Source organism: Telmatherina bonti, assembly GCF_933228915.1.
Source record: "Telmatherina bonti genome assembly, chromosome: 21".
Classification (NCBI taxonomy): domain Eukaryota; kingdom Metazoa; phylum Chordata; class Actinopteri; order Atheriniformes; family Telmatherinidae; genus Telmatherina; species Telmatherina bonti.
In genome coordinates, this window is record NC_136630.1 from 27,625,149 (window position 1) to 27,696,320 (window position 71,172).

General features: G+C 40.9%; 6 protein-coding genes across 7 annotated transcripts in view; 1 reads left to right on the forward strand and 5 right to left on the reverse strand.

Annotated features, from left to right (window-relative positions):
- The window catches only part of foxk2a (forkhead box K2a), a gene marked incomplete at its 3' end in the record, with an annotated part of 18,079 nt that extends 10,574 nt beyond the window's left edge, over positions 1-7,505 (forward strand). The window contains exons 5-9 of the mRNA XM_079260637.1: positions 2,462-2,655; positions 2,742-2,932; positions 3,047-3,286; positions 3,622-3,819; positions 7,321-7,505. Coding sequence (XP_079116763.1) covers positions 2,462-2,655; positions 2,742-2,932; positions 3,047-3,286; positions 3,622-3,819; positions 7,321-7,505 — 1,008 coding nt within the window. The remainder of the gene's footprint in view (positions 1-2,461; positions 2,656-2,741; positions 2,933-3,046; positions 3,287-3,621; positions 3,820-7,320) is intronic.
- A 4,854-nt stretch (positions 7,506-12,359) lies between these two features.
- Positions 12,360-25,250, reverse strand: wdr45b (WD repeat domain 45B). The gene is made up of 10 exons (XM_079260461.1): positions 25,099-25,250; positions 23,378-23,452; positions 21,602-21,703; positions 18,790-18,877; positions 17,241-17,335; positions 16,969-17,159; positions 16,815-16,900; positions 16,636-16,737; positions 16,428-16,549; positions 12,360-14,410 (listed from the first exon to the last, which is right to left on the reverse strand). Exons 1-10 carry the CDS (start codon positions 25,163-25,165, stop codon positions 14,304-14,306), a joined length of 1,035 nt encoding a protein of 344 aa, XP_079116587.1. The 5' UTR covers positions 25,166-25,250; the 3' UTR covers positions 12,360-14,303.
- Positions 25,251-26,730: 1,480 nt separating this feature from the next.
- LOC306771323 (uncharacterized protein) lies at positions 26,731-37,886 on the reverse strand. The gene is made up of 7 exons (XM_079260484.1): positions 37,728-37,886; positions 36,888-37,090; positions 31,946-32,047; positions 31,757-31,849; positions 29,357-29,467; positions 29,150-29,273; positions 26,731-29,071 (listed from the first exon to the last, which is right to left on the reverse strand). The coding sequence occupies exons 1-7, from the start codon at positions 37,753-37,755 to the stop codon at positions 27,084-27,086; spliced, it is 2,649 nt and encodes an 882-aa protein (XP_079116610.1). The 5' UTR covers positions 37,756-37,886; the 3' UTR covers positions 26,731-27,083.
- A 4,849-nt stretch (positions 37,887-42,735) lies between these two features.
- Positions 42,736-52,041, reverse strand: LOC306771473 (uncharacterized protein; the record flags this gene model as incomplete). The annotated part of the gene is made up of 7 exons (XM_079260639.1): positions 51,904-52,041; positions 50,437-50,633; positions 48,774-48,872; positions 48,615-48,704; positions 48,353-48,463; positions 48,126-48,249; positions 42,736-44,621 (listed from the first exon to the last, which is right to left on the reverse strand). Exons 1-7 carry the CDS (start codon positions 51,944-51,946, stop codon positions 42,736-42,738), a joined length of 2,550 nt encoding a protein of 849 aa, XP_079116765.1. The 5' UTR covers positions 51,947-52,041.
- A 1,612-nt stretch (positions 52,042-53,653) lies between these two features.
- LOC306771337 (ER lumen protein-retaining receptor 2) lies at positions 53,654-61,394 on the reverse strand. The gene is made up of 5 exons (XM_079260499.1): positions 61,168-61,394; positions 58,485-58,585; positions 58,162-58,320; positions 57,808-58,060; positions 53,654-54,793 (listed from the first exon to the last, which is right to left on the reverse strand). The coding sequence occupies exons 1-5, from the start codon at positions 61,256-61,258 to the stop codon at positions 54,759-54,761; spliced, it is 639 nt and encodes a 212-aa protein (XP_079116625.1). The 5' UTR covers positions 61,259-61,394; the 3' UTR covers positions 53,654-54,758.
- Positions 61,395-61,936: 542 nt separating this feature from the next.
- Positions 61,937-69,537, reverse strand: mettl9 (methyltransferase 9, His-X-His N1-histidine; the record flags this gene model as incomplete). 2 transcript variants are annotated; one of them, XM_079260281.1, is made up of 6 exons in its annotated part: positions 61,937-63,936; positions 64,014-64,198; positions 65,916-66,125; positions 66,198-66,388; positions 69,091-69,243; positions 69,401-69,537. In XM_079260281.1, 5 exons carry the CDS (start codon positions 69,175-69,177, stop codon positions 63,716-63,718), a joined length of 894 nt encoding a protein of 297 aa, XP_079116407.1. In that variant the 3' UTR covers positions 61,937-63,715. The 2 variants fall into 2 exon arrangements, with proteins under 2 accessions (XP_079116407.1, XP_079116406.1); XM_079260280.1 differs by lacking the exon at positions 69,401-69,537 and having other exon boundaries at positions 69,091-69,258.
- Positions 69,538-71,172: the final 1,635 nt, after the last annotated feature.

Genomic DNA, 71,172 nt, shown 5'->3' on the forward strand with positions numbered 1-71,172 from the left:
CTAACATTTCTATGTGCACTGCTCTGGAACAAAGGCATGTGAAAAGAAGGCCATACCGTTTTAGTTCTTTGCGTCCCTGCTTGGTATAAAGGGGACCAAAGCAGTCCATGCCACAATAAGAGAATGGCGGTGAGGGATCCACACGATCGCTGGGCAGATCTGCCATCCGTTGTTCTTCTGTTGGTGCACGAGCTCTTCTGCACCGTACACACTGCCTAATGTATTGGGCTACAGCTTTGCTTCCGCCCACAATCCAGTATCCACTGGCCCTTAGTTCGTTAAGGGTTTGTCTTGGTGTTGTATTTTGTTATGATGATGTCCGATGAGTAGGTTTGTGACAGCACCATTTTTTGGAAGGATTGCTGGGTGTTTCAACTCAAAGGGTTGAGGTGACTTTCTCAACCTTCCTCCTACTCTTATTGTCCCATCCCAAAGGAACGGGTCGAGCTGGTAAAGTTGATGATTGCAAGGCAGTTTTGCTGATTTCTGACTGAGCATGTTCAACTCTTCTGGAAATGCATCCTGCTGTGCAAGCTTTAAAAGAGTCATTGTGGCTTTCCTTCTCTCTTCCACACTCAAAGGCTCTGAAGACTTGATCCTCTTGGCCAGGCGTTGTATACGAGCTACAACACTGACTGCTGTGGTCCATTTTGAGAACCGTAGCAGGTGTGCTTGGATGTCAAATTGTCTGGCAGCATCCGTTTTCAACACTTGTGTAGCTCTCACCTCTGGATCTCCCAACTGCAGCTCTGTTGACACCTGGTTAATGGTTATCTCTCTCTTCCATAGAAACTTGGGACCAGAAAACCAATTTGACTTGATGAGGTCAGACACCTTAAGGCCTCTCGAGGCATGATCAGCAGGGTTTTCTGCTGTGTCGACATGATGCCATTGTCTTATGCTGGTGGTTTCTCGGATTCTCTGGACCCGGTTTGCAACAAAAACATGGAAACGTCGCGCTTCATTGCCAATATAACCAAGCACCACCTGTGAATCTGTCCAATAATATTCCTCATCGATCTTGAGCTCTAGCTCATCTTTCAGCGTGTTGCCTACTGCTGCAGAAGTTACTGCAGCGGTCAGTTCCAACCTTGGTATGGTGGCTATTTTGGTTGGTGCGACTCTTGCTTTGCCCATAAGCAGGGAACAGTGCACTTGGTCTTCACTCACCAATCTAATGTAAGAGCACTGTCCGTACCCTTGACTGCTCGCATCAGAAAAGTGATGGAGTTCTGTTCTCTGTATTTCGCCAAAACCATCAGGAATAAAGCATCGTGGAATCGAAACATTCTCGAGGTTATATATATGTATATGTATGTATGTATGTATGTATATATATATATATATATATATGTATATGTATGTATGTATATATATATATATGTATATATATGTATGTGTATATATATATGTATATATATGTATGTGTATATATATATGTATATATATGTATGTATATATATATATGTATGTATGTATATATGTGTATATGTATGTATATATATATATGTATGTATGTATATATGTGTGTATATATATATATATATATATATATATATATATATATATATATATATATGTATGTATATAAATGTGTGTGTGTGTGTGTGTGTGTGTGTGTGTATGTATGTATATATGTATGTATGTATATGTATATGTGTATATGTATATATATGTATATATATATATATATATATATATATATGTATATATATATATATATATATATATATATATATATATATATATATATATATATATATATATATATATATATATATATATAAATAATAGGGCTGTGATGATGCTTTTGTCCCGATTCAATTCCGATTTTTTTGGGTGCCGATTCGATTTAAATTGCGATTCTCACAATTCTTCGATATTGCTAATCTTTGTTGATTAAAAGCAAATAAAATGAAGAAAACTTTTTTTTTTTTTTTTTTTTTGCTCGTCATTTTTCGTGATTTCAATTAGGAACAACAACACAGTAGCCAGATAATCATTCTGCTGCTATAATGCCCAAGATTTCAAGTAAAAAGATCAATAAAAACAATTTAAAAAATGACCAAAATTTTGGAATGGATTATATTTATTTAAACAAAAAAAAAAAGATTTTTTTACAAAAATTTAAAATTGTGAAGCAAAGAAATCCTGATTTTCAATTTTTCGATTCGATTTTCCCACCCCTAAAATATATATATATATATATATATATATATATATATATATATATATATATATATATATATATATATATATATATATATTATATTCTTACAGGATTAAACTTTTCCTGTAAGGTTCTGGTAAAACCAACAACTTGATTTCTAACAATCACAATTATTATTTGAATTAATCACAATTAATTCAGAATTTCTGTTTCCAGATGTGATCCATCCGTAACCAAACATGATTTAATTTCTCTGGTCTGTTCTAAACGGGTTTTTATTTGTGTCGGCAGAACTCGATCCGCCACAATCTGTCCCTGAACCGGTACTTTATCAAAGTGGCCCGCTCCCAGGAGGAGCCGGGAAAAGGTTCCTTCTGGAGGATCGACCCGTCCTCAGAGGGCAAGCTGATAGAACAAGCCTTCAGGAAGCGCAGGCCCAGGGGGGTGCCCTGCTTCCGGACCCCCGTGGGGCCCCTCTCCTCCAGGTAACCCCTGCTGCCATGGTGCACATCACTGTGTGGCGGGTTTGCACCGAGTACTGATGAGTCCGGTTTCTTCTGTCACGTCCCAGGAGCGCCCCAGCTTCCCCCAACCACACAGGGGCACTTTCTGCCCACTCCAGTGGGGTCCAGACCCCTGACAGTCTCTCCAGGGAAGGTTCCCCAGTCCCCATGGAGCCGGAGCCAACCCCAACGCCCCCCGCTACGGTCCAGCCCAAACTCGCCGTCATTCAGGAGGCCCGCTTTGCACAGAACTCCCCAGGTAAGAGACCCGTCCTTCCGGGTCCACTTGGAGACCCGAACCTTTTACTTCTGTTTCTCTGAGCGAACAGCAGCTGCTGTAAATCTTCTTTTCCCGCCCCCTCGCCTCTGTCAGGCTCCCCCCTCGGTAACCAGCCGGTTCTGATTGCTGTGCAGCGCCAGATGCCTCAAACAACCATGAAGCCTGTGACCTACACCATGGCAACGCCAGCCATCGTCTCAACAGCGGGCAGCCCCGTTGTGCACGTCGTCCACCAGATCCCGGCCGTCACCATGGCAACCATCGGCAGACAGACCGCTTCAGCTGCGAGCTCGGAACCTCAGGAGAACGGAGGGAAACACCAGGAGATGAAAGGTGACTGCAGAGCTTTAAACTTTCCGTGTTCGCTGATCGGGGATCATTATTTTCCTCCTTTTCTCATCACTTGTTGATCTTTGGCTCGTCCTGATGGGACGTTACTGTCAGTTTAAGCTCTTTGATTGGTGGAAAGTCTGACAGGAAGTGTCTTCATCGTCACGTCCAGGTGAAAATAGAGGTCTCTTAGCAACGGATGGTGATGAAGATGAGATGAATAATGGTTCAAGGTTGCTAAATCTGCTAAATCTTCAGTCCTTCAGGATCCCGTCTGGCAGATGAGTCGCTGTGAAACACAGCAGTCATGTTTGTTTTATTTTCTCCTCCATGTGCAGTAAAAGTGGAGCCGGTCCCGTCCATCACAGCTTCCTCTATAGGTGGAGTCAGCCGCATCATCCAGAGCTCTCGGGCTGCTCCGCTGACCACCGTCACCATCGTGCAACAGGCCCCGCTAGGTCAGCATCAGCTCCCGGTGAAGGCCATCACACAGAATGGGACTCACCTGGTTCCCGTCAGCACCGCTGCCAGCTCAGGTGAGTCTAACGGAGCCAGTGTTCACGCTTCACTTTTCCTCAATCCGGCCGGCTTTAAGCATCAGAGGTGTGTCCATCCCAGCGTCACCTTCATTCCAAAGTTCAGGTTTTAACCTTTCCTAGTTGAGTTTGATGTCCATAGACGTCGTGAAACAGGACAGGTAGCTCAGATGGGCAATCAGGTGTTGGGTTACTTTCCTATATGCATCATTTTGTCACATTTCATCCGTTTCTGAGCCCAAAGTAGGGCTGGGCGATATGACCTTTTAGTAATGTCCCAGTATTTTTATGGCATGTCACGATATACGATATATATCTCGATATTTACCTTAGCCTTGAATGAATGCTTTGGTGCATACAATCACATCAGTAAGATAATTTTGTGTCTATATTAAAACATAATAGTTCATACTGCATTAAGATATGCTGATTTTAAACATTCATGCCAAAATGATGAAATTGTAACGAAGCAAACTGATCAAAACCGTATTTATTGAACAATTGAAGCAGTGGCCGAAACGTCATTTTAAAACAAAATAAAGTGCCTTTGCATGATGTAATAAATGCAACGTATGAAAATAATATAAATTCAAGTGCACGTTTTGTGCAGTGCATAACAGCAGTAAAAATAAAATGATAAAGTTCTTTCTTGTATAATTGAGTTACTGTAGTAACACTAGAAAAATGCACAGATTTTCAAAAAACGGTAAAATGAAAATTAGCTGCCTGATAAAGTGAAAATGAAAAGTTCACAACATTTTTTGGGGGGGGTGTTTCTTCTTGTGGCATAAATCAAAAGTTAAAAAAACAGTCGCATTTTGTGCATGGTGTGTTGTACCTTAGTGCCAAGAACCAGCACGTTCTAGGTTGTTCATAGACACAAGTCTATCAACAGCATCGGGTTTGAGAGATGCTCGATGGTCAACATCCTCTCTCCGGTATCCAAACCACTCAGTTGCACTCAGTTGGTTTCTATTATAGGCTATGTATGAATTGGCTTGAAATGATGTGTACCGGTATGTTGATTCGTGTATGTAAAGTGCCCTGTGACAACATTGTTGTGAAGTGGCGCGTTACAAATTAAGTAGAATTGAATTGCTACTGCTGCCGGAGGTGCGCTTGTTTTTAACTCTGTGCAAAGCGGTGCAGAGTCGAGGAGGAGGGAGAAAACCCCGCCCACAGCTAAAAACAACTGCGTGACAGCAGGATACTCGAATATGACAAATATAGACATTTTCTATATGCCACAGGGGAGTAGCCATGATATCTGGAGTATATTCGATATATCGCCGAGCTCTAGCCCAAAGTGCTGAGGTAAAGAAACAAGGATCAGATGATTAAAGGGAATTCATGCTGGGATAACGATGCCAAACATGGAGATGATCAACATTTTTTTATGTTGTTTATAAAGGCAAAGTTAAAAGTGTCTGGGAACCAAAATAGGCTCAGAAGTTTAGTAGTAATAGTACAGAAGAAGAAGAATCGCATCACACCACGACGAGGTTTGTGTGTAGATAAAAAAGATTATTTCTTTGATTTGACACTAAATTGTCAGTTTTAAATGGAGCCGTGTTGGTAAGCAGCTTGTGATTTATTACATGAAAAGCAGAACATCGGATGCAGGTTTCCATGACAACTCCCAGCTTCACTCTCCAGGTGTAAAAGTCCTGCAGAGAGGTGTGAGGTGCTCCTTCAGGGCCGTCAGTGGAGCTGCAGTACCGCTCCCTCATCAAGAGGTGGTGCTGCGGAGCAGTAAAAGATCCTCAGGATGGCGGTTCAGACCTCAAATTTCCTCCACAGTCACTGGAAGTAAAGTCTCCGTCTGGGTTTCAGTGCTGTGAGATTGTTCTGGATGTGGAACCTGAAGTTGATTTTACCGGATCACGATTGATCGGGCTGGGCGACATGACGATATCTATCCTCTGGATGATAGAACGTGTCTATCGTTTTTTATGAGGCTCTATTTACGCCACCATGAGGTGCTTTACTGCAGTATTTAAGTCAAGATGCGCTTTACGGCACGCTGCGATACATAAACATAGAGGAAGATGATAGAAGATGTGTTTAAGGGCAGGTATTTAACTAAAAGATGACACACGAAAGACCCACACTCTCCACTCCCCACCCAACCTGAACTTGCACATGGCAGCAGAAGCCTTTTTCCACCAACGGCTGTTTAGCAGAAGGAGGCAAATAAACCGAGCCGGGTCGGGAAATCCTTCCAGCATTTTCTCAGCCATGTTTGCCTTCCGAGTTTCTTCTTCACTACTTTGTATTTTCATCCTAACACGCTGTTTATATGCAGGGTGTGGCTATGAGGCATGCGCTGCTGGAGGGGGAGGAGGGGAGCCGGGAGAAGAAGCTTATGACATATAAGAAATGAACAACTGTAATTGGACCCGAACGTTTGGATTGGTCAGTTTTTACAGATTTATAGTAAACTGAGGGGTCTAACTATATTTCTTATTGTTCATGATTACAGAATGTTTAGACTACTATCAGGACGAGGAACCACTTCACCCAGAGTAAAACATGTCTCTGAGCAACATTATCTACCCCGGCTTTAAGGGAACTATATTTTGAGGGGGGCTGTCTACACTGGGAGCCACCCCACCCATGACCACAGAGGCCTCCCAGATGATGGCTGGCTGAGGTTCACACCATCACCATAAAGCTGCAGTGCAGGACCCCCCCAGACAAAGGCCATCTCCATGGCGACAGTCTGGTGGTTCCTGGTGTGGAGGATCCTCATATGGAAAACAGTTGGATTAAAAAGTTTAGAAGTAAAATCAGATGAAATGAAGCAACGAATCAATAAGAACAAATGAGCGATGTTTATGAAAGAAAGGCAAGTTTTATTTGTGCAGCACGTTTCAGCAACGGGGATTCAAGCTGCTTTCAGGAGACTGTAAAACAACAGGAAATAGGAAGCATCTATTAAAATGAAAAGCAACAGAAAGGAAAAAGAACATTCAATGAAAACAGGATTAAAGACACAAGTTTAAGAAGTAAAGCTTAAAAGAAACTGATGCAGGTTTGGACTTTGAAATAAAAGCTAGTAGGGCTGTGACAATATGCTTTTCTACAGATTCAGTTCTGATTTTTTGAGGGCTGATTCTATTTAAATTGAGATTCTCACAATTGTTCGATATTGCTGAATTTTGTAGATTTAAAAACAAAAAAAGTTACAAAACTTTTTTTATGCAAGTAATTTTTTTTTATTCCAGTTCGGAAAAAACAACCCAGTAACTAGATCATCATTCTGCTGCTATAATGTTAGGTTAATTGGTTACTCTAAATTGCCCCTAGGAGTGAGTGTGAGCGTGAGTGGTTGTTCGTCTCTGTGTGGCCCTGCGATGGACTGGCGAGCTGTCCAGGGTGTACCCAGCCTGTCGCCCAAAGACTGCTGGGATAGGCTCCAGCTTCCCCGCCACCCTGAATTGGATTAAGCGGTTCAGAAAATGAATGAATGAATAAATCCTGAACTGTTTGTGTCCCCAGCGAACCCTCTCCACCTCCTGGCGACCCACGCCTCGGCCTCGGCTTCCCTCCCCACCAAGCGGCAGAATGGAGAACTGCAGGAGCCGCCCGAGTCCAAGCGAGCCAAAACGGAGGAGGACAAAGACGCCGCCGCCAGCAGCAACAACGGCACCACGGACAGAGCCGAAGACGGCAGCGACGAGTAGCCCGTCCCGCTCACCTGCCGGCAGCTTCAAACCCCCCCTTCCCCTGTCTCATCGCGTCCGGTATCATCATCAAGGTGCCAAAAAGAAACCGGACAACAGAATGAAAAGCAGACCGCCACCCCCCCCCCCCCCCCCCCCCCCCAACGACCACAAACAGTAAATGCAAAAATTAAAGACCAAATTAAAAATGGCTGACTGAACGACCGACGTTTGAGACCCAGACAGCAAGAAGAAGCACAGAAAGGAAGAGAAACGCTGAGCGAGCAGAAAACCACCCCCATCCGAACAGTGAGTAGGAGGAGGAGGGGCAGGAGGAAGGGTTTCATCCTGGTAGCATTACACACGAGCGCTTCAGTGTGTCGCATTGGAAAAAGCAACCAAATGACATCACCAGTAGTGTATTCCACAAAGGGAAGTGTGTGTGGCCATGTGGACGTTCCCATCTCCGGCAGCTAGCCTCCACGTTGACCTACCCAACCCAGTCGTGAGTAGATATGCAGTATTCCGTCGTATCTTTGGATCTTTTTCCTGAGTGTTACTCCGTTTCCAAGGCAACAGATACTATCTAGTAATAATTAAATAACGAAACACTGTAAGTGGGGTCTTTGAGAACATTTAAACCATCTCAACGTGGTATTTTTGGAAATCTTTTTGTTGGTTTTTTTTGTACGTGGACTTTGTTCGGTGAGATGAATGTAGTCTTTCTGTTTTTCCTTTAGAGAAAACACTACGGAGTGGATGCTCTGCTCTTTCTGCTCAGTGATGCAAATGAAATTTCTTTATCACTGTACATCGACAGATTTTTTTCATATTTTACAAATATCCTATGAAATAATAAGTATATTCCCATGTGTGTTTGTCATGGAGCTTGCATGTTACGGATCTAGAAACAAATGTACCAGAGCAGATTATCTGAATATGGAACTGAAGAAAACTTTGAATCTACGCTGTCTGATTCTGACCAGTGCTGCACTTAACCTTAGTTGTCTTTTTTTTATTCTTATTGTTGTTTTGCTTTTTTTTTATTTTTTATGTTTTCCTTGTCGTCGTCATGGGCTGTTTTGTTACCTTTGTGTTGAAGTTGGCCGTCTCCCCAGCTGGATTCTCTTCTTCTGTTCAAGCAACTTAAAAACGAGTCGATTCAGATTGTATTCTATGTTAAACCAGGAAAAATAATAAGTGTTTGTTCTGCTTCAGTGGATAAATGTTTCTTTTTCTTTTTTAAAAATTTATTTAAAACGGAACTTTTTAGTTTGTATTTCTTTGAGTAAACATCTTCTCTACTGAGTAAATGCAAAATTCATCCGTCTGGTAATTCTTTGGGCTGGAATGAATGGGAAGGAAACGGCAGCTGGGGGGGAAATGTTTCCTTAAACATCATCTGTTTCCGTAACGGGTTCACATTTCCAGTCATGAGAAGGGATTCATGGAAACTGTTTTTAACTGTTTTTCTTTGTATTTTATATACAAAGTTAACAAAAGCAGCTGATGGTCAAAACAAAGTCCTTCCTCATTTTACTGTCTTACATGTCAGGGTGAAGTGATGTCGTGTAAATACAACCTTCGATGAACAACACATCAGATTACACCGTCAGGATGTGGGACGGTTCGTTACTATGGTAACTAAAACTGCATGTATATATTACGTCTTCAAGTACAGATTAATATTAAGTCAGAAATTACTAATAAAGTTTACAAGTCTGTACAGTTTTCAAGTATCAAAATGACTAGTCTAGAATTATGGAAAACTGAATTTAAATGTCTGTCATATTTACAACTCCGAAAAGTTTAGTTTACAAATCTTAAAAAAGAAACAAGTTTTCAAGTCTGATAAATTAACAAGTCTAAACTGTTTGTCTGAAAATTACTAGATTAGAAGTCTGGAAAGTACAAGTTTACATAGTTGTCATTTTTACAAGTCCAGAAAATACTACTTTACAAATCTGACCAGTTTACATGTAAAAACTGGCCAGTTTACAATTCTAGAAAGTTCAAGTTTACATAGTTAAGTTTACTAGTCCAGAAAATACAACTTTACTAGTCTGACCAGTTTACAAGTCTGAAAAATACAAGTTTGCAAGACATCAAATTTACAAGTCAGAAAAATATAAGTTTACAAGTCTGAACAGTTTATAAGTTTGAAAATGACAAAGTTAGAAGTCTGAGAAATACAACTGTAGAAGTATGAGAAGTTTACACATCTAAAAAATAGTTTATAAGTCTGTACTGTATACAAACCTAAAAATGATTTGTTTACTGGTCTGTACAGTTTACAAACCTGGAAGATACAAGTTTATAAAGTTTACAAGTCTGGAAAATACAGGTTTACATTTCTGTAAAGTTTACTTGTCAGATAAATACAAGTCAGTTTTACAAACATAAAATACTAAAAAACAAAACTACAGAATAGCCAGTCTGATTTCTGTAATCGGTAACCAGTTGGCGAGGACTCTCCCTTGTCCACAACCAAACTTTACATTGAATGGAAATGTACTGCTCCAACTGTCTGATGAAGGCCAGAATCATCATCATCGCTGTGTAAAGCTAGGTGGTTTTAAGGAGAACACGTGTAAGAACCTTTAGCAGAATTAACTAATAATAGATGTTTTACCATCTCTAGAAGAAAATGATCCTTTCCATCAGCGTCTTTACCTCTACGCAGCCAGCCTTGGTCAGAAGGTCGTAGCGGTACTTTTCCAAACTATGTAAAGTTTGTGTTCATGGGAGACTGGTTAGGATTTAGAGGTGTGTAAGGGGTGGGACAAAGGTGCAGAACTCGTCCGTACATTTAACTCGTACATGTTCTACCATGAGACTGGAGATACAAGTAACGGAACTTCTGTCCATCATGTAATTATTTAATAAAAACTAAGTCACCACACACTGTGTGAAAATCTGTGTCCACCCCAGCAGTAATGGTCTTCTGGATGAAGTTACCAGTCTACCGGTTTGTGGAGGGATTTCAGTCCACTCCTCTCTGCAGCGTCGTTTCTGTCTCAAGGTTTCCGTCTTGGATCAGCGTCCTGTTGCTGTTGGACAGAATACGTTGGTGTCCAGAGGACTTCATGGTCGACTCGATGACTGTAAGATGTCCAGGTCCACATCATGGTCCCTCCACCACCATGTTTCATGGATTCTGTCCCCTTGAGCCTGTTTGAAGATCCACAAGTCTTGTATCGAGTTAGGAAGCAGCGGCGCCGTCATCTCTTTGAGTTTTTTTTTCTAGCGACCCTTCCCAACAAGCCTGACTGGTTCAGTCTTTTTCTAACTGGACTGTCCCGAACTTTAACATTTAACTCGCCAAGTGAGGCCTGGAGAGTCTGGGATGTAGCTCTGGAGGTTTTAGCTGTTTCTCTGAGCGTTGCTGGCTCTGATCATGCTGGGGTTGTATTTACCTTCAGACCTGAGAAAACCTTGTTCCCCCATCATGTGTGACTCATACAGCTGGGATTTTATTATTTTCATTTGGCTGACTATATGTCCTGCTTGCCACTATATCTGCTTTTAATTCCACTGATTTTATTTACTTGCCATTTCTTTTGTTTTTTTTTCCCTTTTAATTTTGTACAAAATTCTTTTAATGAACAAGAAAACATCTTGAGCTCAAGGCTCAGACGTCCCAAACCTCTTCATCAGCATAACGCCGGCTTAGTGGCCAGTCTGCACCTCCAGTAACCTGTCATCGTATGATGGACTCTTCCAGCCAGTCCATCGCAGAGCAGTGGGGACTGTCCACATTAAAAAATAAAAAAGAATTAAACAGGCTGACAACTATGAAGGCTAGAATGGGGAAATTTTTATTTATTTATATAAATACTCAGTGTTGTATGTTTTCACGCAACAACACAGATGAGGATGTAAATTTATGGAGTTAGATTTGTTCAATAATCTCCATGTGTGGGCTCTTTCAGGGGCGCATTCCGATTGGCTGGTTAGTTTTGGAGCGACACAGCTGTAGCCCAGATGTTGTTTAAACCCTTGTGTACGTCTGTGAGTTATGTTTACACCAATGTCTGTTTTCTCACTAAGTGTGCAGTTTCTAGATATAAGCCTAGAGAATACTTTTACGGGGAAATGTTTTAACTGCTGTGTGCTGAAAAGTGAAAGTTCATGAGGATATAGAAGTAAAGAGTTAACTATATTTTAATGGTTTTAAGGATGTTTACATTGTTATGGTTAAGCAGCACAGATGAATGCTGATGATTAAAGAAAATGACCATTAAACAATAACAATTCCACAGTTTCAAATTCTTTGTCAGAGAATCGGATGTAGTTTTAATTTTCAACGCCTTAAACTTCCTAAGAAAGTGTTGGGCTACAGCTGTGTCACTCCAAAACTCACCAGCCAATCGGAATCAGCCGTGAAAGAGCCCGCCCATGAAAGGTTTGTGTCAGAAATGAAACCAAAGAATCGAGTCAAAACCAGAGTGTGAAGTGCAACCAAAATAGCGAGAAAAGAGGAAGAGGAAACTGCGAACTACTCAATTTAACCAAATAAAAGCCTAATAGTTTCCATGATGATTGATAATTGATTGATTTTGAGATCATTTATCTTACTTTGAGATAATTTATTTTACTTAAGTTTAAGAATGTTTTGGTTTTAATTGTTTTTTGCTTGAGTTTTAAAAAGTTTTGCTTGGAGATTATGGAATAAATCTGATTCCATATAAATAATAATCTGCTCAAATCTGATTCGGGTCGAAGCTGAAAGGATGAAGTACAGAATTTCTCACATTTAATCAGAAAAGTCATGACAAACCACTGCTGAAGAGGACGGTTTACTGGCTGGAAACACCTGGAGTATGAACCAGTAAATCCCAAGTTCAGTGTAACAAAGATTTCCAAGAGCTGAACTGGAAAGGCAGATGTTAGATTTTATTTACAAATTTAATGCAGGATTTACAATCATAGTGTGTGTGTGTGTCAGAAACCAGTTGGCTTAGTTTTCAGTTTGTGCAGCATCCATCCTGTGTGTGTGTGTGTGTGTGTGCTTGGTGTACAATCTGAAGCAGAAAGCATCACAACGGGCGTGTTTCTCCATCAGCCGCCGAGCAGCCTGACAAATAAAACCCAGTTTGCTTCTACCGGCTCCACACAGACATCTGTTTGTGGTGGTTCAACAAAGCACCGCGGAGTCCCTGATGCACGAGCTGAGCTGGCAGCGCGACGCATTTGTACAAAAACACACAAAAACAACAAAAGAAGAAGAGTGCAGTCAGGAAGGTGATGGACAGCTGAGCCTCTCCGTCTACATTTATGTAATGAAGCCAATTAAAGGTGAGCTAAAGTTCCACATGTCCAGATGTTCCACCTCCTCCGGCCTGGTGGGAGCAAACGGACCCTTAATCTGTAGAATTCCAGAAGAAAAATGGGTTTTTACTTCTTTTCAGGCTCTTCAGGAACCAGAATCTCTGGAACTGCACCTTTAATGGGTTTTGTTTGTTTATTTCTCATGTTTTCGCCTGCAGGAGTCGATCAGAGAGCTCTCAGACTGGAAACAGGAAGCAGCAGCAGCAAACTGGGAGCCAGTTTCCAGCATCAGACTTGTTTACTTTGGCACATTTTCTATGCTGGAGAACATCCGCGTTGCAGCGCAGACCGAGCTGCACGGACCCAGACTCAGGACTGACGAGGCGTAGAAACGCAGAAAGCTACCTCTCCAATGTGAGAGCGCTCTGCTTGCCGTCTGCTGCAGGGCGACACCAAAACGTTCCCGCAACACTCAGACGACGTTTGTCCTTCAAAACACGTCGTCAACACGTCAATCTGACTGAAATCAAACTTCTTAAAGCTGGACCAACATGCCCAGATGATGCGCGTATACCTTCCACTGGGTGCAACAGGAACGTGTTAAAACAACAAGAAACAGTAAAGTGTGCAGAATGTTGGGAGTATTTCCAGCTGTCATGAAGTCCGACATGATGGCGATGCGATGCCGCTGAACTGGGAACGTTTTGCTCCTTCAAAAGCAAAAAAAAAAAAACTTTTCCTCTCATGTTCCTGCGACGGACAGCCTGGTTAGATCCACAGGCGGAGTTTCACCATTTAATCCTCTCATTTCACCTGAAAGCTGTAGAGAAGCTTCTAACATGAAACTGTGCAGAGAAACCCTGGATTGCACAACATCAAATCAAAACTTAAACAAAAATACGTGTTAATACTTTTTTTTTTTTTTGCTAGTTCAGCCTGGTGAGGTGTGTATATACAGTCACTAAGGAAATCTACAACACTAATGTGATGATTCCCAAAGCAGGATCAGCGGCGGCGCCGGGCGTTACAGCAGAAGCTCGCTCTGATCCCGTTTGCGAACATCCAACATGGGCAGATACACGAGCACATGTATGTATATATATATATATAGCAACATTAATGTGTGCACACGTACAGATTGTGTCCAGTCTGAGAGGCACTCCCTACGGTTAGGTTAGGTGGTGTTAGTTGAGAAAAATCACTATATTTTGATCTATCAGAATCATCTATGTGGTTAAAAATATCCGTCCTTTGCAAACTCCTCGGAAGACATCTTAAAAAGCTGCGAGTTGCACGTCGACAAAAATAACTTTCCCTCTTTTTCGTGTTTTGGTTTGGGAGACGAGTCGCGGGAAAGTCCGCGCGGTGCGGAAGTCTGTGCTTCTGGCTCGCCGTCCTCCGCCTTGATCTGATGCTCCTTTTTCTTCTTTTGTTTCGCAGTCTGTCAGGATTAGGTGAAGTGCATCATGGGAAGTCTCGTACCTCCTCTGGGGGAAAAGAAACTCTGCTTGCTCACCAGGTAGTCAGCAGGGAGAGGAAGGTCGAAGGTCATATCTTGTCATCCGTCATCTCCAGGAACTGGGTGCACACGTCGCGGGAACACTCCCCCTTTTGGTTGAACAGAAACTTGTAATAGCTGCCGTCGGCACAAATGGCTGCGAAGAGGAGGAGGAGGAGGAGGAAGAGGAGGTCATATGACAGAGCTTAAAGAAAACTTGTGTAAAAAGTTGTTTGTTTCAGAGTAAAACTCCGACGTAGTCGTGCAGAATGGAAATAAAAACAACGCAGTGTTTCCCAAATCCCACAAAGCCACATTTTCTTCCCAGTAGACGGAAAACTCCGGATCGGATGAAGAATCTGACGTTTTATCATTTCATGGAAAATATGAGCAGATTGTAAATCTGATGCAGAAACATCTGGAACGTCTGGAGGAAGCTGGAAAAGTAACTGGTGCATTTAACAACTAACTGGTTTAACTGGCAACAGGTCAGTAACGTGACTGGTTTAACTGGCAACAGGTCAGTAACGTGACTGGTTTAACTGGCAACAGGTCAGTAACGTGACTGGTTTAACTGGCAACAGGTCAGTAACGTGACTGGTTTAACTGGCAACAGGTCAGTAACGTGACTGGTTTAACTGGCAACAGGTCAGTAACGTGACTGGTTTAATTGGCAACAGGTCAGTAACGTGACTGGTTTAACTGGCAACAGGTCAGTAACGTGACTGGTTTAACTGGCAACAGGTCAGTAACGTGACTGGTTTAACGGGGAACAGGTCAGTAACATGACGGGGTTTATAAGGAGCACTTCAGAGAGGCAGAGTCTCTCAGACCAGCAGCACTTCGCCAATCTGGATGTTAACCTTGTGGAACAACTCCAGAAAAATGTTCCTCAGACTTTGGAGATCCCACCATCTGCAGTGTGGAATATTATCAGAAGATTCAGAGAATCAGAAGGAATCTCTGTATGCTGGGGATGTGATGAAAGGTTGAATACTGGTGATCTTAGGGACGCTGCGTTAAAACCAGTCATGATTCTCTACCTGTAAACACTGGATGAGACAGAAACAGTGGTTTTTCTGTGTGGAGTTTCGATTTCTTCCCACGTATGGGTGGGTTCTCTGACCTCCTCCCACAGTCCAAAGTCATGCATGTTTGGTTACTTTAATTCTTCCTAGGAGTGAGTGTGACTGGTTGTCCCTCTGTGTTGGCCGTATGATGGCCTGGCAAACCTGTCCAGGATGTACCCCTCTCTCACCTCGTAGCTGCTGGGACAGACCCCAGCTCCCCCCTGAACGGGAATAAGACATATAAACAATGAATGGATGGAAAATGTTTCAGTTTCAACATCCGATAAGCAGTTTATGCCATACTGGGAATAAATATGGGTTGAAAATCTTGTTTACAGGGTTGTTTTTTTTTGTTGTTTTTTTTTAAACTTGATGTTGCCTAGCAACACAAATGCAGACATGACAAAGTTCAGAACAACATTTTCTGAGGTTAAGACAGAAATCAAACTAGTTACTCCTATGATCCGAGTCCACAGCTGTTCCATGTGGGAGGATGATGATGATGATGATGATGATACAACGGCCTGCACAAGGCTATATTGTTCCCAATCCTGACCGTTACCGTCCACTCCCACACAACCTGCGTCCAAACCCGCCCACTCCAGCAACAACCCAGATACAGGCCCAGTAAAACAAGTTTTATTTACCCTCGCTGCTCTATGCCAGACAGGTCTGCTGTAAACCACAATGTTCAGGTAAACTGAGACTAAACACGGTAACCCGTCTAAATATCTGCAGTTTTTCCCCCTAAAGAGCGAATCCGAAACAGAATAAAACTGAAGCCTGCCAGAAAAAAGGAGCCTCAAGATGAAATCCATCTGATTTCAAATGATTTCCTGATGTGAAGCCTGCTTCATGCCTAGAAAAAGACTTTAAAAGACTCAGAACTAACGTGAAACTCTTTAAAAGGATTACAGGAAGGTCTTCCTGCTGAGAAACTACATGGAAACAGATAATCTGCCTCATGAACAGAACCGCACCAAGCAGGACCGCAACAGCCGTTCCAGGAGCTGACAAGAAGCCAAACATTTAGTGTCACCATATGTCCCCCGTGATGCCTGGTGTCTGAGTTACACGCCTGTCACACCCCCCACCTGAACCCACCTATGACGGCGTTGGGCTCTGTTCCGAAGGCACACACACAGGGAGAACCCGACGGGACCTGGAACTTGGAGAAGCTCCACTTAGAGCTGAAGTACTTGGGAAGGAAGCTGGCGGACGCCAAGCTGCGGAGATGAGGACACAGAGACGGATTACGGATTCGTCCTCCCGTCTCCGGAGTGGCTGCGAAATAAAAGGGGTGAGAACCGACCTGGACTGCTTGTTCCTTTTGGGATCCTCGGCAGCGAAGATGTGCACCGTGCCGTGGTCGCTGGACACGCAGATGAGCGACGCGTCCTGATTAAAGTTGATGCTGGAAGAGATGAAACAGACGGATCAGAGCGGGGACCAGCAGCTAACTGGGACCGCAGAGGGTCGCTCTCCACCCACCAGTAGATGTTGGCTGCCTGCGACCCTCGCCTCAGCTCCTGTATGAGCTGACCTGCAGACGTGTCGAAGATGCGGATGAGAGTCCCCTGAGGAAAGGCGGCGGCGTTAGTAACACGCCACGGGCATCGTTCAGACAGCGTACAAGCTTCAGTACCTTCTCCGACGCCGTGGCTATCCTCGTGCCCTGCAGGTTGAGCGCGATGCAGCACAGCGCCCCCTCGTGGGCGGGTATGTCAACCGGCGGCTTCTCTGTATTAGCGAGGTCTACGATCTGCACGTGGCCCGAGTGCGTCCCAGGAAACGCCAGCAAGGAGTTGTTGCTGTTGGGACACAGCACGCAGAGACCTGAGGGGGGGGCAGAGAGAGACAGGGAGGTCAGGTCTGGCGTGGCGGGCCATCAGATTGACTCACCGGGCTTGGACTGACCTTTGGGGTTGTAGCAGGTCTCAAACACGTGCAGCTGATGAGGATTGTGGGTGAAGGTGAAGACTTTGATCATGGAGTCCAGGACCACCACGATCCTGAGAGGAAAGGACACGTCAGTGAGTCGTCTTCCAAGTATATACACCCGTATCTTTGGGTTCATTTGTGGATCTTACTTGGTGTTTCTGAGGTGAATTTTGGAACTAGTCCAGTTTCTCACAGCTCTGATTGGTCGATATAAATGCCAGTCATTAAAATTGAACAAAGGATTGCAAACATTCCCAAGAAACAACAACATCAAGGCATCATTAGGCCTCAATCATTCCTTTCTTCCTACAAATCTTCACAGATTTATATTTAAGAATTTTTGTGTGTTTTTTTTTGGGAAAACTTGTCATGAGATTTATGAACATGTTAGTAAACTACAAAATTATTTGTATCCTTCCTCTTAGATTGATGAATACCAATTTCTACAAGCTGAAAAGATGGATCAGCTGCTGCTAGTTTGCAGGTAAAAGCCTGAAAAACAGCAGATGACCCCGAAGGGCTGCAGACTGACACCGAGCTGAAGGACAGACAGAAAGACAAAAGAATGAATGAAAATACGTGCAAATAGTGAAGATGTGCACTGCAATCTGACTGTTCTCCTTTTAAAAACGCATCACATTTCTGTCTCTCTTCTATTTTCTCCGGTCTGGTCCAGCAGTAGAAACTCTGTATTCCAGTTGTACAAAATAAATAAAGAAATAAAATAAGAATCCAGAAAATCAAGGGGATAATCATACCAGTAATGCTCCCCTTGGCAAAGTGAATTTGCTCAGCAGAACAGCATCCAGACCCTCATTCTGCTGCTTAAATGCTGAACAAGACAGGACAAAAAAAAAAAAAAAGAAAAAAAAAAAAAAAAAAGAAACGCATTACACAACTTTCTAACCCTAAAACTGCAACTTGTTTCTGGAGCGCCTGCACTGCAGGACGCAGTGTTCAGAGGCTGGAAAACGTTCACATCCGGGACGCGGTGTGACGTTGCAGCAGAGTTTCGCTTCACGGTATGATGAGGAAGTGGCTGTTTAGAACACGCAACGTCGCTGACTCAGCAAAGAAACGCAAGAGGGTTAAAAGAGAGAAAGAGACAAAACAGAATTGTCGTAAGATGGTATTCTGCTGCCTGGAGGGAGCTAACAGGTCAGGTAGGATGCAGGATAGATACCGGGTTAGCTGTCGATAGGAGGGGGTGCATGATGGGAAACGGTAAAAGTTCTGTAGCGTGTTTTTAAATTGGTTATAAATGATCTGACGGTGGGAGGAACAGGTCAGCTGGGCAGGCTGGTTTCTTGGTAGCTGCACTGAGAGGGTCTTCTAGGACATCAGGTTGGGACTGTTGACGAGCAGCATCTGGCCGCCGCCCCTCCCCCCCAGTAGTTGTTTTACACTCCGATACGCTTGAAGCAGCTTTACTTCCTTTTCATATGCTTGAACCTACAAAGAAGCCCCTCCTTTCTCCATCATTAGACACCGCTGAAGACCCAAACAAACTACAGAGGACTCCTACCTGTCCCGCCGAAGCTTCACGGCTTTCACTTCTGTTGAGAACTCGATCTCAATGACCGTCTTCTTCTTCAGGTCGTCCCAGATCATCACTGGACAAGAGAAGCAGTACATTAAAGTCACCCTTTATCTGCTTTCCCTGTTCAACTACGTTAAAGTCACCCTTTATCCGCTTTCCCGTTCGACTACGTTAAAGTCACCCTTTATCCGCTTTCCCGTTCGACTACGTTAAAGTCACCCTTTATCCGCTTTCCCGTTCGACTACGTTAAAGTCACCCTTTATCCGCTTTCCCTGTTCAACTACGTTAAAGTCACCCTTTATCCGCTTTCCCGTTCGACTACGTTAAAGTCACCCTTTATCCGCTTTCTCCGTTCGACTACGTTAAAGTCACCCTTTATCCGCTTTCCCTGTTCGACTACGTTAAAGTCACCCTTTATCCGCTTTCTCTGTTCGACTACGTTAAAGTCACCCTTTATCCGCTTTCTCTGTTCGACTACGTTAAAGTCATCCTTTATCCGCTTTCCCTGTTCGACTACATTAAAGTCACCCTTTATCCGCTTTCTCTGTTCGACTACGTTAAAGTCACCCTTTATCCGCTTTCCCCTGTTCGACTACGTTAAAGTCACCCTTTATCCGCTTTCTCTGTTCGACTACGTTAAAGTCACCCTTTATCCGCTTTCTCTGTTCGACTACGTTAAAGTCACCCTTTATCCGCTTTCCCTGTTCGACTACGTTAAAGTCACCCTTTATCCGCTTTCTCTGTTCGACTACGTTAAAGTCACCCTTTATCCGCTTTCTCTGTTCGACTACGTTAAAGTCACCCTTTATCCGCTTTCTCTGTTCGACTACGTTAAAGTCACCCTTTATCCGCTTTCTCTGTTCGACTACGTTAAAGTCACCCTTTATCCGCTTTCTCTGTTCGACTACGTTAAAGTCACCCTTTATCCGCTTTCCCTGTTCGACTACGTTAAAGTCACCCTTTATCCGCTTTCCCTGTTCGACTACGTCAAAGTAACCCTTTATCCGCTTTCCCTGTTCGACTACGTTAAAGTCACCCTTTATCCGCTTTCTCTGTTCGACTACGTTAAAGTCACCCTTCATCCGCTTTCTCTGTTCGACTACGTTAAAGTCACCCTTTATTCGCTTTCCCTGTTCGACTACGTTAAAGTCACCCTTTATCCGCTTTCCCTGTTCGACTTCTTGTTTAAAGCAAATAACTGATCAGCTACTTGCATCACAGACAGACAGCGCATGCAGACACGGTGAAGACTTCAAACCGAGCATCAGGAAAACCAAGTCGGAGGAGAACGGACAGACCGGTTGGAGAAGACAGAAAGTAAAGTTTTGCTTTTTACTTTTAGCTGAATAAACTTGTTGAAAAGACACACGACTCTTAATCGGCTTTATTTAATAAAGTTTAGTTTGTTTGGTTTTTTTTGACACAGAGATGTCACCAGTTTGTCCAACCATGCAGTCACATGACCACTGTGGCACAATCGCTTCCCACCTCACAGAAAGGTAATGAAAACCACACGACAAACTGAGAAAACCATGTCTGATGCTACAGCTGAGGAGGATGAGCACACCTGGCAAAGACAGCGATGGGATGAGTCGTCTGTGTCCACCTGAAGAACTCGTCATTGCAGCTACGATGCTCAGCTTCTAACCACACCAAACAACTACTTTTCCTCTCTGGTTATGACTTGGATCCTGGTCCTGCTGGGTTGCAGGGTCCCTGTCTGCTTACATATTAGTCTCTGTGGTGTTTGAAAACATTTCAATAAATGCTACATAAGCTAATCAGACTGCACTTTCTATGGAGGAATGAGTTAGCGTTAGCTACCAAACACTGCTGGTTTCCAAATGGTCAGGTTTAGGGCTGTGACGATATGCTTTTGTCCCGATTCGAGTCCAATTTTTTTAAATGCCAATTCAATTTAAATTGCAATTCTCACAATTCTTCCATTTTGAGTTTTGTCTATTAAAACAAAAAAATATTAAAAAAACTTTTCTTTTTCGCTTGTCGTTTTTCTTGATTTCAATCAGGAAAAAACAACACAGTAGCCAGACCATCCTTCTGCTGGTATAATGCCCAAAAAGACAAGTAAAAAGATCAATAAAAACAATAAAAATGAATAAAATTTCATAATTGATTATTTTTATTTATTTGAGAAAAAAAAATCTATTTTATAATTGTGAAGTAAAAAATCCAGATTTTCCGATTGGATTTTCTCGCCCCTAGTCAGGATGGTTTTGGGAACTTGTCGTTTTACATAATTTCTAAACAAATACAACATGATAAAAAATTATTTTGTGATGTGATGCACCACGTCACAAAGCTCACCTCATCGCCAACAAACCCAGAGAGTAGCGAACAAACCACTCACGTCCGAGACATAAAAAGTGCATTAAAGCTCCTCACTGTGTTTCAGACTCTACATTAAGGTACGTTTTATCTCAATATTCAGACCTTTCACTTGGACCAGAACCTGGTTACAGCAGCTTTGCTAAAAGCTAATAATCCTTTAAGCTTCACCTGGTCTTCCTGGCAGAACCCATCATCAGATGTCAGGCAGTGAAGATGTTCCTTCAGCTGGGAATGCTACGGCTACATCCGGGTCAGGGTTCGGTTCCCTTCATCATTTTAGATTTTAGAAACTCAGAAAAACGAATCCAGAAGAAGCTCCAGCCAGAGCTGTAAATGTAATGTAGTCTACTTGGGTCTGCTGACGTCACCTGCTGCTATTTTTCTTCCCTCAGACGGAGAAACATCATCATTTATTCAAAAGCCGCTGCCTCCACAGACAAAACTTACCTTTGTTCGTTGGGTATTTGGGTTTCTTCCCTCCTCCCACTAGTGCCAGATAGTTACACCTGAACAGCATCTCCACGTGGCCGACCCCGCCCTCCAGGAACTCTGGAAGTCAAACGGATGTCAGTGAAAGACAGAAAGCCAAGCGACGCTAAGGAGCAGGAAGCCAGAGCAACACTGACGGGTGACTGGAGAAGTCACATGTTTAACTCTTCACTGTGAAGACTTCCTCTTACTCCAGCTTTAAGGTTCCACATTCCCAGTTTAGACTGGTTTTCTCTGACACGTCCAGCCGTCAGCCTGAGCAGAGCCTTTTATCTCTGCATGACACGGAGAGCTCAGAGTAAAAAGATGTTTTTATGACATGATGTTGTGATCAGAACCACGACAGAACACATGGAGATTACTGACAAAAGGTCCGACCCGACCCGGTCCAATCAGACCCGATCCGACCCGGTTCAATCAGACCCGATCTGACCCGGTTCAATCAGACCGAATCTGACCCGATCCAGCCTGATCTGACCTGATCCGGCCAAAATTTCTCCACATTTTGTCTCCAGGCAGCCAAACTTTCATCTTAAAGCTTGATGTTGCGATCAATAATTCTCCAGGTTACCTGAAACGTTTTTCCACTTGTTTTCAGTTCAGTCGGATTATTATGAGAGGAACGACTTTTCCATGTTAAGCCTCTGAACATCAGCCCATTAATAATAACATCAATAATAATTATAATGAGAAGGAGAAGAAGAAGAAGAAGTAGAAGTAGGAGAAGAAATTAAAGGGATGACTGGATGTACGGACAGATGAAAGACAACTTCTCAAACTGTATAAAACTCCATTTGTCCACATTTCTTTAGCTGCAGTAGATAAAAACCTTTCAGTCTGTCAGATTTTTGGAATTTTATAAAAAGATTGATGAATCTCTTCTAAATGTTTCTCATCTTTAACGCGACCCAGAACGTAAAACATACAATGAGCTGGCTGCATGTGTGGACACGCGACATATGATACACTGAGTTTCTGAGGCTTTTTCAGCCACTTTAAATTTAAAACTTTGCTCAAAACCCCGTTGAGCCCAATCCGGTACTTGTCTCCTGTCTTCTAAAAGAAACCAGGAAACAGCAGACGCTGTAATAACTAACTACTCCAGTCCTCAAGGGCCAGTATCCAGCAGGTTTTTGTTGTTTCCCTGAACCAACACACGTGACTCAAATCAAATGGATCCAGCAGCTTCATTCATTCATTGATTTTCCAAACCGCTTAGTCCCATTAAGCGTCGCAGGAAGCTGGAGCCTATCCCAGCAATCACTGTATGAGAGGCAGGGTACCTTATGGACAGGTCGCCAGTCCATCGCAGGGCTTCCAGCAGCTTCTTGTCAACAAATTCATTCATTTTGGCCAGATGTGGAGCATGGAGACAACAAAAACCTGCAGGATACTGGAACCTTGAGGTCTGGAGTGTGACACGTGTGATCTAGAAGCCCCGTGTGAAGCAGGACTTCTGCTCTAGCAGGAAACTGAGAAAAGATCAGGAAGATCCTACAAGCTCATCTGAACTTTATCTGGAATTATTCAGTCTTTAACCGATGGCAGGATGACTCAATACTGGGATTAAACCAGTTGAATTTAACACACTGACTGAAACAGCTTTTTATAAAATGTACTTGCTTAAAAATGAATGGGATCCAACTTAGCTACTGGTTTCTTTCCCTAAAACTGGACACACAAATGACTAAATAAACTGGTAAAATTATATTCTTGCTCTCAGTGTTTGCTTACCTTGTTTTTCCTTCTCTTTGAGAGGATCTGTGTTGTAAACACGAAATCCATTCTCCATCCCACAAGCAAAACATCCTACAGACACACAGATCAAACAGGACGATCAATCCAAAGTTAACTCACCAGTTTACACCACTATGTCTCGCCACGTTAGGAGTGACATGACACCAGCCGGGAGAAAGTTTCCTGAGGCCCAGCACTGCTCAGTAAAGCAATAAAAGATTCACCCTTAACTAACAAATGATTAACCTCTTCACATAAAGCTTCCTCTCACATCAGGTTTAACGCAAATCCTTCAGAAAAAAGCCTTTATAAGGCTTTTCGAGGTTTCAAGTCGGCCAAACTTCTGACATCAGATAACAATATAAGTGAATCACAAATTACACCTAATTATACATGATAAAAATCCTCTTCTGAAGTCTTCTGATGGAAACTTCCAGGCAATCATTCTTTATTATTCAAAACTATGGCCTAGAGGTCAAAACAGGGTCCAGTCTGGCCTACAGAATGAATCTGGTAAATATGAAAATGACCTAAAAGACAATTAGAGCAACTGTAACTCTTTATTTGTCCACTTCACATATAAAACATTTCCAAAGTCGCTGGATAACTTTTATATCTTTTTTACATAATAGATCTGTTATGAGGTGGAGTCACTTCAGGTGCTCTGGACTACACAGATTTAGAAATGTTTCTCTAATCACAAGATAAAAATCCTGTATTTTTCAGTTTCAGATACCTGTAATGCTGTGGCGATGACAGGGAGAATAAATTTCTGTACATGATTAAATGAAGCTAAATATAGTTTAAGCACTTATTTCTCTCAAGACTTTTCAGGTTGTGTATATATTTTTAAGTTTAGGTAATTAAATGTAAACACTCTGTGTATGTATTTGTACTTCTCTGCAGAAAAAAACTGGGAGTTTTTATTATTTATCAAACTTATGCTGTTATTTTACTTGTCCGGGTCACATGTGATGAAAATGAGATGAATGATTCCCCTGAAATAAACATTTTGGGTTTCCAACACACCTGATTCAAACTAAATTAATTTTAAAAATAAAATGTTGGCTGCTACTGTGTTCAGCAAATATTTAGCTTCAAGTTTGGAGTTTGGATCAAAAGACGGGGGTAAAAAAACGAAGAAAAAAATACTTTAATAGGAAAGTTTATTAAAATCCACGTCTTTTTAATCCATACCTAAAATACATCTGATCTTTGAATAAAAAAAACATATATATAATTTAATAGAAATACTACAGTTAGCAATTGCATGCTAATGCTAGTTGATGACGGTAATACGATGAGCTAGCATTAGCATCTCTGCTAAATTGACATACATCTTTATTTTTATTAACTGATTGTCCAGTCTTGTCTTTATATTTTTATTTTAACGCATTTGACTTACTGATCCGACAGCTTAGATATGAGCTAAAAACACATCGACACATTTAAAAAAAAAAAAAAAAGCTAGCTAATTTATTTGTGCTAGCCGTGGTTCCAATAGCTTGCTAAAGCTAACATTTACTCAATCGTTAATTTACTTTAACCTTCCGGTCCAACAAAACTATCAGATTATTTCAGCAACAGAAATGTAAAGCTGTTGTTGACCTGTGTGTTCTTGTAATGTCTGTTTTCTTTGACATATCGGACGTGTAATGAGAGATCAGAAACTACGACGTTAGCTGGAGGATGATAAATAAACACAATCCGGTTCTTACCGTGATCCTGGTTAAATCCAGCATAAAGAAGCCCATTCCCGTGAGGGTTGGACGGGAGTAAATTCATGGTTATAACTAGATAATTTTCACCAGTAAACCCAACAGCTGCGGTGCTGCCCAATGAGCTAGCCGGCTACCATTCCTCCTGAATGTGCTGGTCAAGAGGAAGGAAACCAGTGGAGGCTGGATCACAAACTGGGACTTCTCCACTGGACTGGGAAATTATTTCACAACGAAGCTATTTCTAATATAGTTCAAAAACTGTAATTAGCAATTAAAACCAAAAGTTAAAAATATTTAATATAGCAAAAATTCATGAAGGTAAAAAATAAATAAATAAATAAACCCTGACTTTAATAACCGTTGTGGTTTTTATTTAAAAAGTTTTCTCAAATGCGTTATTCAGATATCTGTTCGTTAAAAATATTTAATATAGCAAAAGTTTATGAAGGCAAAAAATAAATAAATAAATAAATAAATAAATAAACCCTGACTTTAATAACCGTTATGGTTTTTATTTAAAAAGTTTTCTCAAATGCGTTATTCAGATATCTGTTCGTGCGATAGTAAATACACTTTTTGTTTATTTCCTGTAAGTAACCTATTCACAAGTATTGATATAAAATATTTGTCAACTCAGTTTATTGCCGAACATTTCATCATGAAATTCCGAAATATATAAAACATGGAACAGTAGGTGGTCTGATTCATATATATTGAATCCGGTGGGCACACACTGATGACGTAGCCCCAGTGGCCTAATGGATAAGGCACTGGCCTCCTAAGCCAGGGATTGTGGGTTCGAGTCCCATCTGGGGTGGAACGTTTCGGGTATTTTATTATAAATCCACGTTTCATTAACCCACTTCGGTCCCCTTAGTATCAACATGACATGGTTTAACCAGCACAGCCTACCTGAACATTGCTGCTGTCCAAAGTCCATCCATTTATGAGCACAGTGTAGCATCATCTGATGGAAACCAAGCAATCACTCTATAATTTAAAACTAACTCTACTATGACAAACTATGGCCTAGAGGTCAAAACAGGGTCCAGTCTGGCCTACAGAATGAATCTGGTAAATATGAAAATGACCTAAAAGACAATTAGAGCAACTGTAACTCTTTATTTGTCCACATCACATATAAAACATTTCCAAAGTTGCTGGATAACTTTTATATCTTTTTTACATAATAGATCTGTTATGAGGTGAGTCGCTTCAGGTGCTCTGGACTACACGGATTTAGAAATGTTTGTCTAATCACAAGATAAAAATCCTGTATTTTCCAGTTCCAGATACCTGTAATGCTGTGGCGATGACAGGGAGAATAAATTTCTGTACATGATTAAATGAAGCTAAATATAGTTTAAGCACTTATTTCTCTCAAGACTTTTCAGGTTATGGATATTTTTTAAGTTTAGTTTATAAAATGTAAACACTTTGTGTATGTATTTGTACTTCTCTGCAGGAAAAAAACTGGTAGTTTTTATTATTTATCAAACTTTTGTTATTTTACTTGTCCAGATGTGATGAAACTGAGCTGAATGAATCAGACATTTTTCTTCTCCAACACACCTGATTCAAACTAAATGAATTTAAAACAAATGAAAACGCTGACTGCTACTGTGTTCAGCAAATATTTGGCTTCAAGTTCTTAACTTTTATTTGTACATGATCTGAAAAGCATTTGAGTAAAATATATTCTTATTTAACAAAGGGAATTTATTCATGAATGAATTAGATCTTAAATCATTTACAAATCTTAAGCAGAACTACAGCAAACATCTGTAAAAAATACAAAGATACTTGTTTTTTTTTTTTAATGCGGTACAATTACACATTTACTAACAATCCAAGCTTGTGACGACCATCAAGAGAGCAGTGAACCGGGAAATGTCACCATTCTGGCCAGTCTGCGTTACCAGCTCAAACAGCGGATGCTAAACTGGTTGTTAAACTCCTTATAATGGGGTTAGCACGTTAACCTAAGCATGAACTAGTCTCCGGTGTCTCTTCAGGCCGTGCAAGCTGGAGAAGGCCTTGTTGCAGACCGCGCAGACATACGGCCTCTCCCCGGTGTGGGTCCTCATGTGTAATGTCAGAAAACAAGACTGGACGAATCCTTTCTCGCAAATGTCGCATTTAAACGGTCTCTCCCCTGTGTGGTACCTCCTGTGTATCTTCAGCTCCGCCGCAGACCTGAAGGACTTGTCGCAGTCGTCACACTTGAACGGTCGCTCGCCCGTGTGAATCAAGGTGTGCCTCACCAGCGCGTCCTTCCCGAAGAATCCCTTCCCGCAGTGCTCGCAGGGGAACCGCAGCCCTTTGTGATGGAAGTTGTCGTGCTTCAGAAGGCACCGTCTGGACGTGAAACACTTCCCGCACTGAGAGCAGGTGAAGATGGCGGCGGGTTTCTCTGTCACCGGTTCTCCGGAGTGGTGCACGCGCTCCACGTGCCTCGTCAGCGTCACGCTGTGCCTGAACTTCTTGCCGCACTCCCAGCAGAGGAAAGGGTAGGCCTTTGTGTGCTTTTTATGGTGCTCCACCAGGTCGGAGTAGGAGCGGAAGCGCTTGCTGCAGTAGGTGCACTGGAACGGCTGGTAACCAGTGTGTTTCCACTCGTGTCGGATGAACCGCTTCAAACTGGCGAACGTGGTCTGGCAGTGGGTGCAGGTGAACGGCTCGGTGGGGTTGTGGACGTCGATGTAATGTTTATGAAGCGCCTTGAAGACGGGGAAGTTCTCCTCGCACTGGTTGCACTGGAATGGCGTGTGGGACTCCTTGTGCAAGGCCAGCGCGTCGGAGTCACGGACTAACTTCATGCACACCTCACAGTACAGCGGGTTGTGTGTCTGTTTGTGGGAATCCAGCGTGGATTTGTACTTAAATGCCTTGTCGCATTCGCTGCACCTGAAGCAGTGCTTAACGTCCTCGGCCTTCTCCGGATCCACCTGCTGCTCGCTGTAGCAGATGTTCCTCAAATGAAACCTGAAAGTCTGTTTGCACTTGAACTCCACACTGCAGTGGGGGCAGTAAAACGGCCCTTCCAGAAGACTTTTGCTGCCTTCAGGGCTTTTCTGTCCACAACCTTTAGAGGACCCCTCTGCAGACGGGGAGTAGTCGGGGTCCTGGGCGGTGCTGTCAGACGGCTGCTCCTCATGAGGAACCCCGCTGGATGATTGTTCACCTTCATCTACGGTTTCGTTCGTGTCCGAACCCGTACATCTGTGCTGCTGTAAGTACCGTAAGCTCTTATACAACCTTTTGCATAACGGACAAGCGACAGGCTCCTCATGCTGGCTCATATGTCGGGGTAAGAACTTGGCTTGGCTCACCACTTTGCCGCAGACTTTGCAGGTTCTCTCATCCAGGTCGCTGCTCACGGCCGAATCCTGCGATCTGGCGAACTTCTTCTGGCCGCTGTTGGTGGCGTTGTTTCCCGTTTTCCTCCACTGCGACAGATACCGCTTCATCTTCAGTCCTCGGTTCTTACGCACCGGGCGTTCCCACAAGACGTCCCCCCTCGTGTCCTTCACTCTGCTGCCCGCGTCCACGTCTTGATCTGCAGGTCGCTTCTTTTTCCTCCCGCGTCTGTTCGGCTTCTTTTCGGTCCCGTCCAGCACCGTGACCTGGCCGTCCTCCCCGATGATCAGCGTCTCGGATGTTTCCTCGTGGCGGTCGTCTGCCACTTCCCCCTCGCTGGCCTCGCCGCCTTCAGCTGGAGCCACTACGTTGTCCATTTCTGTCTTCACCTCGCCGCTGAGGCCATACCACTGGGTCTGCACGCACGCCGAGTTCCCGCTTCCCTCCACATACATCTCTTTGTTCTCCGACTCCACCTCCATCTCCGTGCACACGGTGTACATGAGGCCTCTGTCTGCGTCCGTTTCTGTTTGCTCATTGACGATCACGACTCTTTCCACAGGCGGGAGACAGAGCGCCGACAGGATGCCGCTTTCCACAACGTAAGATTCTGGAAATAAACAAGAAAACGAGCGATCAGATGAATGTCGCTGCTGCGCGTTGCAGCTGAGTGGAACATCAAGCTCACCGATGTCTTCTAACTGGACGTGATTTTTCTGAGTTCCCAGCAGGACTTTGAGATCCTCAGGCTGGACGAAAGTCTCCATGCATTCATGTAGAACGGGCGAAGTGTCGCCGAGCAGCGAAGCGATCTGATCCAAACATGCCATGATATTAAAATTCATTGGAAAGCAGGAGAGACCAACAGCACACATGAGTACCTTTTTATGAGTACCTGTTGGAGAGTTTGAGTGGGAAGAAGCTTTTCGAGTCTGGACAGAAAGAGCCACATCAGGGTCTGGATTGCTTTGTCATATGTGGGCCCAAAGTCTCCTGGGAAGACATCCTGGAAGACAAACACACCCAGAAAACAGAAATATGAGCCGACTGGATGGCAAATACAGTAAAAAAAAAAAAAAAAAAAATTTAAAAAAAAAATTTAAAAAAAAAAAAAAAAAGGTGAGATATTATGAGACAGAGTTGTCTGGAAGGAGTTTACTCAGCAGTGAAAAGCACAAAGTCCAATACGATCCTTAAAAGTCGACTAACCTGTCTGGAGCAGTTATGTTTTATTACCCAGAGACGCAGAACGAATGTTTACAGAGCCGAGTTGTAAGGGTTGTGCTTCCTTTAAGGGCTGGGAAATACACCTACATTTAGCATATTTATCAGGTCTTAGAGAGAAAAGTTATGTTACTGCTGCTGCTTTTTTTTTTTTTTTTTTTTTTTTTTTTTTAAATATCTGACTTTTAGATTTAAGACTGAATTTAAGAAAATTTAAGATTCCCAATTAATCCCATTTTAAGGTTGTATTTCCCTTTGGGGAATTAATAAAATATTTTTCATTTCATTTAAGCTGTTCTCTGTAAAAAGAAAACACTCATTTCCAGATGGAGCTACTTCCCAGCGGTGAACAGAAACCAGAAAAAAAAGCATTGTTTATGAAGATTCTGATTAAATTTACTTTTACTCTGTATGTTACTAAAATGTTGAACTAATCTCTAATTTCTTTAGTTTTCAGTGCAGATGCTTTAAAACTGACTGACAATATAAAATAATATATCCTGATCATATTTTTGTCATATCTGCCAACCCTACAATATACTTGCTGTTAGCGATGCGGCAACGTACACATCATGGCTGTAGCGTGTTCCCAGTGCATGTTAAACATGCTATGAACAGACGCTGCTCGCATTGACGCAAGGTGGCGTGTGTACGAGTTGAAATGTTGACATGCAGCATCTTCCAATAGCTACTTCTGAGCATCTGTGCTTCAATATAAAAAATGACTCCACTAATCAGAGCAAGGTGTCAAACTATGGTCCAGGGACCAAAATGGGGTCTAATCTGGCCAACAAGATGAACATTTTTTGGCTGTGCAGGCTTGACTCAAGCCAACCTTGCAAACAACAGTATAAACACAGTCAGAGGTAAAGGACGGGATTATTGTTAATATTTCTTTGACTTTGATATAAAATACTAAGATTTTCATTCTTTGTTTATTCCATTAAATCCGTTCTCAAGGTATTGTGAAGAAAAAGACACTTCTGTTTGAAGTTTCTTTTAGTTTTGAATTTTTTAATCTACAGTGAGAAGTTTGAGAATAACATAGCTGCATAAGTTAATAGACATTTAAAATAATGTGTTTATTCCACACTATTTTCTTTTATTTGTGGTTTTATACCATAGGTTTTGATGTTTTTGTGGTGTTCAGACTAGATTTTTTTTTTTTTTTTTTTTTTTTTTAAAGTGTTTTCCCCTTGATGTAGTATCAAAAATAGTGTTGAGTATCGGCATCGAGTGTGAAATGTTAGTATTGTGACATTCCTAGTGGAAAGCAGGTTGGAAAAGTGTGAATGTATAAAGCTCTCACCGAGCCCACATATCCCATTTCACTTTTATAAGTTTACTAGAAATTTCAAACTCGATATCGATACTAAGGATGGTGCTTGATACTCTGCGATATTTTTGATACTACACAAAGGGGAAAATCAAAGTTGCTTTGGGGGAAAAGGCTGCCCCCTGTAGTGCCTGATCAAAATGGTTAGAACAGTACAGAGGCACATGGCTGCCTGTCCTTGAGCGGGGTTCTGTCGGAGGTTTTCCTTCCTGTTAAAAGGGAGTTTTTTCCTTCCCACTGTTGCCAGTGTGCTTGCTCAGGATGGGAGATTGAGTTGGAGTCCAACTCAATCTGTTGGTTTCCTCATATAGGCTGTTATGAATTGGCTTTCATTATGTTTTCTTTTTCTGTCTGTAAAGCGTCTTGAGATGGCATTGCTGTGATTTGACGGTATATAAATAAAGTTGAATTGAACTGAATTGAAAGTTGAACAGTGGCAATGAAGTATCAATACCCGTGTTAGTTAATATCCAACTACATTTTAGTATCGATTAGTATCCAAGTGTGCACCTAACCCAAGGTAGACAGCGATGTCAGGCGGCAACACTGAGACTTGAAGACCTGATAACATTAGTGACCTATTATCAGAAGGGGTTTAACCAGCAAGCTACTTAATGTTTTTTCTGTTTTGATGGACATTTAAATCATTAAAAGAAAAGTGTCCATTACAGTTAAATATCATTGCACCATTACCACCTTAAAGTGTTATTGCGACGTTAAAACTCTTGAACTGACCTGGAAGAAGTTCATTCTTTCTTCAGGATCCCTCAGCAGGTTTCTAACGAGGCCCATGAAATGAGAATCGGACGCTTCTTGACCTGCATCAGGCTGTAAGACGCAAACAAGACCAACAATATGAAAATAAATAACAAACAGAAACCACAGTCATAAGGAAAGGTCAAGCCCTGAAAGGTTCCTGCATACCTCAACGTTCCACAGAGACCTGAGGTTCTGCATTCGTTCAAGATGTGGCTGGATAACATGAAGGTCGGCAGTCTCTTCAGAGCGACACAGCTCCAGGATCAGCTGCAATCAAACATAAATAATAAACAACAGAGACAGAACGATCCCCGGCTCCTCGCCTTCCTGCTGTCGACTGACTTCAGGTTCTGAACACCTCATTAAAAGGCTGAGTTCCATTCCCTGGTCCTACACCTCCGTTCTGCCATGTTAGCATGTAAAGGTAGGATGTCCCAATTCATGTTGGGTCAGACGGGTCAGAAAATGTTTCAGAAACACACCCCAAATGGAGGGTTAAGAAAAACTTCACAGAATGCAAATTACCAACATGATGGCTACGACTCAGTAGTTCAAAAATGTATTTTCTCCATTTATAAAGTTTTAAAATGTACGACAACCAGTTTGTTGTACAGTTTAACATTGTTTCAATGTTTAATGGTCATTTTCATCATAAAATGAACATGAAAAAACATGGCTGCACTACGTTGAGGCTCCAGTAGAGTTAATGTCACCAGACTGAATACAAACAAGCAGCCTGACCATCGACAGCGATCAATAAAAACTTGGCGACATCGCTGCTGGTCTGAAGTTGCATTGAGATCATGGGCAAAGGTGTTTAAAGCAGAAGTAAAGTAGAAGTCCTGCCATGTTTTTGGATCTACCGATGCATTTAAAACAAGTGTTTTCACTTAACAGGCTCGTCTACCTGCAGTGGAGCCGATTAAATTAAGCTGGTTTGGTGACTGGTTGGAAAGAGCTGCTGGAAAGGACTGGAAAATCAAATAGAAAGGAGGGAAAGGAGGGACAATCAAATAGAAAACTTTTTATTGTTTTTATTGATCTTCTTACTTGTCTTCTTGGGCATTATAGCAGCAGAATGATGGTCTGGCTACTGTGTTTTGTTTTGTTTTTTTAATCTACAAAATCAGCAATATTGAAGAATTCTGAGGATCTCAATTTAAAACGAATCGACAACCAAAGAAATCGGAATCATATCGGGACCAAAGCATATTGTCACAGCCCTAACTTATGCGGTAATGCCGTGTACACATCAGACGTAACGCTGCCACTGGCCTGTAGCTGTGACGAAGCAGTGTATTGTCACTTCAGGGATTGGTTGATCCATGAAAATGAAGTTGTGAATAAAGTGCGAGCATCCATGCTACACATTAAAAGCTGCCAACAGCCCATGCGAGAGACCCCCCCCCCCAGCTGTAGAGGGCATGATTTGACTAAATTTCTAGCAACAGCTTGTCTTGTCTGCTTTAGTAAGAGCCAGAGGTGACAGTTGAAGGTGCGTCCCAATTCATAGGGGTTGACTTCCAGCCCCACCTCCTGTAGCGCCTGTTATAAGGGCTACAGGGTAGAGAACCCAGAGAACCTCATGAGAACCCTGCTGATGGTTTCCTGCTGTGGTTCAAAACCAAAGCAAATAAAAAAGAAAAAAAAGATTTACTACAGATACTCTGAGTGAATCTCAGACCTCAAACTAACCATAACCCGCATGAGAATAAATGTATTTCAGCACAGAAACAACATTCTGTTGACAAGAGAAAGCTACAAACTGCTACAATATATAATTACACATGTAACGAATCCTCCAATTTTATAGCATAGATCACAAACACTCAGCCATTTTATTACACACACCTTCCTGGCTTAGTGAACTCAGTCATTGTGGAGATGATGTGAGCTTTGTGACACGGTGTATCATCCTGCTGGAAGTTTCCATCAGAAGATGCTACACTGTGCTCAGAAAGGGATGGACATCAGAGTTTTCCCTACACTGACTCAGCTGCGTCAGGCTACCGTCAGCGGCACGCCTACAAAGTGGCGATAAAGAAATCTTTTCACATGTACGTCCAAGTTTCTGGTCTGAACCCACTTAGCTCAGCTCAGACTGTAGGACACTCAGCTGTCCAACATCTGCTCTGCACGGAAATGCAGAGTGCAGGGAAGGGGAGAGGGACATAAGAAAACCATGGCATGTGGAAAGGAACAGTAGCTGCTGATAGGTTCCTTCAGATTTCACATATTTCCCAATAAACATATTGATGAACAGCAAATGTGATGCTATGTAGCGTTACGTGGTGCTAACACCAAAATGACCCTGGTTAGTTTAAACAATGTAGGCTACAGCTGTGCTCATATGTATTCATCCCCGTTCATTAAAGAAAAGGCTGAATTTACAACAGTCACTCAAATAACTGGAGACTTAAAAAAGGAACAATAACTAAAAAAAAGTGCAAAAAAATATATTTTTGTACCATAAGACACTGTTTTTTCAAAATACCTGTCAACAGGTGCAGAAGTCTGACTGAGAGGAACAGAAAACACCTGACTGGAGCAGAAACATTAAAGGATTGTTCAACAGAATATTAGTTTATGAGTGATGTAATATGTAATAAATTATCTTATTTGTTTGCTTGAAAAAAAAAATATTTCTATAGAACCAGAATTAGAAAATAATGTAATAATTTTCATAAAATTTTTATTTATTATTACTTTAGTCAATTTCAGGTTATTTTACAGGCAGCTGTTTTTTTTAAATCTTCTTTAATGAAAGGGTATGAATAAATATGAGCACAACTGTATATTCTACGTGCTATAATGTTTTAACCACTGGTTTCTGATGAGTCTGTTAAAATATTTTTACAAAAAGCAAAAATGCAACCAAAGAAAAGTGAGTTACTGTTACTGATATGTGATGTCCGCTGCCTGTTAGCCTCAGTTTCCTGTTCTCAGCTGACGGGAGTGGAACCCGGCTTATTTCACTTCCTGTTGCCTTTCTATCATCTCCAACCAGTCTGTCCATCCTCCTCGGACATAAAACCTTCTGGTCCAGAAAACAGCTGATATTTTCTCTCCTTCAGACCTTCTCTGGAAACACCAGAGATGGCTGTGTGTGAAAATGCCAATAAATAGTGCGACCAACAACCAGTCACTTAAATCTCCTTTCGTCTTCATCCTGATGCTCAGTTTAAACCTCAGCAAGTCGACCTCACCACATCTACATGACTACGAGTTGCTGCCATGTTACTGGCTGAACGGTGCGAGTGATCCACACAAAGTGGTCAGTCAGCATATTAACCAAGAGGGAAGAAGGGAATCAGTATGTGTGCCATTTTCAGTCTGTTTATGTCAGTAAAACAGGTGCTGACAGGTGAAACTGCAGGTAGTAAATGACCTTTGCTGCGTCAGTAAAGCGCTGAGTGAACTACAGTGTACTTTTACAGTGAAACAATAAGACGTGACACGGCCGCCTTGACTTAATGACATGAACATGTGGAGTCGACATCTTTACTGCCTCTGATGTGAAAGTACTGCACTTCACAAGGTGGAATACACCTCGTGATACAACCAGACATGTATAAAGTACTAGAAGTCAAGGCGAGTAAAAATACAAGTACTCTGAATGAAGTCACTTGAAAAGAAGTTGAAGCGTTCTTGAAGCGCCCCACTTAAGTAGAAGTACTAAAGTATTCAAATTTGTTTTACTTAAGTATTACAAGTAGTTTATTTAAAATTTTTACTCAAGTACTGAAAGTAAAAGTATTTCATTGTATTGTGTAGTTATTTAAGACAACATTAAACTTTGTATATCATGTTTATGATTTCAAACTTTTATTCTGACATTCAGAAATCCTTTTGCTGGAGCAGTAATACATGAACAGGAACATCCATGAAAAAAAAAAACACATCTCCAGTGTGATCATTCCCCTCCATAGCTTTTCCCCTTTTTAAGCCAGTAAGTATACTTTAAATGTTTTTGGGTTTTTTTTAATGTAAAGACATCTCTCTTCATCCATAACTTATGGCAATTAAAGGCAAGTTGGCCACTTATAAGTTAGTTCTTCTGTGAAAACTAAAGAAATTTGTAGTGTTGATTCCCCTGCAGCAGATGTGTCCCTTTGGATCCGGGATCCCTCTTCCGAAGAATCACGTACAGAGATTGTCTATAGCGACACACATCACACTCTAACAAGTTTAATGGATTTAAACAAATTACCATTATGTTTTTTACTTTTTTTTCTGTTGTAACGAATAACGACGCAAGACAATAAAAATGTATCGGAATAAAAGTATCATAGTGATCCAAAATATGTAGTTGAGTAAAAGTAGAAGTAGTAGAGAAAAAGTAACACTTCAATAAAGTAGAGATACCACATTTTACTACTTAAGGGAGGGAAATAGTTCTACTTCGTTACTATACATCTATGGTTATAACCAGTATGAGGGACTAAATCACCAGCCAGACTCTTCCTCTGCCGTGCCTGTCAAACTCTTCAGACAGAGTTTGACAGGAACAACCTGTCAAACTCTGTCTGAAGACTCAGCTCTTCAAGGAACACTTCCACACTTAGTTTAGCTATATTTGTCGGAACGTTGGAGAACTTAGCCCAGTTCTTTGCAACAAACTTTATGATATTAATTCTATTTTAACATAGGTAATATTGTGGGTTAGGAAGGGAGAAAAACAAAACAAACAAAAAAAAGCCTAAAGCACTTCATGGAAGGACCTGCGTCCAACTGGACAGTCCACCAGCACCTTCCTATGATGTCCTCTACTGTTTGATTTTGTCCTTCTGTTGTTCTCACTCATATGTAAGTCACTTTGGATAAAAGCATCTGCTAAATGACTATAAAATAGAAATATTCCAAAGAAAGGAGATTGTGAAACTGATTAAAATGCATACAGCAATAACAGCTGAGAGCTGCAGCTGTTACTGAAGGAAAAAAATCTTCTGTTACCAAAAACAAGGGCATGTTCAGACTTTAATAGTTGTTTTGAGTAAAACTTTTAGTCACCACGCATATGAAGGAACTATTTTTTTTAGTAAAATTCTACTTCCATCAGAAATACCTGGTGGTAAAAGCTTGAAAACACACACTGATGAAGACTTACTCGTGCTCTGAGACCTAAGATGAGCTCCGCTCGCTGTCTTGTGGAGAGGAGTTGAGGAACAATCTCTGTGACCATGAATACGAACTCCTCAAGCAGCCCATAGTCCGACACGACCTTCTGTTCCACAGTCTGCCAGATGGCCGCGGAGACCAGCCGAATGGGAGAGACCAGGAGGCGAAGAGTCGAGAGAGGGAGAGTGGCACCTGCAAACAGAGAAAAAATTCAGTAAAACTCACACCCAAAACACCATGTTGAAATGAAGCTTTGTTTAGACATGCCAGTATAAAGTCTAAAAGACGCCATCGGTATAGTTATTGACTTTTCCATTGCTCTGAAACTTGTGTAATAATAAATAACACAGCATTACCATTAAATTCACTTCTCTGACCTGATGCTTACAGCTGGCGTTAGCATTAGCATTTAGATTCACTTCTGAGCTGCTGCTTACAGCTAGCGTTAGCACTAGCATTAGCATTAGATTCACTTCTGACCTGCTGCTTACAGCTAACGTTAGCATTGGCATGAGATTCACTTCTCTGACCAGCTGCTTACAGCTAGGGTTAGCATTAGCATTAGATATACTTCTCTGATCTGATGCTTACAGCTAGCGTTAGCATTAGAAAAGCCGCTTCAACTGAGTTATATTGATCTTTGTAATAACTTTACTAATGAAAACCATTTTAAACAACTAAACAACCAGTTTGCATGGTTTAAGTAGACATGTAGTTTTTTTAAAAATTACAACAAAAGACATAATCTGGAGCTAGCGATGCTATTCCCGCGCGCGCGCGGACATGCGGCCTAGCCAAACAAACCTGTCCGGAAGCGTTTTTCACTCACCGGTTAACTCGGAAATTCCTCCGTCCATGCTAAATAATGACTGCAGTTACATAACATTAAATAAATGACGCTCCTCTTTCCGCTGAGGTCAAACTAATGATTTATATCTGAGACTGTTTCAAACAGCGAAGTCCGATCAGAGATCTCTGCGTCGACGGCTGCTTGGCGGTCCGTGTGAAACAACAGTCCGACCACAGTCAAATGATGTTCATTCGTTCCGCATCTTTCTCTCTGTGGCTTCCTCCACGTCGCGTCATTCCAATCTACAGCATATTATTTACCAATGCATTAAGCTTTAAGTGGGCCGGTATCGGCACTTTTAAATTTTATCCCTTTGCATACCGGGACCATTTATTTATTTATTTTGACAGCGTATAGTGCATACTGGGACTTTTACTGGCTTTCCTCAACAGTCAGTATACCCTCCCACGACCTGACCACATATTACAGCTATATTTGTTGATTTTAATAAAGTCGCCCCAAAAGAAATGTATTAAGACCGGTTTAGACACATAACACTTGCTGTAACCCACGTCACGCCGCACTTCATGTTGTTCATATGGCAAGCCAATTTGACATTTGTTCAAAGCACACTCCTCTCGTAGTACCTTTAGGTAGACTTCCTCTCGTAGTACCTTTAGGTAGACTTCCACATTAGATTTTTCCTGTTTCCAGTTGCATTCTGTTTTTCAGTTATTCCTAGTTGAAATGAACATTTTAGATATCTAAAATGACATTCTTACTAGGACAAATGACGTCACATCCCCCATTCATGTGTATTGGGATTTTACTTACAGCTATCCAAAATGACATTTGTCCTATCTAAAACAAACTTTCTGGATATCTGAAACAGAAGTTTTACTAGAACAAACTACAATTTATTATATCCAGATATTAATTGTTTCTAGTCATAATTTACATATCAGATGCCAACAATGAAAAATACATTCTAGATATCTACAAAATAATTTCTAACCTCTATAATATATTTTTACTAGTAAAAGGCTTGAGGGCTTGAGGACACGAACTGGAGCAGAGTTCAGTAATGAAAGTAGTACTACTTAACCATTGTATTATGTTGAAAAAAATCACATTGGCTATGTTGCGGGTCATTTTGACCCACACTGTAAATCTACTCACAACATTTAAAAAAATCTAGTTCAACCAAAAACTTTTTTCAGATTATGTAAATTTTTAGAAAAGAGACAGAAAGGACAGCACCGCCTGAATGAAATAAGGCGCTCATCGACAGTAACATGCAAACCAAGATTGTAAAACAAAGGTAGAATTTCAACCCATTCATCCCATACATCTGGTCACAGCTAGCTTGTCTCTTTCATATCAATTCACTCTGGTGTTGCGGTTGTCAAATCAGATGACTTGAGAGTTTATGTCAAAAGTGTCCAGAGACATTGTTGCTGGAAAGATCTTCATTCCACAGACTTACAGTACAGGGGCGAGAAAGTTTATCCCCAAGACACACCTGAGTGTCTGTGTATGAATGTCTATTCTAAAGCATTAAAAACATAAACAAGCAATCAAAATTTAAGTACATTAAAGAGACTTTTTTTTATTTTTACTCTAATCAGTGACTTACCCACACTGAAGTGTCCGGGTCAAAATGACCCACAACATCATCTTTGTATACAAACACTGCACAGATGTTCAAATACACCTCAAAGTTACCAAATTTCACTCAGAAGTTCATGAGACCAGGAGAGGAAAAGTCACAAATTTTCATGAAGAAAAAGAAACGTTAACCAGTAGTTTGTTCATAACAAAAACTGAAATGGGTCAAATTGACCCTTAATAATATAAAGGTTAACAGTAATTTACTACAGCAGACAATGAAGGTCAGATGCTGCAAACTAAGTGTACGGCTGGTCAGTATTTTGAGTTTTTGAAGATTATTTCTAGATTAAAGATGATATTGCTAAGTGTTATGGACCAGGCCGGATGCTGGGAAAAACACATTTCACAGAGGAAAAGTGTAATAGTAATACACTGTTAAATTAGTCTGGTAATAAGCTAAATAAGTCTAAATGTAGAACTTTTTATGTTTTTAACCCTTTCATGCATAGTGACTCTGTAGTGGGCACCTATTTATAAGCTTTTTCTTGCATATTTTATTCATGAATGAGGAGGGTACTTTTGTAAATAAACCACTTCAGTGGATGTTAGTGAGTCATCCAATACATTTCTACTCACTACAAAATAAATATAACTGAACGTAATATAATTACACAACTTTGCCTTTGTGATAAATGGGAAAAGAAAAGGATGCAGCTTTAATTGTAGAAGATTTATATAATTATGATTATATGTTATTTTATAACTAGAGTGCATTAAAATCCATCATACCAAATTCTAAATATCACTAATTAACAAAAAAAAAGAAAGAGTATAATTGCATATTTGTGGAGGTAAAATACTGTTTAAAAAAATGTTGCTCTGTTTTTTATTTATTCATGCATGAAAGGGTTAATGAACTTTAAGTTTATGTATTTACTTTTCAGTGTTATTTTTAATGTCCAGCAATGAGGCTTGAAGTTTATAAACGTGTCTCCATGACACTCTGAATTTGGCAAATGTGGATTTGATTTAGAACTTGCTGTGTTTGTTTTTTGTCATTTCTGTGCTATAAAACTATTAATATATAGATCAATTTAAAGATCCATAATTAAGTATCAGCCATGTTTTTATCCTATATTTGCACAACAAACTCAAGTCATTAAGGGAGTACCACCACTTACTTTGTTCCACTTAAAGCACTGTATGAACGTGATTAAATTATATTAACAGTAGTTTGTTGTAATCAAAACTAATTTGAAAGACATGTAAAGTTTCTTTTGTATTGACTTTCTGCCTTACCGGGAATTAACTTATTCAGCTCTGGATCTAGCATGAAAACACCTTTCTGATACATGACACTTCCTGAGTTTTTCCCCACATTGAATTAAATAATAATTATGATACATTTTTTTCACAGACATTTACTTTTTTTTAAATAAAACATTAAATCTGAATCAAATGTACCATCTTTATCTCATATAACACACATGATGAGACTTATTCATCATTCAATTTGCCTTAAAGTTGTAATATTCACCTCCTGTGTTTTATTTCAACCCAAAACTTTACATCACTACGGCCGCTGGAGAACCTCAGGGCTGCAGACTATTGGTGTTTTTGATTTTTTTACAAAAAGAGGCTCAACCTTAAACCCTTTTAGTTTAGCTTTTGTGATCATATCCGGTAGTGTATATATATCTGGTAGTGTATGTATATATATATATATATATATATATATATATATATATATATATACATGTATGTATATATATATATATATATATATATATATATATATATATATACATATATATATATATATATATACATACATGTATATATATATATATATGTATATATATATACATACATGTATATATATATATATATATATATATATATATATATATATATATATATATATATACATACATGTATATGTATATATATATATACATACATATATATATATATATATATACATACATGTATATATATATATATATACATACATGTATATATATATATATATATATATATATATATATATATATATATATATATATATACATACATGTATATATATATATATATATATATATATATATATATATATATATATATGTATATATATATATATATATATATATATATACACTACTCACAAAAAGTTAGGGATATTTGGCTTTCAGGTGAAATTTATGGAAAATGCAATATGTTCATGCTACAGTGATATAATATCATAAAAGTAAGACATTTAAGTAGAAGGATGCACTACTGATTTCCTCATCTCAAAAAATTCATTCAACACAAAAGGTAACAACAATGGTAGTTACACCACAACAAAAAATTTGAACGTCTCAATATCTCGTCATGTGACCTTGAGCATCAATTACAGCTTGACAACGACGTCTCATGCTGTTCACAAGGCAATTTATTGCCTGCTGAGGCATGGCATCCCACTCTTCTTGAAGGGCAGCCCTCAGGTCATTGAGGTTCTGGGGTGCAGGGTTTCGAGCCTCTACACGACGGCTCAGCTGATCCCACAGGTTTTCAATGGGATTCAGGTCTGGAGAGAGTGCAGGCCATTCCATTTGAGGTACACCAGTCTCCAACAGCCGTTCCCTGATGATGCGGCCTCGATGAGCAGGAGCATTGTCGTCCATGAAGATGAAATTAGGCCTGTGCTGTTCATGTAGGGGCACAATCACTGGATTAATGATGTTATTCAGGTAGTATGGGCTTGTCACTGTACCATTCACAAAGTGTAGGGCAGTTCTGTACCAAGTGGACACCCCTGCCCACTTTCTTATTATTTTATTTTTAAACTTGGTTAATTTTTCTCCTTATGGGGATCCTCTGTGCTGGAGGTTATGCCTACTCAGTCTGCCTGGCCTCAGATTTAAAACAAAAATCCATGATACTAAATATCCAGACTGTCAAGCAACTGATATTAAAAATTGATTAGGAAAAATTTATATAATATAAAATATGTTTTACCTGTATGTAACTGTGGACTAAACCAGTTTGAAACTTTTTAAGGGGTGATTGAGGTCTTTGACAACATCCATCATTATTTAAAAAAAAAAACAAAACAAAAAAAAAACAGTTTTCCAACCTTTCAATCATTTAGAGTGAATTTCATTTGCATTATTTAATTCAAATGTTAAAAAATACTAATAAATCTTTATGTTACTGTGTTAAACTTCTATTTGAAGGTTTGTGTTTGTTTGTTTTTTTTTTACCTTGAAAATAATTCTATCAGGGTTTATAAATTGGTTTCAACACAAAGCATCACAACTTAGAATCCTGTTTGTTTACAGATTTAATCAGAGACCAAACTGGGAAACAAAAGTTTTAATAAAAACCTAACTGGTCATGAGAACATTTGGCATGCGGTACAAGTCATAACTCTGCAATGACTTCACCAACAGATCTAATGTTTTAGAAAGGCGTGCAGCAGCGTTTTGTGCCTCAGCATGCTGTAGATCTTCGGGAATCTCTTGCCACAGATATTACAAGCAAATGGCTTCTCTCCTAAGTGAACTTTAACGTGCGCGTCTAGGTAACTCTTTCCAACAAAGCCTTTCCCGCAGGTGTCGCATTTAAAAGGTCTCTCGGTAGAATGGTGCACAAGGACGTGCCTCTTCACCTCCGAGGTCGACCTGAAGACCTTGTCGCAGCCAGAAACCAAACACTTGTATGGCTTCTCTCCCGTGTGCATCAGCTTGTGTCGAGCCATGGTGGAAGCGGACAGCATCTTCCCGCAGAACGGGCACGGATAACGGAAAAGCTCGTGCAGGTGTTTGATCCTCTGGTGCATCTTCAGCGCTCCCTTCTCCTTGAAGGATTTCTCACACTGAGAGCACGAGTGCCTCTTCACGTTTCGCGACTCGCCGTGGACGAGCCTGATGTGCCGACACAGGTTGGACCCCTGGCTGAAGGTCTTGCCGCATTCTGTGCAGAGGTGCGGTTTCTCTCGGGTGTGAACTCGCTCGTGGGTGGCGAGATCGGAGTCAGATTTGAATTTCAAGCTGCAGAGAGCGCAGCGGAACGGCAGGCAGCCCATGTGCTTCCACTCGTGTTTGACCAGGAAGCGGAGCCGCGGCAAGGTTTTCGGACAATGCTCGCACCTGAACGGTTCGCAGATTTTATGGATGTTTTCGCAGTGCCTGAGCAAGTGCTTAAAAACGGTGAAGGACTGGTCACAGCGGGTGCACTGAAAGGGCGTGTGCGAGGTCTTGTGCCTGGCCAGAGTCGCGGCGTCTCGTAACACCTTCTGACAAACGCCGCAGTAGAGCTCGTGGTGCGTTAGCGTGTGTCTCTGGAGGGAAATCTTGTACCTGAACGACTCGTGGCATTTGTCACATCTGTAGAGACTTCTGGCTTTGTCCGGCTTTTCCGGGTCTACGGACTGCTGACTGTACTGGAAGCAGGTCTTCTTCAGGTGCTGCAGGAAGGACGTGAGGAGCTTGTACGTGGCGTTGCATCGAGGACAGGCATAGTCGCCGGCGGGGTAGTGGCTTTTCATGTGAGCTCTCAGATTTGTGTCGATGTGCTCCTTGCAGATTAAACACTGGAGTTCCCGAGTCTTTCTGAAAGCACCGGCTTTTCTGAGGCCCGAGTCTGGGAGCGGAGCCGGCGCACCTGTAGCGTCCGTCTTTGTGAAACTAGGAAAAGACTCGCTTTCACTGGAACTGCTGACAGGAGTCACCAGAGTGGAGCCGTCGTCTGAGTAGTAAGACCATGACTGGCTGGAGCTGGGGGAGCTCCCGTTACTCTGGCGAGAATCATCCGAATAGAAGGACCAGGAGTCGGCGTCGCTGCATGAACTGACCGGAGCCAGATACGAAGAGCCTTTCCTCACATCCTCCTCATCCAGGAGAGCAGGAGTTCTCCTGCAGGGGTTCGCCTTTCTGGAGGCGGATTTGTTGCTTCTCAGATCCTCGTAACAGAGTTCTCTTTTCTCTTCCAGGAGGAACATCTTCATCCTGAGGCCTCTGTTTGGCCTCACAGACCGAGACGCGGAGGCGCCTGCCATGTCGATCCTCGTCAGCTCGACCTGACACCCTTTCAGAGGAGGAATCCCCGGACTTGGAAGGACTTCCACACTTTCCTCATGTGTGTTTGTGTCTTCCAGGAGCAGCTGTGTCCTACTGGCTCGGTCCGTCGCCAGCTCACCTGTCAGCTGTTCCTCTGTCGGCGAGTTGGACGTGCATGACGGCACATCGTCGCGCTGCGTTTGAGCTTCAGGTGTCTCAGTTGTTTCCAGGGAGGGAAGCTGGAGAGCAGAAAGGATGCAGGCACCGTCCAGAACATCGTCTAAAAGAGAAGAAAATACTCAACATTAAAGGTAGAGTATGTAAGATTTTCAATATTTTCAAAATAAATTAACTAATAAAACTACAATCATAATTAGATAGTTTTTTAAACATGTAGGTTCCAGTCTGTCCATATTTGATGCGTTATTAAATTACAAGTTTAATTATTGACAAAGACTCTTCTGAATATTTTCTGACCAGTAAAAAAAAGTACTTTTTTTTCCACCAGTAGGGGGAGTATAAGCCCATTTATTGCAGAGCGACTCTGAGCTACAGCTCACAAGCGATTCCTGCCCTCATTGGAGCTGGCAAGGAGGAGGGGTGAGGGGTGAGTTTTGCTCATTACTGCCAACCTGTGGTGGTTTGTGGAGGTAGCAGTTTTGTGGTTTTGCTCACGACCTGGTGTTTGCCACCTGGTGGTGGAAAGAATCGCCCTGAACTCTTACATACTCTGCCTTTAAAGGAGAAAAAGTGTTAATAATGTAATTCATGAAAGATTCATCGACTAAGTTTGTAAAAAGAAAATATAAATCCATTCGTCCAGCTGTTTCTCTAAGCTAAACTCTAAGACCTGAGATGTGAAATCAGATGGAATGAACATCAAAGTCTGGAAGAGGATTTTATCATCTTGCATAAGATGATGACGATGATGATGATGATGTTGGTGGTTCATACTCCCCTCATTCTACTAGAAATCCTTCCCAAAGCTGGTTAACATCGTGAGAGGATCCATCTGCAATCGAACTGCAGCCTTTTCCAAAATCAAACCAACTCTTTAAAAAAAAAAAATCCAACCAGACTGAAGTGTGAGGAAGCCCCGCCCCCTGGCGTGGAGTGGGACCGATGCACGTTTATAAAACAGATCTTTCAGCCTCCAGTTGGTCATATTTTTACTGCACATAAGCAAACATTCACGTCTTCCAAAGCAAATGATAAAAAGAGACAAAGAAATAATAAGATAAACTGATCACAGAGTTTTATAAATTAATATTTGAAACATTAAATCTGTCAGCTGAGTGAATATCTAAACTGTAAAAAAGAAAATGGTTTTGTAACTAAACTCATGTTATGTTGACAAACAATAAATACATAAAAAATAAATAAATAAATGAATATGTGAACTAGAAAAGCAGCTTGAGAGGTCAGACCTGCAACAAGCAGCTCATTTCCAGCAGATGTTCTGGTTCTACATTCACTTCATACAGATCCAAGATCAGATTCCAGATCCACGGATCATGAATCCACATGTCCTGGCTATTTTATTATGTTTGTTCTCTTGCAGTGATGAAAAGTTGTTCCTGTTCTGCATGGTAGCATCCAGAACGTTGTTCCAGTTCTGCATGGTAGCATCCAGAACGTTGTTCCAGTTCTGCATGGTAGCATCCAGAACGTTGTTCCTGTTCTGCATGGTAGCATCCAGAACGTTGTTCCTGTTCTGGATGGTAGCATCCAGAACGTTGTTCCTGTTCTGCATGGTAGCATCCAGAACGTTGTTCCTGTTCTGCATGGTAGCATCCAGAACGTTGTTCCTGTTCTGGATGGTAGCATCCAGAACGTTGTTCCTGTTCTGGATGGTAGCATCCAGAACGTTGTTCCTGTTCTGGATGGTAGCATCCAGAACGTTGTTCCTGTTCTGCATGGTAGCATCCAGAACGTTGTTCCTGTTCTGGATGGTAGCATCCAGAACGTTGTTCCTGTTCTGCATGGTAGCATCCAGAACGTTGTTCCTGTTCTGCATGGTAGCATCCAGAACGTTGTTCCTGTTCTGGATGGTAGCATCCAGAACGTTGTTCCTGTTCTGGATGGTAGCATCCAGAACGTTGTTCCTGTTCTGCATGGTAGCATCCAGAACGTTGTTCCTGTTCTGCATGGTAGCATCCAGAACGTTGTTCCTGTTCTGCATGGTAGCATCCAGAACGTTGTTCCTGTTCTGCATGGTAGCATCCAGAACGTTGTTCCTGTTCTGCATGGTAGCATCCAGAACGTTGTTCCTGTTCTGGATGGTAGCATCCAGAACGTTGTTCCTGTTCTGGATGGTAGCATCCAGAACGTTGTTCCTGTTCTGGATGGTAGCATCCAGAACGTTGTTCCTGTTCTGCATGGTAGCATCCAGAACGTTGTTCCTGTTCTGGATGGTAGCATCCAGAACGTTGTTCCTGTTCTGCATGGTAGCATCCAGAACGTTGTTCCTGTTCTGGATGGTAGCATCCAGAACGTTGTTCCTGTTCTGGATGGTAGCATCCAGAACGTTGTTCCTGTTCTGCATGGTAGCATCCAGAACGTTGTTCCTGTTCTGCATGGTAGCATCCAGAACGTTGTTCCTGTTCTGGATGGTAGCATCCAGAACGTTGTTCCTGTTCTGGATGGTAGCATCCAGAACGTTGTTCCTGTTCTGCATGGTAGCATCCAGAACGTTGTTCCTGTTCTGCATGGTAGCATCCAGAACGTTGTTCCTGTTCTGCATGGTAGCATCCAGAACGTTGTTCCTGTTCTGCATGGTAGCATCCAGAACGTTGTTCCTGTTCTGCATGGTAGCATCCAGAACGTTGTTCCTGTTCTGGATGGTAGCATCCAGAACGTTGTTCCTGTTCTGGATGGTAGCATCCAGAACGTTGTTCCTGTTCTGGATGGTAGCATCCAGAACGTTGTTCCTGTTCTGGATGGTACATCTATCCATGATATTCAGAAAACCTGTTGAGAACTTCTCTTGGATTTTCTCCCCATTTATTGTCGAGTTATATGCAGAAATGGTTCTACCTCACAGTTATTCCTGCATCCAGATGCTGATCCAGATCCAGATCCTGATCCAGATGCTGATCCAGATCCAGATCCTGATCCAGATGCTGACCCTGAGCCTGATCCAGATGCTGACTCTGACCCTGATCCAGATCCTGATCCAGATGCTGACCCTGAGCCTGATCCAGATGCTGATCCAGATGCTGACCCTGACCCTGATCCAGATGCTGATCCAGATGTTGATCCATCCAAAATTGAAAGGAATCTAAAAGTAGTTTTTGTCAGGATAAACATCCTCCGAGCAGTTTTCTTGTGAAGCTGCTGACAGTCAGACAGATGCTGGTGGAACCATGACCTCCTTTGTAGAGGAAATATTAGTTTTATCTAGTTAAACCAGTTTAACAACATTTCTTACCACAGCTTTAGTTATTAATTATAACCCTCAGAGTTCATGCCACACGTTAGCTGGATGCTTTCTTCCATCCTACTTTCAACAGTGCAGAAATGTGTTGTTGGATCACTCGCATGCTTTTTCAGCCCCCTGTCAACATGCACTTTGCTGCAGCAGGACACGTCGAAAATCCTGCAAATCAGTCCACAGTTACCTCAGATTAAACCCAACAAGCGGTGTTTAATATCCAAGATCAAAAGTGGAGGTTGACTCTGTGACCGTGTTACGATTAGTAGAAAATAAAACAAGAACATCTCCACCAGGATACGATGTGAGGATGTGAGACAAGGAAAAAAAAAGGTTAATTAGCTGGATTACCGCTGTGATCCAGCTGACCGAGGTCTCTCTGATACTGCAGCAGAGTTTGAAGCTCATCACACTGAGACACAGTCTGCATGCAGTCCACCAGAACGCCGGACGCCTCGCCAAACATCGAAGCGACCTGACAGACATGAGAAGCAGACAGACAAGAAACAACATTTTTCATTCTACTTATAGGGCCTTTAATGTAATTTATGATGATATATAAAAACAAAGTGACATACTTGTTGGAAAGTCGGCACAGGAAGGAACTTTTCCAGTCTGGACAAAAACAGCCACATCAAGGTATGAAGCGCTTCATCAAACGTGGAGCCAAAGTCCCGGTGGAAAACGTCCTGAGAAGCAGAAACTACGCTGAATTCAGCCGGTACAAAAACTTTTAGAAAAACACGGTGAAATAAGACAGAAAAAGGGACGTAATTCACCCGACTGTCAGAGAAAACCCTTCAGAACATTCCTCCATGTTTATCCGTTATAATAACTCACCTGGAAGAAGTGTCGCCTCTCGTCAGGACATCTCAGCAAGTTCTTCACAAGATCCACAAAATCCGAGTCCAGCGCTTCAACGTTCCCAGCCTGGAAGAGACGAGACGAAGCTTCAGCTGCTAAATCTAATTTATATCCAGAGGAGCCGTTTTAAGTCACCTGTACGAGCCACGCCTCGCTGAGCGCTTGCATCCTGTCCAGATGTGGCTGAACGAGCTCGAGCTCTGGAGGGTCCAGCTGGCAGAACTCCAGGATCAGCTGAAAAGCAGGAACAGGAGCCTCGTTGTGAGAAATACTGACGGAAAAAAGCTTTTTCTGATGAATCATTTAGAGACTTTTCCCATCTGTAATGTGACCTTTGACCTTAACGACCCGACTAGAAAACAAAATTATCTGATAACAGGAAGAACATTTGGAGCTAAAACTGGTCAGAGAAGCTGCAAAAAGACCTGCAGCCACACCGAAGGAGCTGCAAACCTCCTGCAGGCTCCATCCATCTGGACAAACAGCCAAACTCAGCTGCAACCCGCAGAAGGTCTCCTAAAACCATGTGGGAGATGTGTTCTGGTCTGATGAGGCCAAGGTTGCAAATTATGGCAACAATTCCAAAATTAAAGCCACATCCTCAAAAGAACAGCACTCACAGTGAAGCACAGTGGAGGTGGAGGAACTGGGGCTTTTGTCAAGGTAGAGGAAGTTTAGACCAGTTTCAGGTGCAAGATTTACTTCAAAACACTTCAGTTTAAATAAAAACTGGACATATAAAATATCAAACACATGTTATGGCTGGTAACTAGTGGGAAAATCGAATAGAAAAATCAGGAATCGGGATTTTTTTCCTTCACAATTTTAAAAATAGACTTTTTTGTTAAAAAAAAATTTACTTTTCAAATAAATAAAATAATTGCACTATAAAATTTTTGTCATTTTTATTGTTTTTTTAAATTGATCTTTTTACTTGTGTTCTTGTGTATTATAGCAGCAGAATGTTGGTCTGACTACTGTGTTGTTTTTTTCCTCATTGAAATGAAGAAAAATACGAGCAAAGTAAAAGTTTTACACATTTTTTTTGTTTTTAATCTACAAAATCAGCAATATTGGAGAATTGTAAGAATCTAAATTTAAGTCAAATCTGCACCCCAAAAAAATCAAAATCGAATCGGGACAAAAGCACATCGTCACACCCCTAATAGTAAGTTTATAAAATATATTGAAAAATATATAAAAATGTTTTCATGAATGCAAAATATTTTAATGATCATAAAATATAGAATTCTCTTTCTAAAAATATCTAGAAGTGATGAACTGAAGCAAAACTCATTTTCTTAGGGAATTTTATGCTTTTTTAAAAGAAAAGTTCATTAAATGTAAAAAAAAATCTTGCAAACCTACTGGTATTTCTTCAAAGTGAAACATTATTTACAGGTTATCCTGCAGTTATTTTACTGACACGACCCACTGGAGACCAGACGGACTAAGATGTAAACTGACACCCTGTAAAAACACAATTCTACAATGTTCAATGTGGAAAAAAGCTTGAGAACCACGGTGCAGGAAAGCTGGAGAGAAATCTCAGCTTCAACACAACGATAAGCCCAGAAAGACGACCAGATCAACAGAAGAGGGTCCATCCGGAACCTGAACTCTTCCTGAAGAGAAGTCCGGACTGTGTGACAAGTCTGGTGTGGAAGAGCAGGAACACTACAGGCGGGAGAAGTTTCTACACCCTGCGGGAGATGCCGGCTTGTTCGCTAATTTCTACTTTTAAAAGTGTCAAAATAAAAAGATCTGGAACGTCCGTGGGGATGTTTGATCTACTGACCCGAGCTCTGAGACCCAGAGTGAGCTGGGTCCTCTGCTGGCTGCTCAGCAGCTCTGGAACAATGTCCGTAACCATGGAAACAAACTCTTCAAGCATCCCATAATCAGCAACGACTTTCTGCTGGACAGTCTGCCAGATGGCGGCTGAGACCAGCTGAAGAGGAGGGACGAAGAGGCGAAGAGCCGACAGAGGAACACCTGGATGTAAACACAAACAACAAGGATTACACTTTTATTTAAATGATCCCAGAATCAGATACTTTAATAAATATTTACATCATCTCCAAAAGATACAAAAACACACATTTACTGGTCATGACATTTCTGTTTTATCTGCTTGGATATAAAACCGCCAGAAAACGCTGTGAAATCTGAGTCAGTGTCCCTCCAAAGCCCAACGCTGACTCCCCGAGTGTACCGACAGAAGGAAGCTTAGATGAGAGAAAAAATAACCTACATATATAATTAATTTAAAACAATAAGAGCAGATTAACTGAGGATATCATGCTCATTACATTTTCATCTTAGATACGGCAGGAAAGTTCACATATTTTCACTGTAACTTTATTCCTTGAGGTGCATAATATAGTGTGAGTAATCATTTTTTCCCTCTAATATGACTTTATTTCAACTATTTTGAAATCAAATTAAAATCCGCAGAAGGAAAACAATAAAGCACAGCAGAATACATCAGGGTTTTTTTTTTCCTCATCACACTGACAGCTTCTATCCTCCTCCAAGGGGGTAAAGTCAGTTTGAGTTGGCACAATTGTTATCAAATCAAATCAAAGCTACTTTATTCATCTCTGAGGGGAAATTCAAGTTTCAAACCGGCTCGTCCAAGGTTTGACATACAGACATGTAACATTTATGACAAAAAAATCATTTCATTTTATCAGGTTTACCTTATAGTAACCGGGTTGGAGCCTCTTTTTCTGCTCAGAAATACCTTAATTATTGGCATCAAACTGCCATATTATGGTTTATGTGTGAAAAACCACAGCAGATCAGTAGTTTTGTAAACAATCTAAACAACAACGAACTATGCCACAGTCACTTAAATCTATTTTTCTTCCTTTAAAACTTAAACCTGAACTTCATCGAGTGTCTTTATCATGTCTATATGGCGCCATGTGATAGACTGATTAGATATTTGTGTCAACAAGCAGTTCAACAGGTGGATTTTGTCAAGTAAACTCTGAGCTTTTGGATCTTTTATAAAATGTACAATCTGCTCTTTAAGTGCCTTTAGTCTTAGATACATGAAATCAGATCAGTAATCAGGCCTTTTTGTGGTTTTTCTAAAACAAAACCAAACTCAACCTGCAGAGATAAACAAAAAATAATTTCCTTTTCAACATTGTGACACTACTTCAATAATCTAAATAGTGATCTTAAAGTTAAAACGTGTCTAACTTCAGTGGGATGATTGTTGTTAAAGAGCATGTTTAACTAGTTATTAACTCACCTGGCGACTGGCTCGCATTTATTTTGGAAATATTTTCTTCCATCTTGTTTATTTGTTCACTACTTCTCAAGAGAAGATCTAAGCGTTACAGATATAAAAATAAAACAAATAATTTACTAAACTTTCCTGTTTTCCAAACGTTGTTGATGGCTCGTGGTCCGACAATGTTTTCCGTCCGGGTTGTCCGACTTGTCCGAGCCAACGTTCCCACCTTCAGTCCGCTCAACAAACAAACTTAAACTGCCGATAAACAACATGTCTTATTTAATATCCCCGTTCATTAACAGAAATTTGTTGTATTTAAACTAATTTTTATCTTGCTAATTGGAGGCCCTGAAATACGCCACACTTGACAAAACAAATAGGAGACCCTTTTCGTGGCGGGAACCTTCCGTTTTTAAAATAACTTTATTGACATAATAAAGACAAAATAAAGGCGCAGTTATAGGACTGCAAGTTTTTGTTTTTGTAAGGGATGTATCAAACAAATACTAATACTGTGAATATCTCTCTCTCTCTCTCTCTATATATATATATATATATATATGTGTGTGTGTGTCCATTCCTACTTTTAACTTACCTTAAGTACTTCTTGCTTTTAATAATATTTGCTCTTATTTGTACTTTTAATGCTTTTTCTGCACCCTGCTGCTTTTAATGTTTCATGTAAAGCAATTAGACCATTTACAATTAAAGCAATTAGGGCCCTGCCATACTTTGTATGGCTCGGACCCTAATTATATATATTAGTTGAGTCACTTTGATATACAATAGTGAGCAAACTATTTTTTATTTACTTACAAAAAGCAACAGAAACTCAGCTTCTGGGTGAAATCTGCTTTGCTATGAGTTTGTGTGACATTTCAGTACAAACGTAAAGCAAATTCATTTATTTTAAGCAATTTATTGAAATAAAGTGAACAACTAACTAATGGAGCACAGAGCCCAGCCTGGTGTTTGGTGTGGTACTAATCTGAAAACGTGAAGAGGAGGATGAAGAGGAGCGTTTAGACACATCTTTCAACCAGGACATTTAGTGTTTCAGACACGTCTTCAATCATTTTATTAGAGAAGATGTTCTACATGAAGAAGCCTCACATTGAACAGTTGTGGATGAAGTCTGATAAAAATGACATTAAACAATACGAGTAGTTCTGCATTTCATCATTTCAGAATGAGAGCATGATGCATATTTTCCCGTGAGTGGCAGGAATACGCTTCCCTCAGAAAGTTTTAAGGGTCTTACACCTACGTTCCAGTCCGTCTCTGGTCCTGCGAGGCAGCTGAGCTCTCCGGGTAAATGTTTTCTTTGTCTGCAGAGTCCAGACTAACAGAGAGAAAGCTGCTGTTTCTGCTGAAGCAAAGCGAGTCTTAACTCTGTCTTTGTACCGTCTGTAATGCTTTTAATGTTTTACGTAAAACATTTGTACATGTAGCATTGTGAAGAAATAACAAAATCACAATAAAATGATTAAAAGCAAAAGAAAAGTTCCTGAAGCAGCTCAAACTCCTCTTCTAAACATCTTTGTATATCTTGCGTCTTATTTAGTTTGTCTTTTGCCTCTTTTTGTTTTTACTCACATCTGGAGTCTTTACTTTTTAAACTTTCAACTATTATTCGCACTAGTAGCACAATGAAAGACAAGGAGAACAAAGTATAAGTGGAGTAGTGGAGTAGAAGGTAAGTCCCTCAAGCCTCGTCATGAGGACGACGTGTCAGTAAAACCAACAGACAGACATGTTTCCCATCAGCTTTTTTTATTTGTGGTGGCAACATCATGCAAAAAGCTCTGGGGAGAAATGAGGGGGGCTTGAAAATCATGTGCATGAATAAAAACAGGCGGTCTGCAGCATCCTGCAGGGCGGTGATGCTCCTCTCTGAGTCCAGAGAGTCCTTGTTGGGGCTAAAATCATGCACAAGACGTAGACGCTTCTACGGTTTATTGGGGAAAAAAAACAAAAAAAAAAAGAGAAAAAGAATAAATACATCTGCTTCTAAAAGAAGAAGAGAACTTCCTGCAGTGAGACTCCACACACAGCACATTATACGGCACATTTAATAGGAGCGTCCTGCAACAAACAGTGTTGGCAACGTGGTGTAGCTACAGGCGACATGGCGTAAGCGTCGGGTGGAAGAAAAGCTGTTTACAGCGGCCTCCTTTCAAACATGTGCTTTCTCTCTGCCTTAGTATGGAGGGGAACTCACCGCTCTGATGGCGTTAAAACAAAAACAACTTCAGAGTTACACCCAAGTTCATTTGTAAAAAACAAAAAGTTAGATTACTGCATGAAGAACAGAATCATCTGCAGAAGGGATAAATTTACACATGGGAATGCTGAGAGATTAAAAAAGAAACAGATTGCCCCCCGTAGCGGCGAGGATGCAGCTTTTCCTCCTCAGGTGAAAGAAAAAACAATGCATGTTTATTCTGATTGCAAGTACAAACGCTGGACGCTAACCCACCACGAAGAGTCCGTATCGTACAGCGGCCAATCACGTCTTCAGCTCTTTTTCACCCAGCTCGATTCTTCAGGATATTTTATAGAAAATCTTTTTTTCTTTTTTCCTTTCGTTTTTACAGCAATAAAAAAGTTAAGGCAAGATGCGTCAAACAGAAATCCCGAGGCCCCGGAGCGGCGCCTGCAGGTCTCCTGGTTCCTCCGACTCTGGATCAGGCGTGGCCGGCGGCTCCTGCTCGCTCTCTGTCTCAGGCATCTTACTCGGGTTGGAGGGGGAAGAGGAGGAAGCGGTGGGGGGGCGGTGGAGGAGGAGGAGGGCTGGGTTCGGGGGTGGTTTGGTCCTCCTCCCCTCCGAGCCCCCGTTTCAAGTCCGCCCAAACAGCCGTCGTCGGCGCCTAAGCTGGCAGACTCAGCTTCTTTCCTTTCAGTACTGAAAGCAGAGCAGAGACTCGTCAGAACGTTGTCGCTCGCTATGCTGGGAACCAGCCTTTTTCTTTTTAAGGCGGTGGCAGCGTGGACGGTCTGGTTTTGTACGCACTTCCAAAGATCCAAATAAAAAAAGGAAAGGATTTAGAAAATTCCAATCTCCATCTCTCATAAAAGAAAACAAAAAACACATAAATGGCCTCCACACTGGGAACCAGCAGAGTGACAGAATCCTCCACTGGGAGACCAGTCTGTCCCTGAAGATGCGTCTTTTTGCACCAGGATCTCTGACAGCTGTTATTTTTTTTAACCAGTCGTTGATGTGATCTTAAACCTATTTATGTACTTTTATCTCGTGTATTTTACTGTGAATATTCTTATTTGTGTTTTAAACTGTTTGTTTAGAAAAGTAAAAATAAGAAATAAATATGTAAAATTATAAAAGTAAAAAATAAATCGAATGTGTGTAAATAAAACTTCTGCACAGAATTTCGGTCGGCTGCTTTAAAAGGAGCTCTTTAAAAAAATTACATTGATCAAATAAAAAAGTAAAAATAAAAAATAAAAACTAGGATAAAAATATAATTAAAATAAACAAGGACTAAATAAATGAAACCAAATAAATGAAATATTAACTGTATAAATATTAGGTCTGGGAAAATTTAATTGAAAAATTGAAAATAGGGATTTTTATTTTACAATTTTAAAATTTAAATTTAAATTTTGTTTTTAAAAAAATTGCTTTTTATTTCAAATAAAAAATTAAAAACTAAAAAATCATTTTTATTGATCTTTTTACTTGTCTTTTTGGGCATTATAACAGCAGAATGATGATCTGGCTGCTGTGTTGTTTTTTCCTGATTGAAATCAAGAAAAATGACTAGCAAAAGAAAAAAAAAGTTTTATACATTTTTTTGTTTTTAATCTACAAAAATCAACAATATAATGAAATTATGAGAATTGTAATTTAAATCGAATCCACACCCAAAAAATCGGAAGCGAATAGAAACAATATCGTCACAGCCCTCATAAATACAGCATCTAAATGAGATAAATGGAGAACTATGCGACACATTGTGGACGGTACTTAGTGGTGATTTGAGATGCAGATCAGGAACAGATAAACTGCAAAGATGTACAGAATTCAGGAGAAATTGGCTGAATTTGCAGTAATAACTGTGTTTACAGCATCACCCCTCCCTGCAGAGACTTCACCACAGAGAACAGGTCCCTGCTAAGTGGAGCTCATTCATAAAACTCCTTTTAAACAGACTTATAAATGTGGCTTTGTGCACGTAAACTGAGGTGCAGCAAATGTAAATAACATTTATGCACCTTTTCTTTATTTAAAATCTCTGCTTTTTGTTTCTGCGAGGCAGCAGCTGATCCAGACAGGCCGAGACTGGACCGGGATCGGGGGGGGCCAGCAGTGGCGGTCGCATCACATCTAACTCAGGTTGGGTTGGTTAATGCAACAATGTTAAAGTTCTCACTCTTTCATCGCGTGTTGACGCAGCGCTGGCTCTGAACACACAGAACAGGAAGAAGTTTTCTGTCTGGCCCATCGCTCCAATCAAACTTGTTACTGTTTATTTTGGTTTTTGCTAAATATGGTTTGATCCTGGTGGATGTACAGTTGTGCTCATATATATTCATCCCCTTTCATTAAAGAAAAGGCTGAATTTACAACAGTCACTTAAATAACTGGAGACTTAAAATAGGAACAATAACTAAAAATTTGCAAAAATATAATTTAGTAATATAAGACACTGTTTTTTCATTTAATTGAGTTGAAGAAAGAAAAACAAAACAAACAAACAAATGTGTCCTGGACAAATGAGAGACTTTTCTGTTGAACAGTGGGACAAAATACCTGTCAACAGGTGCAGAAGTCTGACTGAGAGGAACAGAAAACACCTGACTGCAGCGAAAACATTAAAGGATTGTTCAACTAAATATTATTTTATGACTGATGGAATATGTAATAAATTATCTTATTTGTTTGCTTTTTAAAAAAATATTTCTATTGAACCAGAATTAGAAAATAATGTAATGATATTCATAAAATTTTTATTTATTATTACTTTAGTCAATTTCTGCATATTTTACAGGCAGCTGTTTTCTTTAATGAAAGGGTATGAATAAATATGGGCACAACTGTAGGTTTGGAGGCAAAGATAAAACATATTTCATGTTGTCTTAGCTCTGTTTTCTTTTCGCTCTGGTTCGGTGAGTCTTTGTCGCAGTGAGATGAAACTTTCAGTGCATGTTTGGGGTTAGCATTGCATTGTCTGCTGACATCCCGTCAGGTGGACGTGGCAATCCATAGTTTCTGTTCATATATATTTTCAGACTTTGTTTACCTGCTCTTTAACAGTTAATCATCTTAACTGTCTGGTGCTGATAGAGATGAAGACTTTCTGTGGAGACCACATGTCTCTAGTTCCCTTACAGACCTGCGGGTCCAGATGTTGACACCTTCAACCTTTAAACAGTCAAGCTAAGTTAGAGAATTTATAGGCAAAGAATCTGGATAATGTAGCTCTAAATGTGCATGGAGGGAAGTTACTGCACATTTTGTGAAGGTTTACCTGATCTGAGATTGTAATCCTGTTTTCTGTCTGTTCAGCTGACGGCCAAAACTCTCTGCGTGTTCTTTATGAAGGACTACTTTTACGGGAAAAGGACATTTTGTACGCAACATGTGATTAACTGCACTCTTAAAGTGCAGCAACAGGATTATCTAAACTTCCCACAAAGCACTGAAAGTCTGAACGTGCTGAACATGTGAGCAGAAGTACTGCTGAAAGCACCAGCTGGTCTGCAGGAGATCCAGGACCGATGGCAGAATGTGACGGGAAGGCAGACGCCGTTCACTAACTTCATGTGTAAAAATGTTTCTGAACCGTGGAAGAAGTTGGTCTGAAGCACTGATGTGTCTGATCTAACCTAAATGTTGCTTTAAAACCAAAGATTCTGTTCATTACCGTGCAGATCCGGTGCCGAATCAACACTCACCTTTTGTTACATACAAGTAGAAAAAGTCGCAGTAGAGGATGGTCTGAACCACTCCGGCCACGATGGCGATCATGTCGAAGAAGCCCTCAAAGTAGAACCTCCATATCCAGTTGAAGAGGTAGAGGGCTCTGTAGAGGCCCAGGAAGAACAGGTAGTGGGTGGTGATGGTCTCGGCTTCGCCCGTTTTGCTGATCATGAAGAGCTGGGGGAGAATAGCCACCGACTCCAAGTAGATGGAGAACGTCCACAAGATCTGAGGAGGAGGAAAGCGAGTCGGGAGCGGCGTTCAGCTCAACAAACACCAGCAAGACAGAATCTCTATGTGGTCGAGACCCAAAGCGAAAGTTGTCTAACCTCCAGAGGAGAGAAGTCGTGGTTGACCAGAAAGGCCAGGCCACCGACAGGAACGACCAGGAACTCCACTCTGAACGTGTCGTGGTTCCCATCGTAGGTCGCCTTGAACTTCATGTAGATCAGGTACACGGTGGCGTACGCGCATCCGATGTAGATGATCTGGAAGGCAAGACATTCAAGCGTCAAAACACACGTCAGCTGGATGCAAATCCAGCCAATCGGCTGAATTTTCCTGCATTTTCATCCTTTAGCAAACAAAGGTGTGTCAGCTTGAAGAGCGAGTTGCTCCTCAGTGCTCAGTCCTGGAGGATGAGGAGTTTCACCTTCATGGTGGTGTTGTAGAGGGAGATGAAGGACGTGAGCAGGTCCAGGTAGCGAGTGGTGAACACAAAGGCAAACAGGACCTGACTCTTTCCAGAGATGCCTGCAAGGAAACAAGCAAAGCGTAAACAGACCGTACGCTGCAGGAACTCTGACAAACACGAGCCATTGTGAAGCGTTTGCATCCGCTTCAACCTTGTACTGTTAGTAAAGCCCAAACCTGGAGCTCTGCTCTCTTCTTCTGCTTCCTAACAAGTCTTACCATCTGACTGACCACATGAAGCACAACAGAAAAGTTTCCTTCCTGCAACCACGCACTCATTCTGTCTCCGTTTGTGAGGATGCACAAGTTGGCTTCTGATTAGAGCATCCCTAAAGGTCCATTCCACGGCTTTTTATGAGAGACCCTGACTATATTACAAACTACAATACGTTTACTCTTCAAATCCGGACTGAAATATTCTCCAGAGGGTGAAGATTCAGGAACATACTCGTTCTGATTAGTGAAACCTTAAATGCATTCATGAAAATGCAAAATAAAAAAGGTCATTTTTGGTTGTAAGGAAGGTAAAATGGCTCATATAGGTATGGTTTCTGCATATATAAAATGACCATATTTGTGGTTTCACAAAGCAGAAATAGTGCTTCAAAGACTCTCGATGACCATGTAGAATATTTCAGTCCAGATCTGAAAAGTCCAAGTAATGCAGTTGTATTTTTTAATTAAAAAGAGACCTGAGCAAATGTGGTCAAAGTCTGAAAACATTAGCATGTTGCTAATCAGAGCCCAACTTCAGCGTAGTATGACTCAGTTACAGCCTGGTCATATCTGCAACTATATCAAATCAAACTTTATTTGTACAGCACTTTTCGTGCTTAAAAACAATACAAGGTGCTTCACATAATAAAACAATTTACATCAAAACAGATAAAACACACATCCATAGTCGCATTACACCCAAAACCACCCTCACCCGTGCCCCATTAGCTCCTATAAGACTTAAAAAAGACAAATGGTCAGGTACATGTGCACCAGATGTTTAGTTTAGTTTATTTAGGATTCCCATTAGCTGTAGCAAGCTACAGCTATTCTTCCTGGGGTCCGGCACAATCATAACATCAAAATAAAAACATGTAAAAAGTTACGCAGCACATCAGCACTTCAGTTTAATCCTGGAATACAAGCTTTTAACATATTCAAACCCATCTCTTTACATCCATTTTTACATAATAATATGCATGCATGTTATGTGCATTCATCATGCATTCATAATTGGATATCAACCTATATTTTTGATTATCTATAATAGAAATCTAGTACACCTCTATCTACATTAACAATTTGTTTACTCTATTACACAAACATTTGTATTTATTTTACTTTTATCACCAAACCCTTATAATTATGATTTATGTAGATATCTGTACTTTTGAAAAATAGTCTTTTTATAATATTTTAAAGTTTCTTAGGTCAGTGGTTAATTTAATGTTCTTTGGTAGTGAATTCCATGTTTTCATGCCTCTATACAGAACAGTTCTTTTTATGACATTTGATTTTGCTTCAGGCAAGCTAAAATTTCCATCTTTTGCATGTCTTGTGGTATATTCATGATTTCCAGCACTAAAAGTAAGGTTGTTAAATAAAATAACAAGTACATGTGTACCAGACAACATGAGTTATGCAGAACTGCGATGCAGATAAGAGGCAGGTAAACATCTACATAGATCGGCCTCAAAAGGACTGATCTATGTGCTTTGGTTCATGCAAACAGCTGTGATAGAGACCTCAGGAGACTGGCTGTCAGGTAGTGATAAAAGCTTCAACCTTTGGTCACTGAGGAAACATGAAAACTGCAAACTTTCCTCAGGGTTACACTCCCTGGAAGGAGTGCAGGAGGAGGTTAAAACCAACCTGCTGCCACGTCAGAGAGCTCACGCTCGACTTGTGTTGCAGGAAACGGCGTCAAAACTCAGTTTAAGTCAGCTACTCAAGTCAGGCTTTACACCTTCAATCATTCAGCTTTCTGTCAAACAGTCCCGCTGCGCTGCTGTCACAGCTAGCTAACAAGGTAGCTGCTGCTTAAAGCTAGCGCTGCTTAAAGCCACAAAAGCAGGTTATCTCTCACTTTCCACGCTGCCAGGTTCCACCAGTGACCGTGACAGTCTGAGGAGTATTCAGTATCTGATGACAAGACACTGCTACTAGCAAGTTTTAGCTGACGTTAGCTTCCACCTGCTAAATCAGCTCCAACTACTCAAGTTACAAAGCAGATATGTATTTTCCCCAAGGCCGGATAATCCAATGGGCATTATGGGCACAGGCTCAGGGGTCCATGCCCACATGGGGCCTATGGGGGGGCCACGTAGGGCAAACACCAGCAGTTTGGACATGAAACAAAATGTACATAATACCCAGATAGTTACACCACAGTGTCGGGTGTATTGTTATTGGCACCACTGGCTGAGAGAGGTTAGAAATGTAGTTTCACAGAGTTTCGTTCACAATTTTTAGTGTTGTGGTGGGGAAGGGGGGCCCCAGCAACACTCTGGGCCCAGGGGCCTGCACACTTTCAATCCGGCCCTGATTTTTTCCCCCTTATCTGCCTATTTACACAAGAGGAAACTTCTTGTGTAAGACAGAGGTCAGTGTAAACTGTTAAAGTGTTAGGAAATGGACGAACTCACCGGCACAGGACCTGGTTTTCCATATTTTTAGCAGCAGGATGATGATGGCTGCTAGGTGCGACAAATCGCCGGTCAGCCTGAAAACGTTCATGTTTGCAGAAGCGTCTTCACTCGGAACCGATCTCAGACCCTTCAGACAGTTCCGCTAGTCTAAGACAGCTATTAGTTTGTTACCTGTCAGGGCTGAATAACAACGTGACGCCAGAATAGCACGATTCTAGCCTCAGGAGCTGGGAAAATGGCGAGTAAAGAGCGACGTGGCTTGGGGACGTGTCGGAGAGAACGGTAGCCAATGAAAAACGGGAAACGCGGGTGGTTTAGCCAATCAGAGGAGCAGAATGTCTCATTTACATAATTTATGCAACACGGACGTTGCCTTCCGGTTCCGAGGAAAAAAATAGTAAATCGGAAATTACATTAATTTTTGTTTTAATCAGTACAATGAATTATTAAACATTTAAATCGGAACGCTACATAAAAATACTTATTTGCAAAAGCAAAAAGGAGTTCGTGATAAACTTACCTCGTATTTGGAGGAAAGACCTCCACAGTTGTGTAGAAAACGACAAACCTTTAGGATTTAAACTACACTCCACACTTCCACCATGACAAAGGGGAAAATAATTACACAAAAAGTGCATGAAATTTAGTTTTTATTTAAAAAGTTATGACATACGCTTAACAGATATTGCATCAAAGTATGGCACATTTCTAAACGCAGAGTGGTGCACCATAATCCCACATGCACAACACTTTCAAGTCATATGATGTTGCTTTTGAAAGAAGAAACAAGTCTTTCAACAAAAAAGAAAAACAAACAAACCTGTAATTCTTAATAAACAGTCCAGTGTTTCATTACACATGGTTGATTTATGAACATTAAAACTGTTTCCACTCTATAAATCAGGATGGATATTTATACCGAAGAAATTCTCAGGAATAAGAGAAGCTTGAAACTCAAAGGATGAATCATCATTGTGTCAACACATAAAAGACAACTTAAACTATTTTTACAGTCCCTACAGGATCTTGCAGCAAGATTTGTGACAAGTTGCATTGGTTTTTAGTGCTAAAAAAAACCCCCAAAAAAATATTAAAAAAGGAAGTTTACTTTCTTTTTATATTTTATTTCAACTTTCTATACTGAAATAATCCCAGTGTTTCTCCAGGTTACAGTACAAACAGTTACTCTCCATATTCACACAGAACTCTTGAGTTTAGTTTTATGTGCCGAGTTCTTCATTAGACCACGTCGAGACAAGAGATATGTTGTATTTATGGCAACATCACATAACGGAGAAGAGACTGGAGAGCCTCAAGCTGCTTTTCCGCTGCTGTGATCGGACAAAACTGCAAAGACGTTCAGAATTTGCACAGATTTGCTGAGCTTGGGTTAAGAGCTGCGATCGCGACATTGCACATTCCTGGAGGGACAGATATTAAACCATATCTTTAGTCTCTTATTTTACCAGCAGCTTTTCATGGTGATGCATAAAGTTTCTTTTGTTGACAACACAGTGAATTCAGTATGAGCTGAAAACTTGGCCTATCGGAGCAGGGAGGGCAACGTGTTGGATGAAAAGTGACCTAAAACAGATAAATAGGATCTGAAAGGGACGCTCTGAGGACAGCCACAGGACCTGGACCTTCAGCTGACCCATTTTCTGTTGGCCGAAGCCTCATCAGGAATGGTCTCCATGGAAACGTGGCTGTCGGGATGCAGTTTTTAAGGATGGGAAACAGAAAAGGATGAGGTATGTCACATGACACAAGAACTGGACTGAAGACGAGTGGAAACAGGTCTGATGGAGGAGGGATGGATCCTCCCCAGAACCCTGACTTCCACATAGTTAAAGCAAAGTTGAATCATCAACAGTGTTTCAGAGAACAGCAAAAAAGGCAAAAACATCCAGAGAGGAGCTTTGGAAAGTCCTTCAGGAAGTCTGAAGAACCGTTTCAATGAGTTTCCTTTTAGTCTTGCAGGTAAACGGTGTAAATATGAGGCATGACCTTCGCTCACTTCTGCAATCCAACAACTTCTGCCGTCATTAAAGGTGGAGTACGTAAGATTTTCAATATTTTAAAAAAAATTAACTAAAAAATACCTACAATCATAATTAGATAGTTTTTTTTTAAACATATAGGTTCCAGTCTGTCCATATTTGATGTGTTATTAAATTACAAGTTTAATTAATGAGAAAGACCCTTCTTAAATGTTTTCCTACCAGTAAAAAAATGTGCTTTTTGTCATTTGTCATTAATTAAACTTGTAATTTAATTACGCGTCAAATATGGACAGACTGGAACCTACATGTTCAAAAAACTTTCTAATAATGATTGTAGTTATTTTATTAGTTAATTTATTTTGAAAATATTGAAAATCTTACATACTCCACCTTTAAAGGTGGAGGTATGACAGGATAGCGGGTATAAGTTAGAGCTGCAGCACCTGAGCTTCACCTGAATCACCAGTTCACTACAAGTCAGACATGAATGAATGGATGACGGATGCTGATAAAAACCGCGCTGAGACGGTAATCTGCGAGCATCAGTGTTCACCGCTCTCTGTGGCCTTGAGGACGAACACGGCGTCATCCAGGACGTAGTAATCGTTGTACATGTCTCCCTCGCAGAGGTATGGCACGCGGGTCACGGCCTCCAGATCAAACCCTGCGCGCTGGAAAACCTCGCTGGACAGGCTGGTCACTTGCTCCTCCCACGTCTTTCCTGCGATTTTCAGGTGCTCTTTGGGACGTTCCCATTTCCCTCCTGAGGAGAGAAAAACAGTGTTTTGTTGTGGCTTCTCAACGTTCCACTGGGACATGACTCACTGGTTTCCCACCCACCGATTTCCACATATGGCTGGAACGGAAGCACAGCCGCCAGGACCAGCCTCCCCGTTTCAGGGACCAAGGATCGCCTGATGTCCCGCAGGAGGCCCAGAGGATCATCGCAGCGATCCAGCAGGTTCAGACAGCTGATCACATCATACTGGAAACCAGTATGCTGCCACTCATCTATATCCAGAACGCTGAACACAAAGAAAAAGTCAGAAAATATGAGATTCATTTCTGAAACTACGGAGGCGAACTCCGTTCATCTGGCAAAACCATGAAATATTTTCTGAAGTTATGACTTTTTTCTGATTTAACATGATTTTATTTAGCTGATTAAAAAAAAAAATCCTTTTTTTTTTTTAAAATGATCATTAAAAATAATTTTATTAACGTTTATAAATCAACAACATTTTTAACAGGATAATTTTTTTGAAAAAAAATGGTCAGAATCTCATTTTTTTTTTCAAATATATTTTTTCAAAATATATTTAAAGAAATATATAATACATACACACATACACACATACACCACACACACACACATATATATATATATATATATGCACACATGTATGAGAAAATATTTTATACCGTTTTTCTGAATTAAAACAAAAATCTTATTTTTTTTCTGTTTAGTTTGTCAGAATTGAGGGGTGTTTTTAATGTTTTTACTTAAAAAATATGTTAAACATTTTATTCTGTTATGTGATTTTTTCAGAGTAAAGACGTGTATGAATTAAAGTGATAATTTTATGTAAAACTTGTATTTTAACATTTTTTCTAAAATTATAACATCCTAAAGCTGTTTTTGCTTAATTTATTTCTTTAAAAAGTTTCTTTTCTTGTTTTTGTAGAAAAACATAATTTTTGTCAGACATATATGTTAGCAGAATTTATTACCAAATGCATCTATTAAATTATTATTAATTATTAATATTAATTATTATCCGTTTAAAAAATCCTGTCATTTTGTAATAAATATTTTTCTTCTGCTTTACTGAATAAGTAAAATAACTCTTGATTTTTCTATGTATTCGTTTTATCCATACTACAAAACTAATTATGATAAAAACATTATGTGAAAGATTGTTTAATTTTCTGAATTTTAACATTTTCTTTTCTTTAAAATCATCATAACCTTTTCTTGTTTTTTTTTAATAACTTTTTTTTAATAAAGATGTATTTCCTTTTCTGTTTTTTTTGGATTTAAAATATTTTGTGTGTAAAATTCTGTTCATTTTTTCTGAATTTAATATAAAAAAAAGTCTGTTAAAAAATTCCTATAAAATTATCTTTGTTTTCCTTAATTAACTATTATTTACAAATGAATTTGTTTTTGTTTTCCTGAATTTAAAAAACATATAAAGAAATGTCTGATTTCCCCAAATTCATCCAATTTTAAATTTTTTTTAATATAAATTAAATATTAATTTTAATATAAAATTTACAGGATACCTTTGCAGGTATTTTGGGTTAATTAGTTGATTAGGGTGTGACACCATGACTTTATAAGATTGAAGTTTTTACACATTATTCTAATTTTCTGAGACACTGCATTTTGGGTTTTTATTGTCTATAATCCACTATTATTAACATTTCAAGAAATAAATGTTTGAAATGTTTCACTCTACATGTAATGAGTCTAAATAATATATAGGCTTCACATTCTGGAATGAGTGAAGAAAAATATTGAACTTGTTCATAATATTCTAGTTTTTTTAGATGTACCTGTAAGTTACTGTGTAGAAAATCTGAACAGACACAATCTAGTTCCTGTAACCGGATCACCGGAGCCGCTGGTTTGTTTACCGACATGCAGCGAGCAGCTTGACGCGTTGGAGGGAAAATAAAGACGACTTCCAGATTTACAGCCTGATAAATCCAACAGCTCAGACACAAACGTCCACTCACTTGTAGTTCCTTCTCTGCAGATGCCACTTCATGGGCGCCGACACCTCAGTGGCATAAACCTGTCTGAAGTGGACTCCCATCACCTCGGTGACGCCGCCGTTCCCGGCTCCGAGGTCCAGGAGTCTTTCTGCCCTCCAGTCCGGACCAATCCGAAGCATCTGCTGAAACTGGTCGGCAGAAAACACGAACATCGATCCGCGGCCCAGAAACCTGAGACCGAGAAAAGTCAGAGAGCAGCTGGACGGAGAGGGCAATAAAAGCGGACCGGTGCGGACCACTCACCCGTTGATGGAGGTGCGCGACACCACGGGGCTGAGCACAGTGGACACCAGCGAGTGATAGAGCTGTGTGAACAGCCAGCCTGACTTCTCCGCACTCTGCTTGAGGAAAGCCTTGGTGTCCGAGTCCAGGTGGCTCTGAACGAACAGGGAACGCACAGATTCCCCCAGCAGGTCAGGGGAGCAGTGGTACCACTGAGGCAGCACAAGAAAAAAACCTGGTCTGACAGGACAAAGACTCTTTGCTTCTGGCTACACATTCAAATAAACTTGACAATATGATCTGCTATGAAGCACGGTGGTGGCAGCATCATGCTATGGGAACACAACGTTTTTTAATCTTCTGTAAACATAGCAATCTTTTTATATCTTTTATTTTTATTATATCTTTACTTTTACTTATCTATAAGAGCCTGTTATATTTCTGTTTCTTATGTCTCCTCGAAGTTTAGTTGTGTTTGCACAGTGGATCTTCTGACTTCGTTAGATCATGACAATGCTGACTCTGTCTGCGCTACAGGCTGCATCTGTGAGCATCTACATGGAATAGACCTGCTGACTAGGCCTGTCGCAATAAGCAATAAGTCAATTAATCTCACAATAAGGAAAAATGCATCAGACGGATAATTTTCATTTGTCTCTTTTCTCGAGTGCTACATTTGTTTTAAGACAATATCAGCTAAACACGGCAAAACAACAAGTTTCCATCTGCACCTAAAACACAACAATCAACTGCAGTTTTCCCAGCTGGGTAAAAAGATCTTAACAAACAGACTAGCTCTATCTTCCCGACAGTCCACGATCACCGGCGTGTTTAACCGATGGATTAACTACAAACAAGACGGTGCAACATGGCGTGCACTCAGACAGCATGGTTGGTAAAGCGATGCTGTTCTTTAATATTGTTAAAAATGCGACATTTTGAAAGATGTTGCAAACGTTTCACAGCCAGTATGACCTGCCTGGCTGAACATACATGTTAAAAACGGCTATTCCACAACTTTACAATGACATGAAAAATGACATACTGAAGGCGATCAAAGACATTCAATTTTACCTTTACACCTCTGGTCAAGTCCAAACATGTCCCCTTATATGAGCTTGACCATACTCTATGAAACTATGTTACATGGTGTTTACAGACCATATGTTCCAGATAACCACGTTGCTAAAACCGCAGGAGAAATCCTTTTCTGTTTTAGCAGACTGGAGACTGGAACATAAACTATTCTGCACATCGAGCTAAATGATCTTTAGAAATTAAAGTATGTTGATCTTTGAAAGGGTGTTTTTGCATTATTGTTATTTTAGATAAAAATGGTCTCAAAATGACAAAAGTAATCACTGTAATATTATCGTGTATCGCGATAACTTCTGAGACAATTTAATCGCATGGCAACATTTGTTACCGAGACAGGCCTGCTGCTGACCATGTCCATCCCTTTATGAGCACAGAGTAGCATCTTCTGATGGAAACTTCCAGCAGGATGATGCACCATGTCACAAAGCTCACATCATCTCCACCATGACGATGAGTTCACTGTCCTCCAACGGCCTCCACAGTCACCAGATCTCAGTCCAACAGAGCAGCTTTGGGATGTGGTGGAACGGGAGATTCTCATCATGATGTGCAGCAACTGTGTGATGCTTCATGTCATGTTTAAACATGTTGCTGGATCTATCACACCAAGAATTACAGCAGGTCTAAAGGTAAAATGCTTCCAACCTGGTACGAGAGTCCAGTAAATTTAGATGAATAGACAGGAGGTTCACTCGCGGCCACAAAGACACAAAGATGTCAGAATTTGTTCCTATAAAAACTCTTTATACCTTTATTATAGTAGGCTGGCTTATAATAAACACAGTAACATCACATATGTTTCTTGTTTAGTGAAGCTGTTTACTCCACAGCTCAGCTTCACTTAATCCACAGACAGAACTCTTGGTGACAAAAGAACCGAAAAGCCTTCGTGTTCACAAATACCCTGCTTCCAAATTGGATTCATCGCTTCAGCTACAAGAGCTCAGTTCAATCTGAACAGCCTCAAATATGCACGCTTTTTCCTATTCCTTTGACTTTATTCTTTATTCCAGACACATCCGCCCATATCAGCAATTAATAAAACAAAAAACACACATTCATGTATAGACACATAGCCTATATACACACACATAATTATAAAAACATCCGTAAAGACCTAAAGACAGACATTCGTTTCAGTGCTTCCAAAAACAGGAGAAATACCTTGTGTCACTTCATTTTGGCTCAGTCATAGCCATTCCAATTACATTTGTAGACTCTCTTAATCGACACATGAAATTCTTCAGCGCAGCATGAAAGGTAGGAACGTTATCTGAGACAAGCATCTGACTTGCACTCGTCTATCATGGAAGTAACAACAGGACAGGATCATTGTGTTTTATTTTAACTATAAAATGCTTTTTCATATTATCATTAACATGATAAGATCCTGACAAGCTCTAAATAAACACTTAAATTAAATATCTATTATTTTAACTGTGAAACATCTCAGATATATTTATTACAAAATAAAACTGAATCTAATTCTACAGAAGAAAATAAAGTACCTGAAAGTCTCAACATCATGTGTTCAATGACCCTCCAGTAAAAACTGATCCAGTTTGACTGGATGTAAAAGAGCTGGAGTACATGTAGATCAGAGGTGTCCAGAGGACTGGTATCCAGCAGGTTTTTGTTGTTTTCCTCCACCAACGAAGCTGATTCAAATCAAATGGATCCAGCAGCTTCTTTTCAATCTATTTATGAAATTTGGTCAGGTGTGTTGGAGCATGGAGACAACGAAAACCTGCAGGATACCGGACTGAAAGACTGGAGTTTGACCCCTATGATGTAGATGGTGATGGAGGTTTCCTACCTCAGCTGTCACAGCCTCGCTTTCCTGCAGCATGTTGAGGAAAAGGGAGCGGACAAGCGGACTGCGGACATGCTTCCCTGTCCACATCCTCCTGATGGACACCAGGAAGGCCACGTAGCCCAGAACCCACGCAACAAAAAGCAGCGTCCTCAGCTGTAGATGACACATAATGGACAGGAAAGTCTGACAGCAGCTCCCAGCTCGGAGAGGAAAACCCTGGAAGGTGTCCAGGAACACGTGCTTAATTCTGCATGATGATAGAGAACAGATCCGGTTCCTAAAACATAAATAAACAAACAAACAAACAAACCTGAGAAGGGCGCGGTGGACTAGTTAAAACCAGCTGCTATTTACACGCCATCTTAGTTCTGAGAATCAATTGTCAGCTTAGCTGCTGGTTAATACCAGATAATCTTTAACTCGTTCTGGTTTCCAGCAGAAAAACAAAGAAAAATAAACACTTCCGCGTTTGTTTGCGCTTCCTGAGTTACGTTTAAATGTTACCCCGGAAACATTTTACAGCGCCACGCCCCCCTTTTTTCATTCCTTTTAAAACTTTTTTCTTTATGTCTTTTGTTTGATTGTTAATAAAGATTGTTTATTTATTATTATTTAATTTTTTTATTTATTTATTAATTTATTTATTTATTTATTATTAAATCTGTATTATTATTATTATTATTATTATTATTATTATTATTATTATTATTATTATTATTATTTTATTACTTATGTAGAACTATAACGTGTCCAAACCGTGTTCATGTGGAGGACTGAAGTGTTGCGCCCCCCCCCCCCATTATATCATTATAGAACACTTTTTTATGTGTTCTGCTGGGCAAATTTGCTTTGCATCCTCTTTATAGATATAATGCTCCCCTTGATATTCTGGATTCATATTTTGTATTTCTATTTATTTTGCACAAGTGTTTGTATTACTGTGTTTGTATAGTACTGCGGACTATACAACTGGAGAGGCTAGAAATAGAATAGAAAGAAAACAGAAAAACAAATATATAAATGAATTAATAAGAGAGAAGACATTAGACAGACTGGGGAGGAGAAAGAGAAAACACTTTGTAGAGAGAAAGAGAGAGAGAAAAACATACATACATATATACATACATGTATACAGTCATACACATATATACGGATGTACATAAACACACACATACACACATCCAAGCCAGCCACAGATTTATGGTACCCCTGCAGGGACAACAAAGCCAACAAAACTGGTGTTAGCGAATAAACCTGCAGACGACTCAGTGACTGTGTCACATGCAGAACGTACAAAGTGGAACGTGTTCAGAGAAGAGTCATCAAGCTAATGTGACCCCCGACTACATGACTACAGGCTAGGAGAACCCCGAGACCTGGGCAGCCGGCTGTCCTCCCCAAGCACAGACCCCAAGCTTCCTGCTCTGGAGCCAGCCATGCATCCACCCAGGAGGCATCGGGGGGGGGGGGGGGGGGGGGGGATCTCAGCCGGAGTGCCCTGCAGTCAGGGGGAACAAGGCCGAGTGGGCCCAGATGTGCAGATACCGACCCCACCGGGCACCGGCCACCTAGGGAGACGCCTAGGGAGAGCACAGGCCCCAAGAGCCAGAAGACAGCCCCCCACCCCAACAGGCAGAGGGCCCAGCCATCGCCAATGGAGAGCCAGGACCCCCCAGATCACCACCGAGAGACAGCCAGGCTGCCCCCCAGTGCACCAGCCACGCTCCCTGGGCATACACACACACACACGCACACACACACACACACACACACACACACACACACACACACACACACACACACACACACACTGTAACTACACCCCCTCACAAATTCCCTTTCTTCACACCCCCACATGCCCCATCAAGCACCCATCTACTCAGCCCCCATTAACACACTCCCCCCCCCCTACACATACACGTCCCATCAAACACACATCCACCCCACCTCTAGTCACCTTCTCCTCCCTACACACACACCCCAACCCACCCCTCTACCTCTACTCACATACTACCTCCTACACATGCCCTCACACCCCACCCCATCCTTTCACCTCTACACACCCACACACGCCCCATCAAA

Bases quoted from the DNA above. Each gene is read 5' to 3' on its own strand.
- wdr45b (XM_079260461.1), bottom strand. From the start codon at position 25,165: ATGAATTTACTCCCGTCCAACCCTCACGGGAATGGGCTTCTTTATGCT. The intron at 17,160-17,240 runs GTCAGTCCAAGC...CCCCCCCCTCAG, and splicing joins GACCTGCTACAACCCCAAAG to GTCTCTGCGTGCTGTGTCCC. The intron at 16,550-16,635 runs GTCGGTTCTCAC...TCATCTCCGCAG, and splicing joins AAAAGGAACAAGCAGTCCAG to CTTGGCGTCCGCCAGCTTCC.
- LOC306771323 (XM_079260484.1), bottom strand. From the start codon at position 37,755: ATGGACGGAGGAATTTCCGAGTTAACCG. The intron at 32,048-36,887 runs GTAAGTCTTCAT...GTTTGATTGCAG, and splicing joins TCTTAGGTCTCAGAGCACGA to CTGATCCTGGAGCTGTGTCG. The intron at 29,274-29,356 runs GTACTCATAAAA...TGTTTGGATCAG, and splicing joins CCACTCAAACTCTCCAACAG to ATCGCTTCGCTGCTCGGCGA.
- LOC306771337 (XM_079260499.1), bottom strand. From the start codon at position 61,258: ATGAACGTTTTCAGGCTGACCGGCGATTTGTCGCACCTAGCAGCCATC. The intron at 58,586-61,167 runs GTGAGTTCGTCC...GTTTCCTTGCAG, and splicing joins GAAAACCAGGTCCTGTGCCG to GCATCTCTGGAAAGAGTCAG. The intron at 54,794-57,807 runs GTGAGTGTTGAT...CTCTGCTTTCAG, and splicing joins CTACTTGTATGTAACAAAAG to TACTGAAAGGAAAGAAGCTG.